Source organism: Pagrus pagrus (genome assembly GCF_965226575.1).
Source record: "Pagrus pagrus genome assembly, chromosome: 7".
NCBI classification, from domain to species: Eukaryota; Metazoa; Chordata; class Actinopteri; order Spariformes; family Sparidae; genus Pagrus; species Pagrus pagrus.
Window position 1 is genome coordinate 6,485,279 of NC_140191.1, and position 72,089 is coordinate 6,557,367.

At 39.5% G+C, this 72,089-nt stretch overlaps 5 protein-coding genes and 1 long non-coding RNA gene across 7 annotated transcripts in view; 1 reads left to right on the forward strand and 5 right to left on the reverse strand.

Moving 5' to 3' along the window:
- Positions 1-1,063, forward strand: part of rpz4 (rapunzel 4) — an 11,998-nt gene extending 10,935 nt beyond the window's left edge. For both annotated transcript variants that reach the window (XM_084358036.1, XM_084358035.1), the window contains exon 3: positions 1-1,063. This exon is cut by the window's left edge and continues 1,630 nt beyond it. The gene's annotated coding sequence lies outside the window, so the exon portion shown is untranslated.
- A 10,038-nt stretch (positions 1,064-11,101) lies between these two features.
- LOC311260080 (uncharacterized protein) lies at positions 11,102-19,882 on the reverse strand. Its single transcript, XM_084357592.1, has 12 exons — positions 19,792-19,882; positions 18,638-18,830; positions 18,444-18,554; positions 18,298-18,354; positions 18,010-18,180; positions 17,325-17,444; positions 14,220-14,393; positions 14,004-14,114; positions 13,612-13,668; positions 12,824-12,985; positions 11,594-11,710; positions 11,102-11,421 (listed from the first exon to the last, which is right to left on the reverse strand). Exons 2-12 carry the CDS (start codon positions 18,806-18,808, stop codon positions 11,350-11,352), a joined length of 1,323 nt encoding a protein of 440 aa, XP_084213718.1. The 5' UTR covers positions 18,809-18,830; positions 19,792-19,882; the 3' UTR covers positions 11,102-11,349.
- A 2,700-nt stretch (positions 19,883-22,582) lies between these two features.
- Positions 22,583-37,096, reverse strand: LOC311260081 (uncharacterized protein). Its single transcript, XM_084357593.1, has 14 exons — positions 36,959-37,096; positions 34,377-34,564; positions 33,974-34,093; positions 33,215-33,271; positions 32,680-32,880; positions 31,513-31,635; positions 30,838-30,879; positions 29,768-29,894; positions 26,970-27,157; positions 26,454-26,546; positions 25,673-25,729; positions 25,108-25,308; positions 24,393-24,515; positions 22,583-22,718 (listed from the first exon to the last, which is right to left on the reverse strand). Exons 1-14 carry the CDS (start codon positions 37,089-37,091, stop codon positions 22,656-22,658), a joined length of 1,716 nt encoding a protein of 571 aa, XP_084213719.1. The 5' UTR covers positions 37,092-37,096; the 3' UTR covers positions 22,583-22,655.
- A 1,657-nt stretch (positions 37,097-38,753) lies between these two features.
- LOC311259385 (uncharacterized protein) lies at positions 38,754-43,864 on the reverse strand. Its single transcript, XM_084356526.1, has 7 exons — positions 43,813-43,864; positions 42,293-42,487; positions 41,976-42,074; positions 40,859-40,915; positions 40,341-40,532; positions 39,778-39,900; positions 38,754-39,355 (listed from the first exon to the last, which is right to left on the reverse strand). Exons 2-7 carry the CDS (start codon positions 42,467-42,469, stop codon positions 39,290-39,292), a joined length of 714 nt encoding a protein of 237 aa, XP_084212652.1. The 5' UTR covers positions 42,470-42,487; positions 43,813-43,864; the 3' UTR covers positions 38,754-39,289.
- An 839-nt stretch (positions 43,865-44,703) lies between these two features.
- LOC311259386 lies at positions 44,704-45,870 on the reverse strand. Its single transcript, XR_014622857.1, has 3 exons — positions 45,754-45,870; positions 45,399-45,521; positions 44,704-45,054 (listed from the first exon to the last, which is right to left on the reverse strand). It is a non-coding gene; the product is annotated as an uncharacterized lncRNA (long non-coding RNA).
- Positions 45,871-50,669: 4,799 nt separating this feature from the next.
- On the reverse strand, positions 50,670-51,872 carry LOC311259844 (1-phosphatidylinositol phosphodiesterase-like; the record flags this gene model as incomplete). Its single annotated transcript, XM_084357189.1, has 3 exons — positions 51,843-51,872; positions 51,622-51,695; positions 50,670-51,516 (listed from the first exon to the last, which is right to left on the reverse strand). The coding sequence occupies exons 2-3, from the start codon at positions 51,672-51,674 to the stop codon at positions 50,670-50,672; spliced, it is 900 nt and encodes a 299-aa protein (XP_084213315.1). The 5' UTR covers positions 51,675-51,695; positions 51,843-51,872.
- Positions 51,873-72,089: the final 20,217 nt, after the last annotated feature.

Here is a 72,089-nt window from a genome sequence, read left to right on the forward strand (position 1 = left end):
GCAGCTGTGCTTATGTTTCAGAACAGATGGAGGAGCTTACCCCTTTGTTCTGGCTATATTTTATATCCCAGTGAAGAAATTGGTGACTATTTAAAGTTGACATTTGCAGAAGAATTTTAGTATAAAAAATTCAACCGTATTTTCTACTGACGTGGTTGTTTCATGCTGGGAAAGTTGCCGATGTAGAATCCAGGTGCCATACAGAGATTAGGTTTCTCTGGTACTGATAAGCGATGACCTCGCCTGGTCGAGGACATAAACACCAAAACCATGAGAGAAAATGTGCGTGGACATTTTGATGATGGCATCACTTGCATGATTTCACTTTTTTGAGCTCATCTGACAAAAATAGTGAAAACCATGTTTCTGGCTGCTGTACAAACAACAAAGCACAAGAGAAAAACGCTCAAACAAAACATTTGCTCCATGAAACTTTATTCACACGCCCTGCACGAACATGCCGAGGCGTAGTGACGGCAACACTTTGTTTAAATACAGATGCCTCACATAGCTTTTCTTGTATCACAAGAATGCAACACAAACTGGAAAGTCGCTCAAAACCCTCGACTGCATTTGCTTTGTACTTTTATGTAGATAATTTACTTTTAAATAGCAATCAACAGTTGGTTTTGGAGGAAGTTATTAGAAACAATCTTGGGTTTGATTTGGGATTCGGGATCTTTTGATCAAAATAGGCATGACTAACCAGACCATGACATTTACACTACGTTGTAGTCGCTGCAGAGAGATTCTGTTTTTTAACTTGTAGACCACTGACCTGTTGCGACGCTTAACATATTTAGTGTTTTTTGTACATCACAGTAATCTTTGTGTTTCTCCTTTGTTTGTATGTTGTTTACATGTCATTACTAATTCTGAATATTCTATTATCTCACCAACACATGACCCATATTAACTGTAAAGTTATGTTGCACTCCTGTTTTATATCATTTTCATTTCCATGCAGTATATTTGGGTGGTCAGTGTCTCAGATTCAAAATCCTGTTGGTACACCAAAGCAATGAATGTAATAGTTCTCCCAAATAAACTCAGTCACGCACCATTTTATTGTGTATATATTTGTGAATTAATTGCAGTTTTTCTTGTTTTAAAAGATAGTTTCTGGTTACAGGACTGACTCAGAAGAAATTAAGAAAATCTTTTCTCGTTTTTTGGGCAACTGGTTTTGATGGATTTGATATTCACTTAAACTCAATAAAACTAAACCTGTTTAACTGCAACCACCTGAAATAATCCTAATATTGTTGCAAAATCATCCTAAAACAGCTTCAGTGTTGTTTTATTTTATTGGTCAAAAGATGAACATGTATGACATAGGTTGCAAATATTTGCAATTACTGTTTGAAGACATTCATTGATCAAAATATTATCACTTCTAGACCCCGTGCGGACATTTCCAGCCATTTTTGCAGTGACGAGATGATGTTTTTCTAACCCTAACCCTGAGTGTTTTTTGTTTTTTTTGCCTAAACCTAAGCAGAGCATAAGAAGAGCATTGTGACAAGGAAGTCGCAGCATAAAGGAAGTTATTGATACATACCGGGCAAACATTTATTCTGGTTTTGAGTTGGTTTTACTATATTGTCATTCATAATTGTCCACTTATTTTTGCCCACAGGAGAAGTTAGAGTTGTCAACGACAACATTAATGAACACAATGCTTACAGGCACTATATGTTCAAGTTTTTGTAATGTAATTATAGCCAAGCAACTAGAGGGAAAACTGAGTACATGGGAAAAGTTATCCTTAAAAAAAAAAGGGTTTCACATTATGAAAGGGTCTTTTTTACCCAAACCATGTTTTCCTAAATCTAACCAAGTATTTTTGTTGCCAAAACTGCGACAGAAAACTGTATAAACATGGAAAATAATAAGTGAGTAAGCGAGAGCCACATATGTAAGCCACTCAAGCACAACAGCCTGCCCCTCACAGTTTCTGTTGTAATGACGCTCCAGGAACAACAGCAACACCAGTCACAAAGCTGTGACATCACAACGGCGTGACTGGTCAGTTTCCATGCTGGCCCTGGAACAACAATAATTATGATGTATGAACAACACCAACAGTGATATCAGAGAAACCTTCCACAATGTCACAGTCAGAGTTATTTTAGCAAAGCTCAATTCTCACCCTCACAGACGCTTGAATCCGGGCCCACTGGTTCCCCTGGGACTGCCGCTTTAGCTGTTGCCCCTTGCTACCCAGTAAAACCAGTGTTGTGCCATGGCTACTGTTTTCTGTATGAGTTAGTTTCACAACATGAGTTACAGTCAAAACAAGTGAGACTTGTTAAATTACCAGAGAAAGTGGGAAGAAATGAGCCAAATTCCACCCATCTGAGGTGAGTGACATACCATGAAGGTAAAACTCAGCTCTCCTATAGAGAAAACTCACAGCTTTGTAAGAAAAAAAAGAGAAAAAAAGAAAAAGTTTATTATGGTTAGCCTGTTTGGAAACACCCATAGTGCTCTATAATTATGTGGCTGTGGCTTTTCTATCTTCAGCATAGAAAGACTCATGTCCCTGCAGTACATCACACTGACGGGTCAAGTGCCTCAACAGAAATGAGCAAGTGCAAAGCAAAACAAGTGGGTCACAGCTTGTTGTCTAAGTGTATTTTTACTAAGATTTCTTCGATTTTGACACAAACAGAGAGAAATTCTGAGTAAAGGACTAAAGAATAGTCACTTATGTCACAGTGTGGCAAAAAGGTGAAGACCCAAATACAGAGACAACGGCAGGAACAAAAGGCGAGCTTTAAAAAGGTAAGCTGTAACTGATAAAGTCCAGTACTAGTGAGAAACAAAAAGGCAGGCAGCAGAAACACAAGAAGCAGGCAGGAACGAATAGAAGAACTAAATAAAGTACAAAAATGGAAAAACTAAATAAAGTACAAAAATGGAAAAACTAAATAAAGTACAAAAATAAAAAAACGAAAAAAGTTTTTTAAAAATTGAAAAACTAACTAAAGAACAAAAATAAAAAATAAAGTACAAAAAAAACTAAATAAAGTAAAATAATAATAATTTTAAAAAGTACACAAAAAACTAAATATGGTACAAAATAAAAAATAAAAAACAGTACAAACCAAAGACGCAGTGGGAACACAGGACTGAACATTGCAGATGAACTGACAGAGAGAGCGGGGAAGACAAGGACTTAAAACACAGGGAGTGATGACTAATTGAACACAGGTGAGCAGGAAAACAGACAAAGAGAGGAGGAAAACACATGGACTGAATTCACAGGAGGATTATCAGGGACAGGCGGGCAGGAAGTAACACATGACACATGAGGATGAACCTTACAAAATAAAACAGGAAATCAACGAACCAAAAGACCCCAATCATGACACTTTAGGCTGTCTTTCAACATGCATGTCATTTTATAATAAAGGATATATAAATCTAGATTTGAAATTGTAATATTTAGATTTTATTATATCGACTTTTTGATCAACCTCACAAGCTGCTGTTACCTCTGTGGAGATTTGATCCTTTATATAAAGACCAACGCAGTGAACTCAAGCTAAACGTGACCTCGGACCTGTCAGGATAGCATGAAAACAAGTGCCAAATAAATCAAGTTTACAATGAAACAGGTATTTATACTGCTTCATCATAAAATTCCAATAACATAGGGGAAACTGGTTTATCTATATCTCAAGATTAAGATGTCTCCTGTTCAAGAAAAACTCTGAAAGACAGGGAGATGTCAGCCCACTGCATTGGTTCCCAACTTAACCCCACATCCAGAGATCAATATAATATAAAGGAGTCACATGACTGATAACACTTTTGGAAAAAGAAACAAATAACAGGTTCATCTTATCTTTGCTCTTTTCTTGTGGAATACTGGGCAGTTTTACTTCTTCAGGCCTTGGAAAATATTCAAATTAACCATTTTGAGGGATTCTGTGGTCTAGTGCCACAGTCGTCTTTGTTTCTGCATCTACTCCTCATGTTTAAAAAAAGAGCTGAGAACAGAGAGAAAAGAAAAAATCCAGATTGTAACACAGACTGAAACAAAAGTACAGTAACGTGGACAATGACATGAGTTAAACCTGATATGACATGAGAAAAGGAACCCAGAACAGAGATGAGACTTCAGCCAGTGCCAGCAAATGTTATATAAGAAATTCAGTAAGAAACAGCAGGAACTCAGACTGTCTTTGATTTCGAGATAAATACTCAAATTACCAAACCCTGCATGCAGAGGAGACCGACCTTATTGACTGGATACCTGTTTGCCAAAGGAACCAGACGGAGACAGAAGGAATTTAAACTTTCCCTTCGCTTCTTAACGAAGCAAATCTCTCTCAAGTGCTTTCCAAATTTCCACTGGCAAGTGACCCACTTACATCAATGCTCAGCGAGCTGAGGCCCACACACTGCTTCATCAGCAACTTCGAGAAAAATGCTTCCAGAAAACTAGCCTGAAACTGATCAACACTGACAAACATCTGCAGTAATTATGCAAAGGCAGAAAATTCTGGATATTTCAAACCTGCAATAACTGATATTTTGGCCATTTTGGGGAAGTGGACAAAAGCGTGAACACAAAATAGAGATCAACAGACGCTGATGTGGCAAACTTGTTCGCAAACAGCAGCTTATTTAAACGTCGAGCAAGATATGGAGCAACAATTTATTAGGAGCTGTGTTTGTGTCCACCTGATGAATGTAAAGGCTCATTTGTGCTCAACATTAGATGCGTATATGAATATGAATAGAGCCCCGATTGCAGGTAATCAATGCAATTGGCCATCTTGCTTCCATTAAGCTTTGAGTAATGCCCTCCATTGATGATACGCCATTGATTACAGTGGTTCCATTTACAACTGGTGCAAACACCATGAATCAAAGAGCCTGTTATTACTCACAAGGCGTCAAATACAACTGCCTGGTCAGTGGCCTCTGATGCTGTAGTTACTCCTCTAAGTCTCACTTCTTGAAGCAGTAGTCTAGTGCAGTAGTGTCAAGAGTGATAAGACACCAAATTGGGGGTGGTCAGGGTGGTTGTGTCCCAATAGTCAAGATTGTTTTGTTTTTTTAAGTTATGTTATGTAAGTAACATGACTGAACATAGTTATTTTACCCCAAATATTATCTTTTCCTAAACTTAACCAAGTAGTTTTCTGAAACCTAACTTGTAAACCCAACCAATGTTTTCCACAACATTAATAACAATCCAAAATTAATGTCAAGTGTTTCTTGGGAAGCTTTATTTTGAAAGTCCAACCGGAAGTTGCATATTTGTTATTGCTAACTTGACTGCAGAGCCCTTTAAAGGTAAAGCTTCATAGTTTGAAGCTTGAAGGCCACTGACCAAGCTGCTGTATTTGACAAGTTGGGAGTGAGAACATGTTAGAACGGAAACGGTTCCAGAGCCAGAGCTAATTCGGTGGAAAAAGTGGATAAAGTTTTGCATTTCCAGGATTTTTCTGCTTGACCTTGACCTCGACCTTGAAGGAATAGCAGAGTTGATGAGATCCATATGAAGAAAAATGCCCAAAACCAGGAGTTTGTCTCGTTCAAAAGAAGCAACAGATAAAAAAAGCTAAAAGATATAAAGACATAAAAAACTAGTAATGCTCTCGATGGGCCAATGATGATTTTAATCGATATTAATGGAAATTAATGCGACTATAGTACCGTGAATCTAAGTAAGACTACTCTACTACTAGGAGTACAGCTGGAGACAAAATATATATGTAACAGTTTCTGGCGTGATCTCTCAGCTCTGTTCTCCGTCTGTATGGAGAAGCTGCTACAGGCCACTTTCTGTCTCCGTCCAGGTGGGTTAAAGGGGCAGCTGACACAAAACAGTTGAATTTGTGAAGTGATGCTTTTAATCAGACCAGAATTACTCCTCCATGAATATGATTTGCCCACACAGCCCTGCATTGAGCCCGGCCCCATCAGATGATCTCAGGAACGCAGAAAAACATCACGTGGCCACGAAAAGATTCGGCCGCCTTGCAGGAATACATAGTACTGCTACCCATCACCTAAGTGAAACCCTCCACTCTGCCTTAATTCAGTCTCAATGGTTAAACGCAGTCATTATGGTTAAAAAAAAAAAGTGGTCACATATTTTAATCAGATGGTGCGGGTCAGATGGGCCGTGGGAGGGGCCACGTGTCTGCATCATCTGGTCAGGCCTCTGAATGCAGCTTACTTTAAGATTAGGAAACAAATATTTCTGGTTTCTATCAAGAGGAATCAAAATAGTCTGCTGATGCTAAATGAAGTGAAGGAGGCTTCAAAGAAAACCCAATGAAGTTAGCCAGTTACCGGCGTGTTCCCACGTAGAGCCGATGGTTTTTGAGGGACTTCTTTGTGGCTCATCTGCTGCAGCCAGACTCAGTCATCTTTCAGTTAAGCAATGTAGTCGTGTAATGATTGTTTATACACATTATTTTACTTTACAATATGTTTTTTTGACTTAGTGTATCCATGCATAATTGTTTAATTGGTTGTATTTTATGATCTTACAAAGTTTCCAGTGGAAGAGATCAGCTGCCCGTGCCTGGCCTTGGATTACAGCTCAGACAGGATTCCTCTCACTATGAAGAAAACTAAAGACTGTAAAAGGCTTTACAAAGATATCTGAGAAGAGTTCCCTTCTGTAGATACTTTCCTAAATTATAAAATATGTCAGAGGGAAAGCACAAGTTCTGTATTTGATACCATCACAATAATGAGCTATGATTTTGTTTTACAGTGGAAAAATTGAGTATTAGTGAAGTTAACTTTTAGCTTTTAAACGAAAACAGAGTCATGATCCACCTTGCAATGCGTTATTGGTATTAAATGGTGCGGATAATTTGTTTATTTTTCTGAATATTTTTTTAAATTGCAGAACTTGAAGCTGCTCCACTCAACTCTGTAGTTCCCCCCAGATCTACGAGCATTTTAGCATGTTTCAGCTCTTTGTTTTGGTCTTTAGGTTATAATATGTCAGTGTTTACAGTTTTCTGTGCTGCCCTCTTGTGGGCAAGAATCAATTCAGGGTTAAAGTTTTGATTTGTTTCAATGCTTATGAGGAATATTAGGACTTGGGTTTGTGCATCAAGAAAACTGAGAACCATGAAGAATTCCCCGCTAAAGCCACAAACTTCTTGTCTTGTAATCCCTGTCCTCCCACAGCATGTTTTCACTTGGCACCCCCTTCCTCACCGTTGTTGTTACTGTGATCTTCTGTCCTCCCCTTCTTACATACCGATGTCTGGGCAAGACCCAACAGGCTTATGTGGCACTGCTATGACTATGTGTCAATTCTCTACTGAGGAGCTTTGGGGTGGTATCATCGCCAGATCTGCTATTGTTTTCGAAGTGTGACCTGAGGCATCTTTCAAATCCTTTCATACCTCTGATGTATCTGTTGACACCAGCAGAAAATATGCAAAGCCTTCAGTCATCTCCACCTCTGCAAGATAACTTCTAACTGGTTTCTCTCCAATTACACAGCAAACCAAAAGGTTAGAAAAGAGTCACTGTGAGTTGTAGGTGACATGTTTGTTCCCAGAGCACCAACTGTTAAACAACATTGTTCTGGTTCACCCAAAAATTTCAATTCAGTCATACTCACCTTCATGCTGATGGAAAGTCAGGTGAAGTTTTGTAGTCCACAAATCATTTCTGGAGCTTCACAGCAAAACAGCGTTGCAGCATGGGGACTAGATGGGGACTTGGGAAATGTAAAAAAACAACCGATAAAAAACATTAACTGGCTCCATACAGCAAATCCTGCATAATCCAAGTCTACTGAAGCCCGGAGATCCCACATTGATTTGACAAGATGTTATTTACACCCTCAACATCCATAGACTTGGACTATGCCAGACAAGCTGTATGGAGACATTTTATGTTTATTTTTGTGTTATAATTTACATTTTAAAATAAGTCCCTATCAACATCAGTTTGTAGGAGAATGCTGTAATGCTGTTTTGCTGTGAAGCTCCAGAAATGTTTTGTGGGATGACAAAACTTCACCTGACTTTCCATCAGCATGAGGTTAAGTACTGTAGGTAACGACTGAATTCAAGTTTTTAGGTGAACTTATCCTTTAAAGCATAACCGCGGTGTAGAAATACTTTGTTACAAGTAAATGTCCTACATTCATATTATATATATAAAGTAGCAGCGTCAAAATATACATAAAGCAACATTATGTAACTTTTTTTAAAAATCTTAAAATATCATCTTCAAAATCATGTTGATGCTACAGTGCACACCATCATGGATTTCCAGATATTTCACGTGAAAACAACTCTTTTACATGTAATATCAAATAATAAACCGCATTTCTCATACGATTAATTCATATGTGAGGTATTTGTATAGTTCATATGTAAGATTGTGTGTGACATATCACATGTTAATATCATATTTCATGTATGAAAACATGAATTTCACATGAACTTTTAGTTGGGGGTAAAGGGCCTGCTCAAGTACACCTTAGTGGTGGTAATGAGGGTGGGGCAAGGGATGCTTTATGCCCTTTTCTGCTGTGTTTACAGACCCAACTTGTGCAAACAGAAATCATTGTTAATTTACATGTAGTCTTTGCCTCGTATTCATCTGTCTTTAAACAAACTAAACAATGTCAAACAATTTGTGAGTCATTTTAGCTTCTAATCCTGCTATACCTTAGATCCAGGTTACGTAGACATCTTACACCTCATCATTCAGGACTGATAATACATGAACAACACAGACATACCTGTGGCTCTGCCTTAAGCCGCTCTGTGTGTTTGTAACCGTATTGTGCAACAGGAATTCAACATGAATCAACAAGTACATTCGAGGCACCTGCGGTAGCTTTAATGAGAACAGATTATTGTAGGCTGCGTGAATGGAGAACAGGTGCATCTGTCACGTTCCTGCTTCCAGAAATAAAATTGCTATTTGGAAGAAAAAGTCTGAATCTGTATAAGAAATAGCTTCTGCTGCCCAGAATCGCACATGTTCCTCTCAGCTCAGTGTTGCTATTTTAAAACCACACACTGCTATAAAAGTACAAGAATTACGAGGGAGAGAATGTGGATTTAAAAGCTTGAAAGTAAGGGATTGTATCTTTATTGTATCTCTAAGAAGACGACAGGACTGACTGAACCAAAGAAACAATCAAATCAAATCAAATGACAATGCTTGGATGTTTAACTTGTTGCTGGTTGGTTGTTGTTTTAGATCACAGCTCAGTACTTTTCAGGTAGATACTGTGTCTAACTCCACCAGTTTAAATACAAGTCATCCGCAGACAGTAACCTCAGATTTATTCATAACGTTTAGAATAACTTTATGTAAAGTCTTGCACCAGAGCTGTAAATGAAATACATTTCTCACCACATTAATATCTGCGCAATCAGAAACCAATGGTTCAGCTTTGTCATGGTCCTGTCAATCTTTGCATGTCGGGTAGAAAATGTACAAATACGTGTAAAGAAAGATAACAGACAGACTCTAACAATCCTTCTTTCAGCTATAACAGACAAGTAATAATTGTTAGTTTTTAATAAAACCTGTTTTTCTTTTATATTGTAAGGATATAAAGGACACCATGACCCAGTGTCCTTTATTATTGTTCCCACACTTTTTGAGTTGTTTCAAATCCTAAAATAAACATTTGTCTTTCATTATGTTTCATGCTTTGTCCGTGTCCGTTTCAACACACCCTCCTCCAACACTCATCTCATTTTACACAAGATTGTCACAGAAGTTTAAAGGCTGAAAAAGTGAAAAGATATCTGTAAAACAGAAATACATCAAAGCTTTTGTATTTAGCTGTCACAAATGCTGCATCTACATTTATTGTATTAGTTTTCAGGGATTCAGGGATCATCAACAAGCTAGCATTTACTGTATATTGCATAAAGTCAAGCTTGGGGCTATAACAATGTTCAACTTCCAGTGTTGCCAAAAGGTCATACTTAAGTAAAACTAAAGATACTGTGTTAAAATATGACAAATGGTTATTGAGTATAAGTATTAAAGTATCAGATATTAAATGTAGTTAAGTACCAAAAGTTCAAGTAAAAGTAAATTATAGATATATTTATAAAATGTTGTTTGCTATGGGTTGAACGATGCACATATTTGGCTGTGATGCAGCATGTGATCTAAAAAGTAACTAGTAACTAAAGTTATTAAATTAATGTAATGAGTAAAAAGTACAACAATAAATGCAGTGGAGTGGAAGAATTAAGTATAGGAAAATGGAAATATTTAAGTAAAGTACCTCTTAATTGCACTTAAGTACAGTACTTGAATAAATGTACTTACACATACTGCACTTGGCAAAACATGGAAAAACCCACAGTTCAGCAGGTAATGTACAATGTGTGTGTGTGACTCTAAGAGATGTAACACCACCTAGTGACAAACAGTGTCATCACAGGTTGAGGAAATGAAGGACATGACACAACTGTACACGCAGCTACCCACACAAACGTTGCATTCAGTGTTACCCTTTACATTAAACTTATATCATGCAATTAAAATGCTTTTTTAGGCATACAATCATGACTTGACATATTAGGCATTATCATATTTTCAAATGAAGTTTCCCAGAAAGGAGATACTTCCTTGTGTTTGCCTCAACATTTCCTCAGTATCAGATACCAGGAAAGTAATAATATCTGTCACACAGCTGAGTAATCAACGTTTTGAATGTCACCCACATAACAAAGAATCTGTTCAAATATGTTAGAAAAAATCTATTTAAAAATGTTAAATCATCCTTTTATCCCTCACCTCTCAGACTTTCTCTGATTTAAAAACATGATTACTGTTAATACTCATAACCCCAGTTCTCTCTCCTTAAGATCACATTGTTTGTTTGTACTTTGTTTGTTTTCGATTACTTCCTGGTTAAACACTCTCTCTAACTGCGACACACTGGTTGTTCACCGCCTGTCTGTTCAGTTAGCAGCAACAACAATGATACTGCCCCATCTATGGGTTTGATTTAACAGTTAAATATGTGCCAATTGTTTCTTGTATATCGCACTCATACTTCCCATTACCCAGTGACATCCATGCTGACATGAATAAAAAAAAAAACCCACAAAAACAATGACAGCTACCACCACTTCTCCCCGTCTTTATTCAAGCAGGTTTACTTTAACTGATATAAAAAGGATTAATAACACTTCCAATCACATTGTGCCAAACTACATTGGGATTCTAGATTGAAATCTTTAGTATAAAATTGAAGAGATTTTGTGATAAAAAGCAGTTTTGATTATTTTCATCTGATACATGTAAGGATTATATGGACACGTTGGTTATTCGTGCTCTCACAGTTTTGTGTTTGGATTGATTTTAAGCACCAGGACCGGTCAGGACGTCTTCGGGCAGCACGGGCTGGTAAATCTCAACATCTCTGTCACCCTGCTGACACAGAACAAAGTTTCAAAGTATTAATAGTCTTAATCATCTCATACTAACACTTTAAACAGTAACCTAGCAGTTATAACTTCTACTGACCACCTACTACGACCTCTGCTATTATACTAAAACACACTTCTTGATCACTTTGATGCGGTGTGTTGAACTTGATTCATACCTCGACCTCCCTGATGTTGCACAGAGCTTTGATGCCAAGAACAGCAAAGCTAATGCAGACACACAGCTGGAGAACAGCCATCACGATCAAGGTGACGTCCATGCCTGTCAACAAACGCTGACAAAGACGAGAAATGAAACAGAAAGAACAAATTCACTTTCATTTTTCAGACTGAAAGCTATATATGGTATGATTGTGTTTTCAAGTTGGACATTAAAGGGTAAGGCTGAGAAAAAAAACAAAAAACTTTTAAAAACTTTTTTTGTAATTGTCACCAAAACCTATCCAAAGTGACCTGATATACTTAATCTTGTTCATAAATTATTAAAAACTATATAATTAGAAAAGCCACGCTGTTGATTAAATTCCTTGAAGATACACAATGTTGTGTATTTTGAGTCGACATCCACATCTGTCCTGCTGCAGTTAAGATAAACTAAGCTAAGCTAAGCTAAGCTAAGATACGATAAGATAAACCTTTACTATTACAGCAGGAAGACTGAAACACAGGAGAGGTACAGGTTAGAGTACAGAACAAACTTTCCGAGAGTACAAGCAGTTTTAGGATCACAAAGTGGGTTCATCTTCATTCCCGTTAATCAACCTGACTGCAGCAGAAATCTTTGGATTGGACCGCCACAGTCAGCTCATCATGTTCTGTAATGTTGACTGCTGACTAGAAGTTCATTGAGAGTTGACCTGAATTCAAACACAGACACACACACACCCTCGACGTGTGCCGTTGCTCGCTATCTTACGGATAATGTACAGTAAGTAATCTTACGGATTAACACTTGCACTAGTAAGGCCAATGAACACGAATGACCCTGCTGTCGGTGAACACACCATCGCTGAGGAAAATCTATCTGACATGATATTTTTTGTTTTATTAATGTTAAATTTAGCTTCCTTCCTCACTCTCTGACTCCATCCCTTTACTGTTACCTTGAATAAGTTTCAGATTTCTCAGGGTTTGAACATTCCCAGACATTTGGGATCAAGTACACAACTCAAAATATTTAACAAAGGTCCAGTTTTTTGTTTTTTTAGAAACTGCTGAGCCTGTTTGTGCATTGAAACTATCTGTGCATTGTTTTTTGAATTATGTCATCAGTATGAATCAATGGGATTGGGCGGGGGAGCAACAGAGTAGAAAAGTTGAGTATTGAGAAACTGAAAATATGAAAAATATATCATGAAACCACCTTTATCCTTTAAAAGCAAACTTACCTGGGCAAAGTACGCCACAAATTTGCATCTGTCAGGATTACCAGTAGCGTCCCAGTCACACATCCAGCCAACATTGCTTTCACTAAGGTCAATGGCATACATCACAATGCCAACAATGGCGAAGATGGATCCAATTATGTTCACAAACGCAGCGAAGCCGACCTGAGAGGAGAGACTCCATTATTCTTTGGACAGTGCTCCGACAAAGTGTATGTTTGAGTCCTAAATCCTTTAAAGTACAGAATCCATAACATTTCTAACTTCATCTATCTGTTGAAATTATACCTTTTTAGTCACTTAGACATACAGTCGGTGTCTTTCACATTAATTTTCCTTACAGCTTTATTCAGATATGGGTGGACGTTTAGGTAATGAGCCGCAAGAGGAAGTGGGAATCAGTGAGGGAGATGAAAATCTCATGACAACAAGGAAGAAGTTTTTTTTGTTCTTTCACATCCCCAGTAGATTTTTCAACAATTTCGCCATTTAACGTCATTAGAGGAGTAATCTTTTCCCTGTTTAATAATATCAGACGGTGTGGAAGTGTTGAACAGGACTCTTGATCAATTCCTATGTGCTCACATGCTTAATGTTTTTATTCCCCACCAGACTGCAAGGGGAAAAATAGGGTTTACTTGTTAATCTAATGTGCGAAGAATCTCATCAATAAATCAAAATTGGCTGCTCCTGCTGATTTAGATACTGAATTTATTAAACTAACATGTTACATTGCCATCAGCCTACCATTAAGAAGTGCATGTCTGAAAAGGCCTTTAGTCTTTACTTACCAAGCAACGAGAGGGGAACCAGCTGGCAAGAACAGACACAGCTCCTGCTGCGATGTACTGAAGAGAGGACAGCAGACAGTTTAGTGACATTAATCATTAAAATGGACAATACTATATTATAAGAATTGTAAGAATAAAAGGAAACAAATACATGTAAAACCAGTAATATTTCCATTTATCATTCCTCATAAAGCAATGTTATTCTCTAGAAACAGCAGATTTCTATTCAGGAAATCCCACGGCCTTGAAATCCTGCTCGCATTTGAAAAAGTAAAGCATTACAAAAACATCAGAGAGAGTCCTGATCCGGCCATTATACTCTACAGAAATGTTCAACAAAATAATAAATAGACATGCTTCCGATCTAATATCAATAGAACAATATTATTTACCACACCACCCAGCCAGTAAGCAGCTCCCAAACGAGTAAAATCTTCAGGATGGTAGCTCATTCGTCCTGGCCCAAGTCCAATGTTGAACAGGCCCACCATGATCATTATCGCCTGTGAAAGATTAGAAACAATTGAATGTCATTGTTTTACACTTCTAACTTCTTAAAACCACCACTTAATACTGCATGTGGATGCATAAATGTCTATTTCTCTCACCCCAAGCGCTGATACTACATTGGTCTGCAGCAGCCCCCCTATCACGGAGCAGCACCTTGAACTGTAGCAAAGACTCTTGAGGATTTGGCAGAGTGGTGGTAACATGCTGTTACTGTCAGACGCCACAGTGACCACAGTCACTCCCTTCTGTTTGAAAGCAGTTACAGTCATCTCTCACACCTGCAACATGACACGGAGATTTTGGGACAGGTGGTTAGATAGATGAATATAGAGTACACACCTCTTTATTAAAAGAGGTAAGAATAAAATTAACAAATCATAAATAATGAAAAAAAAAATTAGCTGGAAACTGAACGTAAACTAGAGACCACGTTGTGATGGCGTCAACATGTTCACTTTTCAACTATGGCTGGGCCATAAAATAGTATCACAATATTTTCAGGCTGTATCGCGGTAAATAATATATACCTTGATATTTTTTAATCTTCCCAAAAACGCTTTATAAATGTTCGGACTGGGTAACAAAATCAAATATCACAATATTTTTGACCAAATGGGCCCTACTTTGATAATGATACTGACATTGCGAAATATTGTTGGGATGACTATTGGTACTTTCACAAAATAATAACACGATGAGATAACTGATAAATACTGGTGGGTACAGGCAGGTATTAGAAAAAGTAGAACCGTCTGGTAAGTTCATCAAATTGCGTCGCTTTACTTATCACGATATAACAATATTCAAAAAATCTAAGACGATAGGTAGACTATAGTCTATAGTCTGCCCTACCTCCAAACAAAGTCACAACCGCAAAAAGAAAAAAAAAAAACAGCCACAAAACAACTGCAAAGAGACAGCGAACAACCACACAGATTTAAACAACTAGAAAGAGACACATATGACTACAAAGAGACACAAAACAACCACAGACTCAAAACAACCAAAAAGAGATGCAAAACAAACACAAACAAACACAAAACAACCAAAAACAGACACAGAACAACTAGAAAGATAACTACAAAGAGACAAAAGGCAACAACAAAAACACGTAAAACAACTAAAAGAGACACAAATCTAGACTACAAAGAGAACAAAACAACTACAGTGTCAAAACTACCATAAAGAGATGCAAAACAACCACAGACAGACACAAAACAACTCCAAAGAGACGGAGAACGACCACACATTCAAATCAACAGTCATATGACTACAAAGAGACTCAAGGTGAACACAAAAACATGTAAAGCAACCGGACTGTTAGAATAAAACACAACATCTCTCACTATTTTCTGGCATTTTATTAAATAAGGAAATACTCAGCAGATTAGTCAGTAATGAAAATAATCATTAGTTGCAACTAGATTACATTACAATCCTGCATATGTGGAAATGAAACCAAGTGGAAGTTGAGGACTCACTGAAGAGCACTCACAGTTATATCAACCTGCACTTATTTGAGGTATGTGACACCTGTGATAAGGTGTTCTTTCAGCAAAAGTAACAGTGATGCAGCTGCGAGGCTCATGTGGGATCGCTGCACTTCTTGTGTTTTTCTCCTCAACCTCTGATCTTGAAGCTGACACAAAACAGGATGTGATAAAAGCTCTCACAAAAATGAGGATTCAGGGTTCAATTCATTAATTTTAAATGCAAAGGAGCTGAGCACACATAAAGTTCTGATCCTGGTCCACACAAGCTACAACTACATCATCCAGTCAAGACTGTCTAATTGTTAAGTTCATATCTGTAGGAGTTGTGTGTTTTTAGTGTGGAGCACTCACCTGGTCTGTGGCTGAAGACTACTTGAAAGTGCGACGGTCAGTTTGTCACTGTGAGTTCAGACAGCAGCTCCAAAACTGATACTTCCTGCTTTCTGTTTGATTTCTTCAAAATAAAAGCGTCATCATCAAATTTAACTCTTAAAACTCCTTTTGCACAAAAAAATGATAACTAGCAGTGGCTGAAGAATTAGCTAGATCCTTTACTTGAGTATATAGATACATCACAATGTAAGTATATTATAAATAACTGACCTGCAATCCAAATTCAGTTAGTTTTACAATATTCTGTGTCCATTCAAAAGTAAAAGTATACTTCCCTCGTATATTACCGAGGTGAAGTTAGTTAAGGTTGGATATTGGACGGACATTCACTCCGGAAACACCCAGCGGCGCCTCTTACTCAGGTTCACCCAGTGTTGGCAGCAGGAGGGCGGTTAGCTGCTTCCCAGAAGCTCGCCCTGCCCAAGAGGCTGATTTAGGGACCATCAATAAATTACCCTATTGTTTGTTTGATTTACACGAAAACAATGTTTCTTCATCCTGACTTGATGATATTAGTGGAAATTATGATAAAAAATTATAATAATAAACTGATTTAATGTAGCACACTTATTTTGATTGGTTATGTATTTATTTTGCAAAAATACTTTTAGAAGACAATGAGGTTTTTTTTCACAATAGCTTCCATGCCATGCGACCCAGTGACTCCAAACCAATGCCAAATCTTTTTACTAAGCTACTGAATATAAATGCTGAATTTTCATAATACATATTCATATAAAGTAGAAGTGAAAATACACTCAATTTCAACAGTAAAATATCACAACCTTAAACTCATTCATTGGACAGCTTTCACCATTTTAAATGGTTTATTCAAGCGAGTTTATTTCAAAAGATCATTTCACCAGCAGGTAGAAAAAACACAAAGATTGGCAAAAAAAAAATGCTAGTGTCTTTTTTTTAATCACTTCCTGCAAGTGTACTGTATGTAAAAGCACAAGTATTACAATGATGTGCAGCATGTTGATAGTCATGCTGAAATGATTTTAGGCACCAGGATTCATCAGGAGGACTTCCTTCAACTGTGGCCGCTGGTCTTCAACATCTTTGCAGCCCTGTTTGCACAGAAAAAAGGTTAACTTCATAAAAAGCAAAAACAGGATAAACTTGAGAACTCTACAAGTATTAAATATTGCATGAAATGCAGCTGCTACTTGTTTTATCCCTACTACTACGTCTATTTCTGTTCTTCCTACTGCTACTACTGTAGTTGTTTTACTGCTTGTAATATTTAACTTGAACTTCCTGAAAACTTCACTGCCCTCTAACACATGTGTACACTGTCTTCTTGGCTCATACCTCTTCCTTTGTCATCCCACTGGTCAACGCCTTGATGCCCAGGTAAGCAACCCTAACACTGACGGCGAGCTGAATAACAGCCATGGCGATCATCGTGGTGTCCATGGAAGTCAGCAAAGTCTGATGGATGAGAAATTCAATTAAAAAAGAAACATTAAAGTATTATTTTAACTCATGCTGACTCTTACAATTCAGTGCAGAGAAGCTCGCAAACAGTAAGTACTTTCAAAGTAGTTTTCTGCAATGCGTCCATTCACTTTTAATACTTTAGGTACATTTTCCTGAATCATACAGTTACATTTCAATGCATGACTTAATATTTTCACAGTATGGTGTTGATACTTAAAAGGAAGTGGATCCTGTGGAAATAAAGATGACAAGGGTGTAAACTTTGTTTTTGTGCTGCGCAAAGATGCTTCTTTCCTCCTCAATTCATCCTCAGCACTCATCCACAAAAAGTAATTTAATTTATTACCTATCTGACCTGGATAAGTCTAACTCCAACATAGTGACAGGTATTAAGAAAAACTATAATAAACATACACAAAAAGGTAATCTTCATATAGAGGCGTATGGGACTGTTTCATAACTACTCTATGTTCCTGTAAAATGTTTAAGTAAAAGCTAGAATACTTCTTCCACCGCTGTCTAACTGCATTTTCCAGTTTAACTTTAGCAAACGTACCTGGGCATAGAGCGCCACATTTATGCAGTGGTTCTCATAATAGTCAGCATCATTCCAGCTCTGGTCACACATCCAGAGGAAAGAGGCATTTGACAGGTCTATAAAATACAGCGCGACGGCGGTGATGGCAAAGATGGCTCCAGAGACGTTCATAAACACAGTGAAGCCCACCTGAGAGGAAAGAGGTCTTCAATTAAAAGTCCCAAAAACAGAAAACACATCATCATATTTACAGTGCAGTGTTAATGCCCTTTAATTAGTCAATGGAGTTTGGTTTACTTGACTTACCAAGCAGGAAGAAGGGACCTGTCCGGCCAAAATGGACATGATTCCAGTTACAATGAACTGATGATGAAAGCAGACAGCTCATATCAGCAACAATGGAGAAGAAACTTTATTTGTTTAAATGAAGATTACCAATAATATAGTTTTACCACAGCACCCAGCCAGTAAGCGGCTCCCAAACTGGCCAAATCCCCAGAATTTGTGCTTGTTCGTCCTGGTCCAAGTCCAATGTTGAACAGGCCCACCATGATCTGTATAACCTGTAAAAGATACAAAACATTTCAATCTCAACATCTTAACATTCAAAGTTGTATTTGCATACATTCATTTTAATTCCTCTCACCCCAAGAGCTGGAGCGATGCTCGTGTCCATCAGCCCCTGGTACACCGAGCAACGCAATGGACTGAAGCAAACAGCCTTCAGGATCCGGCTCAGTGGTGGAAACATGCTCGTACTGTCAGCTGCCACAGAGATGACTGTCACTCCTTTGGTTTTGGTGACAGGTTTGGGCATTTTCACTGTCCGGCTCACACACCTGAAACATAAAATGGCAGACTTTGATTTCTTTTTTTTTTTTGGTAGAGATTGGTGTGTCTCCTCTTCTCCAAGTCTGTCCCCTTGAATTATGGTGCTTTTTGACTTTTGGTTGAAGCTCTTAAAGGATAAGTTCACCCAAAACTGCAAATTCAGCAGCAAAACATCATTGTAACATTCTCCTAAACAATTGGAGTAGATGGGGACTTGCGCAAGTCTACGGCAGCCCAAAGATCCCAAATTGACCAGATTTCCAATCGGCACAGGCTGAGTAGATGATGACATATTTTTAAAATATTTCGGGTGAACTTATCCTTTAAGTCGCTCATTTTGTTTTGCGTGCGTCTGTGTTGGAGGGTTGAACAGGTCAGTGTTTGAATGTGTTGAAGTCTCAGTAAAGTAAAGCAAACAGAGTCACTGGTATCGACCAACAACCCTATCAAATCCAAATATGCAGATGTATTACAGCCGTGGTTTTGCTTTAAGGAAGCGAGATTAAATTTATTGTCCTAAAATATGCTGCAGTGGCTTGAGCTGCCAAAGTAAAAGCACTGTTTGTTTCAGTTTCAGGAGGTGCTTTACATACAGCAAATTTTATTTATTTAAATATTTATCATATAGTCATACGGTGTACTTTTATTATGTTAAAATGTATTATAATTTGAATCTATTGAAACTTTTGCAAAGACGAAAAAAAAAAAAGTTTCTTCATCTGAATGGGTTGTTTAGTTTTCTTTTCAGATAATCCTCAGTATCTTAGAAAATGCTGCATTTTCTTTAGTTTTCCTCTAAACCACTTTTTCAGATATCTCAAAACTCACCTCACTCACACAACAGAAACAATACAACATAGTACAAACTTGCAAACTTTACTATTCAAAATTATCCACAACACCTAGTTCAGAGCTTATTCAAGATGTTTTCACCTTACAAAGTTCTCATAAGAACACATGAGAACTCACCTGTTGATGATTCAGTGCTGTAATGTATTCAGTCTGGTCCCTCTGCCAGCAGCAGTTCATCTGGCAGCAGCAAAAAATGTTACTTCCCACAAGGCCATTCAAATTGTTTTCAAAATAAAAGTCCCATTTCCCCCCAAAAGCAAATCAGTGATGCTGGAGGGAGCTGTTTAAGGTAATATTGAGAAGGGGAAAAGCACAAATTATCGTTTATAGTTTGTAGAATGTGTTGCATTTGTCAAATAATATGACATGATGGAGGTCAGCTACTTCCTGATTTAGACGTCACTGTGCACAAGGTAATCCTCACATCTTTGGCTGCACTCAACTTCAATATAAAATTTGACCTGCCCGAGGTGATAAGGTGGGTCGAGTCAGTGTCTTCTTTTAAATCACATCTAAAAAAAGTACTTTTAAGGGAAAGTATTTTCTGATTTTATCTGATTAGCATGCTTATTTTATTGGCTTTAATACGTTGTTGTTTATCGTTTATTATAATCCTAATATAATCTATCTTTGTGGTCTACTTGATTTGATTTTATCCATGTAAAGCACTTTGTACCTCGGTCTGATAAGCGCTCTATAAACAAATATTTATTAATATTATTATTGTGGCCTCGATGGCACTGTTTACATTTATGGGGGGCAGTTTTTTCTGTCAGTGTCAGCAGAACCAACAGTCTTCTTTCACCACAGTTGGACATTAAACATTGCCAAGAGACACAGAGGCTTTACGCACCAGTATGTGAACACCAATTGAATTCAGAGGAACATCAGATCAGTGTTTTCTTTTAAGATTGAGTTTTGTTTTTTTTATATTAGTCATCGTTTTAGAATTAAAACTTGTGCAACAAGTGCAGAACATTTACAGGAAACATGAAGTTGATCCAAAGTTACACCAGACGAACAGACAGACAGAATCTTGCTGAGCAAAGAACAGATTTACAGTAAATCTTTTGGTATGAGCGAGCTAAAACAGGCCTCGTGTGATTGTGCAATGAGCAAGCAGGAAAGTCCCAACCAGAAGAAACGTGACATAGAACACCAAAGGCTGAGCGGATGGTGGAAATAAAAAGTATCATAGTCTGTGAGTGTTATGCTCTTCCAGAGAACTGAAGAAAAAAATGTGAACAGTAAGAGGGATGACAAAACCAGCAATATGCAGATGCGGGAAACTGTGCAGGAGGTCACAGTGAGTTTCTCCTTCAGCAGTTGCATGAGTTTTCATGTTTCTATTCAGTAACTGACGCTCAGATTGCCACAAGTTTCCCCTTTTAACTTGAAACATTGTATAAAAATGAGACAATAAGCATCATTTGGCTTCGTGTGGCAGATTTAAAGTCATTTATTTGCCACTGGGACTGGGACAGAAAGGTAAATGTCCTCTACACACTGCTGTGTGGCTGATTTTTTGCTGGTAACAGTTTCACTTCCTCTGAAGAGACAATTGGCTGAACAATTTATGAGTTCATGACTTCTCCAAAGTCTAACCAGAGAAATTGGATGGTGGAAGGAGAATTCAGATCCTTTACTTAAAGCTGCAACAAGGAACCTATGATTAACAACAGAATGTGAAGAAATAACAGTTTTGATGTTATGACATTTATGTGTTGTGTTCACAGATATCTACCAAAGTTTGCATGCTAACCAGCTAGCTTACAGCAGCTAACATTCCTGCGATCCTCGAGTGCTCTGAGCTCCCAGTCTGGACCACTAGATGCACGCTAATCGAACTAACTAGCTGATGGCAGCTATAGTTACCAGCAGTTAGCAGTTACTCTGGTGATACGCTGCCCCCCGTTTGTTTTGAATATGAATTTGACATGTGGACAATTCTCACATATTACTCCTTTGATTGTTTGTTGATTCTGGCAGCCCCTGTGGACAAAAGCGGCATAAGCACCACCCTCTGATGATTATTTTGACTATGTAAGACTATGAAGAAACAGTCCGGGTTTGGTAAGTCAGACTTTTCAACCCGGACAAGTCAGGATCTGACCCAGGAACAGGCATTAAGAATAATGAATAATGCATTATTTTCGACAAAATATGAAACATTACTGGTAACTGTAACTGTCAAAAGAAGTGGAGTGAGAAAGTCCAGTATTTGAAGTAAATGTACAAAGTAGCCTGCAAAAACACCTAAAAGAAGTAGTTCAAAACCAGTGTTACTTAGTTATATCTACCACTAGGTAAGACTTGGGTCATTACAGTGACTCAGTACATGCATACAGTCTATTAACTCTATAACAGGGTGTTCACATCCACTAGAGTGGAAACACTGAGCAGACTGGCTTTAATCATTTTATTCAACGTTGGCCAGAAACAGTGTTTATAAAAAAGAGGAAGGTGATGATTTTCAAATTATAGTAACCGTCACCACATTACACTCAAATTCTCATTATATTCATTGTTCATACTTGTACACAAACAGCATAACTAGTTATTAAACTGATGGCAAAAATACAAATCATGAAATATGTAACAGTCAGACAGTTTAGGTCATTTTTTTAAATGGCTTAATATTGCAAATAGCAAACATACATTTTACAAACACATCCTTAAAACTCCCTTTACAACCATACTTACTATAAGGCACCTATCTGTATAGAAAATCAGGGACATTAAAAAAAGAAAATACCAATAGACAATGAAAGAGCAGCATAAACAATTTAGATTATTACTAAAAATATGAAAATACAATACAAAAAAAGTATTTTTCATATTTTTCAGCAACCCATGCAGGAAAAGTTTGATAGAGATTGTCAAGCTGAACTTGTGAACATCATTGTCGTTACAAAACACACACTCAACAGTATAAATGCACAAGATTGTAGTAACAGAAAGCATAAAGCACAGATTTTCAGTTAGACTGGGTTAATGGTAACTTTCTCCTGAAGTGGTTTGTAGTGGCCTGAGTCATCAGTGCTCTAAAAGAGAAAAATAATATCAGAAAAGCAAATAAAAAGGTGCAGACACTCATTAACTGTTAATGGGTTAATCTTAGTCTACATTATTGGAGTCACATCTCTATTTTGAATTTAGGCACATCCTAAATTTCACTTTGAAGAAAAGAAGAAAACAGAACTTGGCAACAAACTGCATGAAATATAATGTGTGTTCATGTCTATACTGACAGATTTATTGGAGTTAACAATTCTCTTGCCTATGGAAAAGATTTTCAAGGAATATTTTGACATTTTGGGAAAGAAACTTGTTCACTTTCTTGCCTAGATTTGAGCTAAACTACAGGTTTTTGAGATTGACCTCAAAAAGCCCCAGATCGAAGGCAATTCTGGACTCGCTCCCATGTGCGACAATCACCACGTGTGAATTTTTCAAAGACACGATTCAGGAGTTTGCTGATACCTGCTGGATATTTAACAGGTTAAATATCTGGTTGTGTCGCTGTTACGGCCTAAGAGCCGTCAGTGGTTGTGTGTGGGTATGGCTGCTCTCCTCTGTGTGCTCCTGTGTCCTCCAGGTGCTGCCCTCCCCCACCGGAGCAGGTGATTGTGCATGGCTGTCTCCAGTTGTTAATCAGGGGAATGGTTTAAGCTGGGGCCAGAGTTGTGGCTGATGCCAGTGGGTCATCCAGCAGCGTCCATGCTGCGTGTGTGTTTCAAGAGCGAGAGCAGACTGAATCTTCTAGCGTTTTTCTGTTAGTGGAAACTTGTTCTTCTAAAGGGAAGTTAGTTTTCTGTTCGCATTTTCATTTTGTGTGTTTAAAGAGTAAATCTTTGTTTTTTTTAGGTAACATAATAAAACCTGAAAACTGATTTGGGAGTTAAGCTTTCTTTTGTAATGTGTTACTCCCCACAGTCCCTATACCTCCCAGGGGACGTAACAGTCGCAGACAGGTCAGGGAGCCTCAAACAAGCTATAGCCAATGAGAGCTGAGACTCTTCTCCTCTGCTGTCAACCGCAGTAGTTCTCTGAGCCCTGTCTTATCATGCAGTTTGTATGGAACTAGCATAATAATAGCTTCTTTTAGGATACATACACACAAGTTTTACAGTATTAGTAATTGTGTCGTCCTTGCTAAACCACAATTTGAGTAGGCAGATATACATTATCATTGCAAAACAAACTTTCTGCACATCCCAATCCATTCTATGTCCCATACTCTTTTCTTTTTCTTCCTTTTTTCTTCTACAAATCAGTGCACAAACAACTTGGACTGCTTGGACCGCGTCATTCCCGTGTCACATCTCATGCGTGTGATTTTGAATGACTCTCTGTTCCTTAATGGTCATATACTGATGTCAACCACAGCAACTGCAAGACTGCGGATAACAAGACAGAATGTTGTGTGGTCTGACCAAGGCATGATATGAGAAGATCCCACTCTCATGTCTGTTCACTAAATATTAAGCTACAGCCAGCAGGTAATTAATTTGGCATAAAGACCTGAAACAGGGAAACGGCTAGCCAAGCAACACTTCTTTCCCAAAACGTCCAACTACTCCTTTAATTGTTGTGCAGTGTAAACATTAAAAAAAAGGAGTGGCATGAAAGATAAAAGCATTTGTGTTCAGTCAACACAATGCTCTGTTTCCTGGGCAAACCAGTTTAACAGTCAGATATGATTTTGTTGACTTTACCTTGTTTTCTCTCTTCTCTCTGCTGCTCAGAGCCTTGATCCCCAAGACAGCAGAGCTGATGACGATGCAGAGCTCCAGGACTGACAGGACAATCAGCACACCAATGAGGCCTCTTATAAGCATCTGGTGGGACACAAAAACTGTGTTAACTAAACTCAAATCTGTGAAACATAAAGTACCAGTCAAAAGTCTGGACACACATTATCATTTCATTTCTTTTCTTTATTTTTTTGCAGAAGACCTCACAACTATGACAGAACACATAAGGAATTATGTAGTATTATGTTCGAGCTTATGCACCCACTTCGGACAGGATGCCCGCTTTTAGCTTAGCAGCTACAGTGAAATTTAAAAAAGGGTGTAAATAATGTCTTTTCAATTCAGTTTGGGATCTCAGGGCTTCAGGAGACTTCAGCGCTCTTTAGCTGTAATGCTCCAGAAATGTTTTGTGGACTACAAAACTTAACCCGACTTTCTATTGGCATGAGGGCGAGTAGGTAATGACAGAATTATCATTTTTGGTTGAACTTTTCCAATAATAATTATTGATTTATTACTTTATTCTGTGTGAAGCCTGCTGTAAAGTCATTTTTGGGAGTTTCCTCATAATAAAATTGTAATCAGTCTGTAGATGGTAACTTATCTGTAAATAATTCAAGCTGTCTATTTTCCACTCTTCAGTTTTGACCACTGAAATGATATTTTCCACACTTACCAGAGCCATCGTTCTGCCTTCCAAGCATTTCTCCTTCATGACGTCCTCGTGAGGAGATGGCGTAAGGTCATATGAAGTGTAATCATCATAATCATTACACATCCACCACAAGCCTATGAGTGCTATGTCGATGCTGTAGAGTATGATGGCTGCAATGGCGAAAGCAACTCCGAACAGATTCAGAATCACATTGAGGATGACCTGAAATACAAGAAAAGTCAGTTTATGTACAACCAAATACAAACCCACAACACAATAAACAGCATACAGTACACTAGTGGAATTTAAAAAGTCTACCTCACCCTTTTACACTGATGGTTTGTATGCCAGCAGTGGAAACAGCTGGGTGGCTGGTATTAATTTAAGACTGAAACTCTGTCAAAGTGCCTTGAAGAAAGGCAATGAGCCTATACTCTGCCTTCTCCAATGAAAATGCTGTATTGATATTGAGGGATATGTGTACAAAATTGTCTTGTATTTTATTTGTGTTGTAATAAAAAATAAATTTAAGAGAAGAAATTAAAAGAAAGATATTATGAGGATGTTATAAAGCTGAACTACTCACCAGACATGGACTGGGGTACTTCTCAGACAAAATGCTCACGATGCCAAACAATATAAACTAGAGAAAAGACAAAAAACAAAATCTATAAACCTCCATTTTTTCCACACAAACACTGATATTCAAATGTGTCAGTTCTAATTTGTGTATTTTGAGCACCAAGACAAGAGACAAAGCGGCCGGTACTTATTAATGTCATTTAAGAACTAAGAGTTTAAGATGTCCAAGAACAAAACACACTTGGGTTTAGGCAGAAAAATGTAAAATTGTCAAAAACCTCTTCAGACATTTTAGGCTGTCTTGGCTGATGCACCTTTTCAGTGTTGCATTGAGGTTGGGAGTCTTTCTAATGGCAAAAGGCTACGTGCTAACATCAGTGTGGTAACATGCTCACTAAAAACAGCCAGGAAAGTGTTCTTGACTACCAGTCAAGTTCATCTTTGAATACAAGTGGACAATTTTTAAGAAATTCCCTCGAAGCATTCCTGAGATATTTTTCACAAGAATGGAAAGAGAAAAAAAAGGATATATCTTGATCTGCTTTATTTTAGTCGATATTGATATATTAAACCTAATACATGGATCAGCACAGGAACACTGATGATTTGTCACTTTAAAGTGAGTTGTGTGTGTCTACACTGTCCTGTATGAGGAAATTTGTTGGAAATAAACAGAACAGCCCCAATTAAGTTGTATTTGTATCAACTCTAGCTTTGGGAGAGACTTGGGAACATATACATATACATTTTGTAAGGAAAAAGATCATGAAAAGAGGTTTGCTTACCATTCCTCCCAACCAAAAAGGATATGGGGAGGAACAAACATCAATGATCGCTCCAAGGCCAATGTTGAGCAACCCAACTGTAATATGCAGAGCCTGTAGAGGAGGAAACACAGTATGAACAACAAACGCCTGTGGTGCAGGACAAACTGTTTCTCTCATATTTTCATGGTGTTTTCTAAATGTAACTTTACTGTATCACCATTGCCTGAAGGCAGGTACAGAGCTTTGACAATGTAATGGACAAACCCCGTTAAACAACACTTGGACACAAAAAATGTGACTGTAATTGCATTATGACAATAACAAATGGCTTTTGGCAGTGAGTTAAAAAAGTTCTGGTCAACGTTTTGGTTTTAGATGAATTATTACACCAGATCAAATTATTTATTCAAAGTCAAAATTAGAATTGAACGGGCGAAAGAAAACGTACTGACTGAAAAAATCAAGTGCAGCATACAAAAAACTTTAAAGTTAAAGTTCACAAAGAAACTTCAAACATATAAGATCGTGACTCACCCCCAGTAGTGACTGAGAAGATCTCTGGACCCTCCTCAGGTGCTGAGACACAGAGCAGCACGTGGGGCTGTAGCAAAGGCCCTTGAAGATTTGACACAGTGGAGGACAAGCGCTTTCAGGGTCAGAGGTCAAAGTGAACACAGTGACCCCATCAGCCTTGGCCATGGTCAGAGACATCCTGCCTGCCCCTGTAGAATAAAGTAGACAAGAGTAAATAAGCTTTAAACCTGTTGAATCTGGTTATGGTTACTGTTTCTTTAATTACTGATAAATCTTAACATTAAATTACTAAATCTTCATCGTTATTACTTACAATCTGAAGTCAGTTGCAACTATGACTGTGAAAGCTGGTGTTATACTGTATGTGATTATGTCCTGATACATTGCAAAGATGTTTTCCTATCGTCCAGTGAGTTTGAACTGTATAAATAAGGTAACCATTAAAGTTATATTTCTTCCAGGACATATTATCCTAAATATCGACCCATCTACAAATACTAAAACATGGGAAGCCTGGGAATGTGACTCGGGAGTGGTCATTTCTGGGGAGTGCTCGGGCAAAGTCTGCAAACCAAAATAAGACACTGCAACTGGCAGTTATACACTTATTATTTCGTATAATAACATTTCATGGTTAAAAAAGTAAAGTTGCAGTAGGCTACTATTGTAATATGCACCATGTACTATGACAGTCAGTTGTCAATATTTAAAGTTAAATAAAATTAAACAAGCCGACAGTAGACAGTGACATGTAGGACCACTGGTATGGTCCTTTAAACATGCTGACTCTTGTCTGTTACTGCACCAAGTGTATGTATTTTTTTATGTGGCATCCTTTATATCCACTACATTTCCCTAGGGACAGTAAGTAATCTTGAATTTTAGCACTTAGTCCTCATATGATGTTGATCAAACAAAATGTAGACAACTGACTTGCATAATGTATTGTGCATATTTATAATAGCAGCCTACTGCAACTTTTCTTAAACCATTTTACTTACCATAAAATGTAATATATAGAGTATTTCACTTGACTGCTTAGAGAAAAGAAAGCAGACTCACTGCCAGTTGCAGTGTCTTATTTTGATTTGCAGATTTTTTTTTTTATCTCAATGATTGTCATTATTAGAACTTAAATGAGTATAAAACACTTAATATATTAGTTAAATGTATTCGTTGACAGTTTTCACATCTGCCTGTATTTGTTTACAGGGCAGAGACCTGCCACATCCAACATGGCGGCGACGTCGACGCACGGTCGGGTATGACTGTGGTGATGACGAACTTTTCTCTCCTCTTCTGTCAACACTGAGCTCCAGCCAGCCAGTTTTAAAACATCTGTTTCACATCACTTATAAAGGTATTTCTTCACAACATGACTGTCCTCGTCGTGTTAAACTAGCTTACCGGAATCAGAAAAGTAACTTTACAGTAACCACAGTGTATCTTAACCGAAAGTATACAACGTTCGCCCTGAGCCAGTATGAAAAGCCCAACGGGTCAGACATTAATACGCAAGGGTGTTTGTCAGCTTGCTCTTTTAGACCTACCGGCAGGAAAAAACAGTCAATGTGAAGTCGCAGAAACACGTTTTATTCCGCTGGTTTGGAGTAATTTGAAGCAGATTTACCACATCTGTCTTTCTCACGGGTTTGCAGTGCTGCTCACTGCGCTCAGTGCTGCCACCGGCGGCTGGGAGCTGCATTGCAACAGCTGAGCATTTAAGGGTTTTTTCCCCCCCCAAAGTTTTTCTTAATTACTCATCAATGACAAGGTAACAATGCAAAAACAAAGGTCATAGCCATCGTGGCAACATAAATAATATTACAATGCATAGCTACAACAAGGCACCGTGATATAAGGTAAATTTATTATATGGAAAACAAAAAAGGGCTTCCTCTGGAGCCACAAAACTCTTTATACTACTTTTTTCCAACATGCAGTAGTACTCCCCAAGACCTGTAAACACACTTTGATTTGTAAAATTGGTGAACATACCCTTTAAATAAAACACACTTTCAAACTCGACATAAACAAAAAAAAACTCACCAAAACATTATGGGTTTGTCTTTCCAAAATCAAATCTGGTTTGGTGAAAATAAAAAATTTTTTTCCTGCTGCTGATGCCTGACTCGCTTCATGCCTCTCCTCTCTCTATATACCACGCTGTCTCCTCCCCAGGGTCCCCACTGTTCAGTCCCAGTCTGGTGTCCAGCCGTCTTTACTGGGAGGCTGCTGAGCCCCGTTGCCCAGGATGAGTCCCCTTATGACCCGAGGTCGTGGTGCAGGCAGAGTCCTGTCAGCTGAAGCCAATTAGCTGTGCAGCAAGTAGTGAGCAGCAGTTAGCGGTAATGCTGCCCCCTATAGTTTTGGATCTACCTGCAAATTCTGTCAGTTTCTTACAAATTACACCTTTAAACTCCGAAGAGCTACTAGGATTTTTTGTAATATATCCTACCTAAGTATAGTATATAGCTTCCAGCCACTAGTGGCAGCACTGAGAGCATTGTGTCTGTGCAGCCCGGCAGTCAGCGAGCCCTAATGTATGAGCCATCTTGGATTTTTCATGTTTTGGAATAAGTTGTGGGTTTTTTCTTTGTTTATTAGAAATCAGCCTGACACACACTTTCCATCTCCTGAGAAGTTGCCAAGAAGTTCGCCTATCCTCCAGCGAGCTCAAATTTGAAACATTCTTCCATCAGAAAACTGGACGAGCACTGAATGGCTCACATGGATGCGTTACCTTAGGTAGTAAGTACAGGACCATATAGCTTACATAATATCTGGCCAAGACTTACCTGCTTGTGTCTGTCCACTTGACAAAATCTGGCTATTTGTTTGTTGCACAGATGTTGGTTTGGAAAGGGCCAAAGGGGAAGAACTTGCACCAACCAGTTCCCAGAAGTACCTCCTCCCATCAGGAAGCTATAAAGAAACTTAACCCTTTGCTGATCATTCAGCTCAACACAAAGCCATCTTTGATTTCTCTGCTTTGACGAACAAAGAAAAGGTGGCAGTGACATGCAGGGCCGTGGCCAGAAGTTTAGAGGTCATGTTTCTAAATGCCCCAGTACAACTCCACACCAACATTTTGTTCATGTAACTGATTATATTTTATGTACTGGTAGCAAAATAGTCCAAGTGTAGAAATAATAAATCCCTATTACTTTAAGTCATTGATTTGTATTTTATGGCCAAAAATAGCTAAATGGAAGCTATGGCTCTGCTGACGGGACATAAAACCATTTGAAATCATTTCAAGCGTTATGTCGGATTAAATTAGTTAGTTCAAACAACAAGCAAATAAATAGGTACATTTGACCTATTAAGAGATGACAACTTAGAAACTAGAGTCCACATGATACAGATTTTTAAAGTAGTTATTAAAGTGAAAGAAGAAATACAAACAAAGCTGAAATATGTAACAGTCAATCGTTTTGATACCTTTTGTTTTTTACATGGCTTAACATTGAAAAATAGCAAACAAAACCCTTATAAGTCCATCAATGTAACAGACACATGCACGAACCTCCCTTTTACCTACAAACAACCTGATTGTAAGGCACATTACTTAATAGAAACTCATAATAAACAGGAACAACTTTTTAGAAAAACATCAACAGATAATGATAAGAAAGCAGGTTATACAATTTAGTGCAGTACAGATAAATATTCTATACTTTAAGTGCAAATATTTTTAAGCAACCCTTGTAGGAAAAGAACAGAAGTTCGGCAGAGACAGTACCGGCTAATTTCTGTATATCACTGACATTACAATACATACGGTCAGTGGTGTAAAAGCATTGAATTATAGTAACAGACAGCACGAAGCAGAGACATTCATTTAGGCTGTAGGGTTACTGGTGACTTCCTCCAGGAGTGGCTTGTAATGTTCTGGGTCTTCATTGCTCTGAAACAGAAAAATAAAATCAGAAAAGCACAAAAAAAAGAGGTGCAGTCAAACTTATTTTTTTAAGAATAGCATATATTCACACATTACATACAATCATGAATAGGGATGTGTGATAATACTGGCTTGTCATCAGTATCGGAAAATAACGGCTATAATATGAAATATTTGCATCAGCCTAAATTAACTTTTCTACCAATAGGAGAGGGCGATAAGATGAAGCTTTAATCATGCACACATGACGGAAAACCAAGTAGTTTGAAGCATTGTATGTCTGCATCTACAACAGGGCCATTACAATAAGAGTAGGCAGAATAAAATGTTCTGGTGAGGGGGCTTTTAAACCATGATGTTACGATAGTAGAGGGCTCAGTAGTCATTGACTGTCGGCCCTTGCAAATCAGCATTTCTTCCCAAAGTGGCCAACTATTTGGTTAGCTAAAACCAGCGAAGAAGTAAATAATGCACTCACTTCTAGTGTGTCAGCTGATCCAACAAACATTAGCTGACTGACATAGACTTAAGGAGAGGATTTCACCTCAACGATTTGAAAGGCGGTAGATAGAATATTTGTATTCAATCAACTAGATAAACAACAGGTTCGACAGTTAGATGTGATTTTGCAGACTCTACCTCATTTTCTCTCCTCTCACTGTTCACCAGAGCCTTGATCCCCAAGACGGCAGAGCTGATGACCAGGCAGAGCTCCAGGACTGACAGGACAATCAGCAAACCATTGATGCCTCTCGTTAGCATCTAGTGAGAAACACAAAACATGTGTTAACTTCACAATGTTTAAACACATTTGTTTGTTTTATTCAAATATATAGAATTGGTAGATTATGTTCTTAGTTGACCCATTTCCTTTGAATTTGTTTTTTAAAGTGTGTATTCCTTATTGACTTTTATTTCGGGCTGTAACTTAAATTATTGGAGAAACACAGTCATCATATTTACAAAATGACACCAGTTTTACTGGATTTTATGACTCATTAGATTCCATGACCTGAATTTTAGTATTTAGTATTTATTTACACATTTTGGTAGTTTGGTGCATTTCTGATGTATGACTTTGTATCCATGAAGCAGCTCCGACTCATTTAGCTCCTGCTGACCAAATGGAGAAACTCTGAGCAGATCCAGAGTGCAATGTTAATATACTCATTGCTATTCTTCTCATATTGTCGCTCTGAGGCCCCGATCACACTGAAACACGTCACTACAGGTGCAGCCGCTTAAAAAACGCCTTAGAAAAGCATGTTGGGCATAACAGCACAGTGCTCCTGTGGAGCGAGTTGCAAGCACGACCGGGGCAATGAAATGTAATTAATGGAAAACACGGTGCGACTCCATGCCCTGTGCTAAAAAGTATTAAGTAAGAGTAAGTAAGAGTATTTTATAATTTTTAAGAAACCCCTAGAAAAACATGACTTGCAGTAAAAGAGACAAGTGCATGCCAGATATGTAGAACCACATGAAAACAAAGGTTTTGCTGGTGACATGTTTCTAGAGATGTATCTCCTTATGAATCTCTACTGCCATTTTGTAGACTTGGTTTTAAACTTGGGATATCTGCTTCGCCTTCGACACTTCAGAATCGAGTTAACTGCTGTTGAGCCACAGCATTGGGCTGTGGCCACAGTATGCTGCTTTTGAATCTCATGCCATGCTTAGGGCTTGTATCCATATTCGCAGCAGAAATCACTGGCAGCGCACTGGAGAGTGCTCGGGCGAAGCACTTGTGCGATGAGTGAAAAGAAAAACAAGATAAAGGACAATGAAATTAATGTCAAAACTTACCAGCATCAGTGCTCGGCCCTCTATGCATTTCTCCCTGATCATGTCCTCGTGAGGAGATGGTGTATAGTGTCGTCTATAACTATAATCATAATCGTCGCACCACCCAAACCACACATATGTTATGTTGATGCTGTAGAGTGCGATGGCTGCAATGGCAAAAGCAACTCCTGCTAGAAGATTCAGGATCACATTGAGGATGACCTAAAATACAAGAATTGACAGTTTATGTGCAATCAAACACAAAGCCACTCCAGGCAATAAACATCATACAGTACACTGATGGAAATAAAAAAGTCACATCTTAATTTCTATCTATTCTACTGCTATCTTATTTAACACTGATAGTTTTGTATCCCTGCAGTGGAAACAGCTGTATGGCTGGTATTTCATTTAAGATTGCAACTCCAATGAAAAGGCTGTATACACATGAGGCAATGTGGCTGTATATATTTTTGAAGGATATGTGACATTATAATTTTTTTTCATCCTGAAATGAGACAAGAATAAGAGTACTTGAAATACTTGAGCTACTTACCAGACATGGATAGGGGTATTTCTCAGACAAAATACCAAGGACACCAAACATGATAAACTACAGAAAAGACAATAAACAGAATCTTTAAACTTCCATTCTTCCACACAAACAGTGTGATTAAAACCATTCAACCCCGCTGAGTATGTGTGTACTTTTTTTCTGTGTTGAAATAAGACATGAAGAAAAGATCAGAAGATTGTTGTTGAAAAAGACAAGTCAAAGTACGAGAAATATCCAGTTTGAGTGGATTTTCTTCTGTTGCAGTACTTGTTTCAGATTTGGATTGGCCTCTCGAGTGGATTTTTATTGATTTCATAATTAGACACTTCAGTATTCAGACTGTCCCATATGAGAAAAGCTGTTAGGTGGAACTTCATGGAATCAGCTGAACACCCTTAACAGAGTTAGGTCGGGCTGCGGTATAATAGCTACTGAAATACTGTGTTTGTGATATACACACATTGGAGAAGGAAACGCAAGATTGGATAAAGTGCAGAGCAGCTTTGACGTGACCACCGCCAAAAACATCTTCTGGCCACTCAGCTCCACATGGCAAGCAGTGTGGTCTCCCCAGGCAGAGGGCTGGGGGAGAGCCAGTTACCCAGCCAGAGAGATGCGTAGAACACATTAAGTTTTCTTTTGTGATTACTTTGAATTTCTTTTGCCATGGTGGCAAGGATTTTGGCTTGGCAGCCCACCACGCCAAAAGGAAGGGAAAAGAACATTAAAAAAAAAGAAATACAACATTAGCTTGCTTACTATTCCTCCGAGCCAAAAAGGAAACCCGTACGCATCCATTTGCCACCAAGAGCCACCAGCACTGCTACAGAGGATTGCTCCAAGGCCGATGTTGAGCAATCCAACCATGATGTGCAGAGCCTGTAGAGGAGGAAACGCAGTATGAACAACAAACACCACGTGACACTGGTAAAGTCAGTTGGAGGGCAACAACGTGGTTCAGAACAAACTCTTTTCAAACCACTTTCTCTCATAGTTTCATTGTGCTTTCTAAATGTTACTTATGTAGCTTATAACTTATGTAACTTCTATAAACATAACATTACCTGAGCACAGGTACAGAACTTTGACAAGGTATTTGAAAAACTTTTTCAGAGTGACATGGACAAAAGACTTACTTCAAACATATAAAGTCGCAACTCACCCCAAGCAATGACTGAGAAGATCTCTGGACCCTCCTCAGGCGCTGAGACACAGAGCAGCACGCTGGGCTGTAGCAAAGGCCCTTTAAGATTTGACACAGTGGAGGACAAGAGCTTTCAGGGTCAGAGGTCAAAGTTAACACAGTGACCCCATCAGCCTTGGTCATGGTCAGAGACATCCTGTCTGCACCTGTGGAATGAAACAGACAATGTATAAGCTTTACATCTGCTGAATCTGGTCATGGTTGTTATTTCTTTAATAAATGATGAATCTTAACGTTCAAGTACTAAATCCTCATCATTCTTACTTCCAACCTGTGAACCACTTGAAACTTGTGCTGTGAAAACTGATGTGTACAACACAGTCTCAGCTATAGTACATCAAATAGTTACCGATACCGATACTGATTATTAGAAATCAAGGAGACTGAAAACCGATATTTGGGACCGATATTTATTTGCAATGAAAAAAGTCTCTGTGTTAAAATTTCAAACAACCACTGATGGAATTAACCTAAGTACAATTTACCCATGTAATGTTTTAAAGTACAATTTCCATGTACTTTACTTGAGTATTTCCATTTGCTGTTACTTTATACTTTCTCTCGACTACATTGTTTTGATGATTTTAGTTACTAGATACTTTGCAAATTCAGATTTTCAATGCTGATAGGCTATTAATTGTGACATGTTACCAATCAGATGTTGTTGTGGGTGAGACAGTGTGAGAGGTTGATGCATCAGAGCCAAAATAGCACATTTTTAAATCAGTTTATTTTATCGGCAATCTGACAGAAAAATCGCTGATAAAGATAAATGGAAAATGCTGAATATTTGCCCTGATAATCAGTCTACCCCTACTAATAATGCATGTAAGGACATTTTTAACAGTATCATATGCTTTGCAGACTTACATTAAGGGGAGTGACTGTGACTGAGGTTAAAGGGGCACTCCACGAGATTTGCACATGGAGATCAATTTAGTCAGTAAGGAAATGCGCTCATTATAAACATGGTGTTCCAAAACTTGTTATTTACAAATGAAATATGCTGTAAAGTTTTATAATAGTAGAGGGACTGTATGATCCAACATTTTTAGAGGAACTGAAAGTCAGGATATGACGTGCTCTGCTGCTTTAATTGTAACGATTCCTCTTTAAATCTGTCTTTTGTGAGTCTCCTGATAGAAGCTTGACCAAGTGCAGCCGACACTATGTAGGTAGGCTTTTGGTGTTTGCAGGTGTTTCTTGTCCAACCCATTTACAATACACAAAATTGGTTGGGCATATTTAGGTATGGGTGCATATATGCATGTGAATGAGTACACAATAAAAGTCTAATGAAATGTGTTGCATTATCTTTTTTTTTTTTTTTTAGGGCGGGGACCAAAAATATTCACAAAACACAAAATAAAAAATCAGATATGTCACAGAATAAACAATCAAGTGCAACACTAAACCATCCCTAACTCATTTTGAGTAGTGTATATCAGTGAGGGTGCGTAAACACGTCTCTGTAGTGCTCTGTAAAAAACTGACCATTACAACCTTCACGGAGGCAACTGTTGTATTAGACTGCATTTGTTTTAGCCAGTTACAGGACGACTTAAATATGAAATAAGACCTTACAGTCAACCACAGCCTTTGACACAAAAGCTGGGTGTCACCTTACTTTTACTCCGCCTGACAACAAATAATAAAGGGTCCACTGACTCGTTTTTAAAATGCGGAAATCTGTGTCACTAAAGCAAACACCTGTGTTCTCGTCTTATTAGCTGGAATCACAAAAATAACCGACTGTAACAACCACAAACTTAAATATACAACGATATAGGCCTGGGCCAGTGTGGAAACGTGAGCGTTTTAGACACTCAGATGGAAGAAAACTGTATGAGGTAGCTCTTACCAGGAGGGGAAGACTGTAAAGTAAAAGAAACATGATTTATTTAGACGGATTGTTGTTAAAACCGAAACGCCAGCTGATCCTTCCTCTCTGACGGACTGGAGTCACTCACTCAGCAGCGTTGCGCTCAGTGCTGCCGCCGGTGGTCGGAAGCTGTATTGCAGCAGCTGAGCGTTGAAGTCAATACTTGGAAGTCAATAAAAAATCAGCTCAACTCTGAAAAGGGATAACGGTATTTTTTTTTATCAGCTATTACCATGTTTTTAATATGACCACACATAAACACTGCGGTGATTTAGCTTCCAGCCACATGGGGGCAGCGGTGAGCGCTTTGCCTCTCAGCGGTTTGTGAGCGAGGAAGAAGTTGCGCGCCATCTTGGATTTTACGTGGGTTGGTTTGATTTTTAACACGAAACGCCCCGCACTTCCCCGGAGTAAAGTCCTGTTTTCTTGGTTTAAACCCGCCCTGACAAACACATTTACTCCCCTGATACGTTGCCAAGACGTTAACCTATCTTCCCGTGAGGTCGGACGTGAAACTTACATCAATTACCGAACTTGACGAGCACCGGATGGCTTACATGTATCAGTTTACTTGCATGGCAGTACAGGACCACGTACATAATAAGAATATCTGATTAGATAGAGTTACAAATCAAACATGGGATAAAGACTTACTCACCGGTTGGTGTCTGTTTGTGTCTGAGCTGAAGGGAAACTTGAGGATTGTTCTCCGCTTGGCAGAACCTGTCTGACTGTACGATTGTGACGCAGTTGTTGTTTATAGAGGAAGAAGGATGCCAAACTGTTCCCATAAGTACCTCCCCCCATCTGAAAGCTATGAAGAAACTTAACCCTTGACTTACTATTGATATGTTTATATATATAAAAACCTGTTTAATCATATATTGTATGATCTATCTATCTATCTATCTATCGTAAACTATATTACTGGTCAACATGTTTAAGATAACTATGAGTGATAGAAATATGTAAATACTGAATTAATATTTTTGATGAGGATAGTATATCAATAATGAACTTATATTTTTGTATGACAAAGATAAAAGGTAAGGAATATTATATTTAGACAAGTTTAAGAGAATTAAATACAGTACAGGTTGAGACCATTAAGGAAGCTGGAAGGAAGTTCAACTTCAAAATACTTCTTATCACACCTTTCCGAATGTGTAATCTTAATGTGTAGTGTGTATACTTGTCTGTCATTTCGTGTTCTTTACATATTTGAAATTAACACAAATACACAAATACAGTTCAAATCCCCCTAGCACAACCCCATCCTTCTTATGAACATTTTATTTATTTAATTTTTTCCCTGTTCATGTAACTGCTCACTTAATTTCTATCAAATTGCAGTTGCCATGACTTTCCCACACTGGGAGGAAAATAGTCCGAGCAGAGAAATAGTACATTTCTTATATTTTGATTTATTGATTTATATGTTGTGGCTATACAGTAAAATATAAAGATATTGCATATTAGAATCGATCTTAAAAGCTGATAGCTATGGCTCTGCTGACGTAATGCTGACGTGCTGATGGTAATTGTTAAAAACACACAAAGAAATTAAGTAAGTAATCAAGATGACCTGTTATAGACGACAGCTTGGAAACTATAGCGCCCAATCGATACAGACGTTTTTACAACTGGTTATTAAACTGATTAACTTGTGCTGTCGCTTCTTAAATAAACTAAAGTAAACAACAACTAGACTAATGTCTACAGTCTGTGCAGCGTAGAAAGGCAGACTAACCCTCACTCTGACCCTGGGTGTTCATTCTTACTTAAGACTTCTTATTTTTTTTATGTGTACTCTAATTTAATGCCAGAACTTGAGCTTGGAAATAACATAAAATGACTATCCCTAATTTATATTCAGCCAACCTTTTGTGGATAAATAACATGTTCTACATTTAGATGAGATTTAGTGTCTACCTTGTTTTCCCATTTTTCTTTGCTCCCATTAAGCCAATGGGGCCATAGATAGCAAGAAAGTCACCTTGTTACTATATTCGTTAGGTCCTGCTCGCGTTGTGTTCGCTGAGCCCTCTCATCTCTTAATTGGCTGTGTTCCTGCTCCAGCCCCCGGTGACCTGGTCAGACAGTCAGCTACTTTGGCTTGTGGCTGCGTGGCGGGGGGCCTAATTCGCATTCTGTGTCATTGGCTACAATAAACACCAATCAATATCCTCAAAAAGTCCCTTCCTACCTGACCATTTTTACAAGAAACAAATAAATATGTGGAAGCAAATAACACTCGCCTGTGGTTCCTTGGAGACTTAAAATAAAGTGAGACAAAATCTCCTGGATCTGTACTTTTATCTGGATCCACACCGAAAGTTAATGGGGTCTGTTCTGAGCCAAGATCCATCGTCCTTCCAAGTTCATTGGAAATCTGTTGGGTAGTTTTTGTGAAAACTTGCTGACAAACAAACGGACACGGGTGAAAACACAAACTCCTTCACAAAAGTAAAAAGATATATTACATACTGAAAGCAGTTTCAAAAACTGATGGCTACGGCTATTGTGACGTGACTTGACACCACATGAAACATTTCAAGTGTTATGCAGGATTCAATTAATTGTAAATTAAAAACACATTTTTTTTTTTACAAATAGTTGTTAAACTGCAGAAATGCAAACAATGATCTAAATGCCTTTCTTTTGTAAGTGCCCCCCAAAAAATCAATGTCAAACACAACCTCCCTTCATATACATTATACTCAACAGAGAATCACAGTTACTTGAAGGATTAAAAACAAAAACAGATAATGAAATGACAGCATGAAATGACAGCATGAAATGACAGCATGAAATGCAATTTAGTTCAGATTTTTACCAACAAATCTCTAAAAAGTATAAGTGCAAATATTCTTAAGCAGCTCTTTTAGGAAAACATGACAGATCATTTCTGTAAATCATTGAGGTTACAATAAGTCACAATGTTAACGCACATGATTGTGGTATGATGGCATAAAGCAGAGGTTTTCATTTAGGCTGTAGGGTTACTGGTGACCTCCTCCAGTAGTTCTTTGTAGTGTTCTGCGTCATCAGTGCTCTAAAAGAGAAAAATACAATCAAAAAAGCACAAAAAAGGCGCAGACATACTCAAATCTTTAGGAAAAAAAAAGAAAAAAAGGACACAATCACACACGACTAAACTCTACAGTTTCCAGCAGGGATGATTTAACATTCAGCTTACTTTTTTCTGAGGCTCAAAAAGCTTTAGACTGAATTTCACAATAATAATAATAATAAAAAAGGAAAACACAACTGGTCAGGAAACTGCATAAAAGAAAGCCTCCATGTTTTGTAAATATAAGGCAATGAGGCTATGAATGAAAGCAGCCACACGTCACTTTCCTGTTGCCAGATCAGAGCCGTTGGACTTTGCATTTACTGCCAGTCAAATTAAAGAGGCTAAACATGGGCAAAGTTCAGGCAGCCTCTCCTGGATAAATATGATTTTGCTGACTCTACCTTGTTTTCTATCTTCTCACTGTTCCTCAGAGCCTTGATCCCCAACATGACAGAGCTGATGGCGACGCAGAGCTCCAGGACTGCCAGAACAATCAGCACAGCACTCATGCACTTGAAAAGCATCTGGTGGGATGCAAAAAAATATTTTTTATGCACATTTGTTATATTATCATTTGTTCTTACTTAAGGGTGGGCCATATATAGAATATACTCGATGTATCGTTGCTTTCTCAAGGTAGGATGTAGTTAACAACTCATTATATCATATATGGTGGGACCTCTCGAACGCTTACATTTCAGAAGCTTAAACCAGCTCATATTTGCCATTTTTGCCCAATACTTGTTTTTATAAATGACTTAAAAAAATATTTAACATCTTTTATTCGTTTGTTTGTTCTCTGTGAAGCCTGCTGTAAACTCATTTTGAGTGATTCCCCACAATAAACTAAACTTATAAGTCTGTTGATGGCAATCATGGGCGGTAACCTTAAAGACCACATGTGTAAAATAATTAAAGCTCTCTGTTTTCTACTAATCTGTAATACACTTTACCAGATGCTTACCAGAGCCAGTGCTCTGCTCTCTTCACATTTCTTCCTTATGATGTCCTCATGAGGAGATGCCGTATAGTATCGTGAACTGTAACCACACTGTCCTCCATAAAAATACATGGATCCTGTACTGATGCTGTGGAGTACGATGGCTGCAATGGCAAAAGCAACTCCGACCAGATTCACAATCACGTTGAGGATGACCTAAAATATGACAGTTTATGTACATCCAAACACAAAACGAATAAACATAAACAGCATACAGCACACTTATTGACTTTAAAAAGTCACAGACTACCTCACACTTACACACATAGCTTTGTGTCATTGCACTGGAAACAGCTGGGTGGCTGGTATTAATCTGAAGCAAGACACTGAGCCTATATTCTGCCCTCTCTAATGAAAATACTGTATACACATGACAGGAAAAAATTCTCCACCATTTTATTTGTCTTGAAATAAAACAAGAATGAAGAGATGACAATGAAATGAAAGACGACATGAGGATGTTATGAAGCTGAACTACTCACCAGACATCGACTGGGGTACTTCTCAGACAAAATGTTCACGAAGCCAAACAATATAAACTAGAGAAAAGACAAAAAACAAGTATCATATATAACAGTTTACACATTCAAGGTAGATATTGTTATATACACATTCTTCTGACGACCTAGAATTGCATTTGTGTGCGTTGAGTAATGTCATAATTATCAAATCCTTATACAAAATTGATATTTTTTTAAACCCTCCACTTGTAAGGGTGCCAAATCGTTGCAAAACACAATTGGGATTTGGGGAACATTATATGAAACATGGCAAAATTCAGAAACAGAATCTTGGTTCTCCTGGAGTTTTTTTGAATCGATATTTAAGCTGACTGGAAAGCTCGGCACTGGGACCTCTAGCGAGGCCAATGCAAAAAGTATTTCTTATCCAACAACTCGATTAGTCGTTGGAATAGCTGGTAGAATACTAGATCACTAAAATTATGGACACTGGGGCTGATCAGTCAGAGTTGTGGGAACTACAGAAACATTCAGTCCTGTCAGATTGTATAGTGGTGTTACAGCGTGAAGGTTCAATCGTCACGAATACTCTGGCTGAGTAAATATAAAGAAAAAAACAACAGCAAAGATAAACTTTGGCCTGTCATCAAGTTACTCAAGGAATTAACAATAACGAGCGACACTTAGCCCAATAAGCTGCTGGTTGAATGTTTTGTACTCTGCCCTTTGCTGATGAGAAAGAGAGTTGGAGAATTCAATTCACTCTTATTTTCACTTGCATATATAAGTGAAATACTGTAGGCTAAAAGAGAGCAACTTTGCAGCACTAGCCTGCTGAGGTGGACAAAAAGTCAGCCAATACTGATCCACTAAAATATGCTTGGATCGGACTGGATACTGATCTTTTAAATCGATTTCATAGAATAGATTTCATATTTTGACACTTCAAAGTGAGCTATGTGCGTCCAAACTGTCCTGTATGTGAAAATCAGTTTGGTGGATCTCCGTGGAATCAATGAACAGCCCAATTAAGTTGTGTTTGTCTTCACTCTAGCCGTGGGAGAGACTGAGGAGTATGACTTTTGTCAGGAAAAAGAACGTTTAAAAACAAAAAACATGACAACATAAGCTTACTTACAATAGGTCCGAGCCAAAAATGAGCTGTTTTCCACCAATTCTCTGACCAGATAATCGTTCCAAGGCCGAGGGTGAGCAACCCATCCATAATATGCAGAGCCTGTAGAGGAGGACACGCAGTATAAACAACAACAAATGCACAGTAAAACTGCATCTATGAGGTGACACTGTTAAAGTCAGTTGTTTTCACACTACTTCATCTCATAGATTCATGGTGTTTTCTAAATGAAGCGTCTGAACAGAACATCATATGAACAGGCACAGAGCTCTGAACTTAACTTCATTTAGACACTTAAAACATATAAGGTTGTAACTCACCCCCAGGACTGACTGAGAAGATCTCTGGACCCTCCTCAGGTGCTGAGATACAGAGCAGCACGCTTGGCTGTAGCAAAGGCTCTTGAAGATTTGACACAGTGGAGGACAAGAGCTTCCAGGGTCAGTGGTCAAAGTGACCACAGTGACCCCATCAGACTTGCCCATGGTAAGAGACATCCTGCCTGCTCCTGTACACTGAAAGAGACAAGAGTGTATAAGTTTTACATCTGTTGTTTCTTTAATGGCACTTATCCGTAGTCAGTGTATTACTTTGGGTTCATTTTCAAACCCTTTTGATATGAAGCCATATACCAGACTGGTATAACCAAAATTTTCTCCAGAGTGGAACATAAGAGAGCCCATGAATGAAAGTGTAGCAGGACCACAATCCATCAGGACAACTGTGACACAATTTCACAGTAACTGTTTAAAGTAAAAATTGAAATAAAGAATCAAATAAGACTTCAGTTGGTTGCTACAATTCCAGTGCAGATAGGAACCAAGCAAGTCAGTGAGTTTCCTAACACATGTTCCTGCAAATTTTCCACAACAAAAGCCTTGTTGAGAAATCAAGGGTGTCTTCCCACTGAAACGCTAGAGGGTTTTTAATTTGAAATGAATACAGGAAGTGTTTTGTTTGATGAACGTTCTTTCTTTTTCTCTGTGCATTACAACAAAACATAAGGAGACACCACTCTGTGGCACTGACTAGCTGCATACTGCTACTTCTCTCCACCTACAGTACACCTGACAAGGGCTGGTTCAGTCGGTTCACATAAAATCAGACTGGTGTAAGCTCGTACACCAGACCAAACCAGAAACATACCCAATTTTTGCATAAAGTAAATAAGTAATCCCAGTTTGGAGAAGCAGCAGAAGTACCCGTATAGGAAGTTAAACAATGTGCCGCAGTGGATAGGGGAAGCCCCCTAAAATAACGCTCATCAAGACAAAAAAAATAAAAAATCTGTATCTGCACAAAGCAACAAAATGTAACTTCCTGGAGAAAGATAGTTGATTCATCATCTCATCCCCAACCCATTAAATACTTTGGGTTGGCGTGTGACCAGAGTTGCCAACTATAGGCTGACGATTTATGCATGTGATCTCACATCTATGTCTGGAAAGTGATAGTCTGCCATTTAAGACCATTTTGGTGATTGTATTAAAAATTCTCTGCTGGGAAACCTTTTGGAAAGGTTTGTCTTTAGGTGTTGTAATAAAAAAAATGCTCAAATACATCGCTCATTGTAAGTTGTGCTGGAAGAATGGATATTGCACATGGCTGTCACACAGGTGACCAGGGATTGCATCCCCTGTGTAATCTTTTTGTTTGTTTTTTTAAGACTTTTTGCTTTTGGACTATCAAGGTCACATTGATGTCATTTATATGTAGACAAATCATTTACAAACCCCAGTTTTGTTAAAAGCATAACTTGATTAGCACTGTGTGGCTCATTATACGATTTGGCTAGAATTTAATTAGGCTAATTTACAAATCAAAAAGGAAATAAACCTACCTTTTTGTGTCGGTTAGAATAGGAGCAAAACCTAAACGGCTCCACTTGTCTGTGTTTGTGACGCAGTTATGGATTAGACACTGGAGAGGAACTAGGAACCAACCTGTTCCCATAAGTCCCTCCCTCAATCAGGAAGCAAAGAAGAAATTTAACCCTCTGCTTATCACCGATGACATATACTATTGTTACAACCTAAAACAAAGAAAAGGTGGTAGTGTTATGCAAGGCTGTAGCCAAGAGTTGAGAGGTCATGAGTCCAAAATCCCCCAACACAACCACACAAGTACCCCTTGAAGATACATTATTATATAACAAACACAGAGGCACCTGAACATATCATAATCGAAGACGCAGCAACACAAACTTTGACTATATTTTGTTTCTTTATAGTTTTAGACTAAGCAGTGGTGTCTTCCTTCCACGGGGGCGCTTTGTTGGCATCTGGGTCATCAGTGCTCTGATAAGAAAAGCGCACCAGCGTGTAGTCACACCCAATACAGTTTACACAAGTGTGGACACTCAGATCTCACAGGCTAGGTGGGTGGAACGACTCAGATGTGTATGTTGACATTTGGTAAACACTCAGAGATAGGGCACAACTTGCCACACAAGAAAAGATAGGAATAAGGACTTGCAGCGATATTGTAAATATGTGTTGTAGAATATAAATAATATGGGAAGCGCTGAAGCACAAATACTCAATTGCTGTATTTTGTTGTGCAAAGTGTAAAGAAATGGCATTATGAATTGCTTTGCTGTGTACACAAAATTTCAGGAAAAACAGACAATCTAGTGTAATTTAATGCAATAGCCCTGAAATAAATTCTACTGTTAAAGCTGGTAAAGGGATTTTTTAATTGAGATTGTGTTGGATAGGGATTCATACAGAAAATTGACAAAAAAAGCAATTGGAAACTTAGACACATAAATACATGCACTTACCTACAAACATACTTGACTGTTAGGCACATTATACTCGACAGAAAACCAGAACGATTAATTAAAAACAACAAAAGATAATGAAAGAGGCAGCAGGATATGCAACAGGAGTTCGACAGAGAATGTACTAGATCATTTCTGTAAATCACTGACGTTATTATAGGCTACATACAGTCATAATGGTGTGAATATAAGGGATTATGGTAACAGATAATAGCACAAAGCAGAGGGTTTTATTTAGGTTGTAGGGTTACTGGTGACTTCCTCCAGGAGTTCTTTGTAGTGCTCTGGTTCATCAGTGCTCTAAAGATAATATCAGAAAAGCACAAAAAAGTATGAAAAGGTAAGGATTTTGATTTTAAGCAACAGTATACAACAAATATTTTTTGTAGAAAGGTCTATACAGACAAATACTTTAGCTATCCGCAAATCTTTAAAGGAACAGCTTCTTACTGAGATTTAGATGAGATGTCTGTGCAATAAATATATAGCTACAGACAGCATGCGATTAGCTTAGCACAAAAACTTGAAAACAGGGAAACACATAAGGACTCAAACAAGGAGGCATTAAAAATGACAAAATGGAGCATATATATTCAGTCAAGTTTTCCTGGATAAACAATAAGATGTGATTTTTCAGACTCTACCTCATCTTCTCTCTTCTCTCTGCTCTTCAGAGCCGTGATCCCCAAGCTGAAAGAGGTGGAGGCGACGAAGATCTCCAGGATTGACAAAACAATCAGCAGAGCATTGATGCTTCTTAAGAACATCTGGTGGGACACAAGAAATCGTCTTTACTTTACAGTCTTTAAGCACATTTGTTTGTATTTTGTAGAATTATAAACGTAGTTGAATGCAAATCTATATTGCCATCATCCAGTACAAATTGTCACGCAATATTTATAAGACGCCAGCACAAGAATTGCTTTGCTGTTTCATGTCCCTCGTTGTCTTTCCTCTCACAGACACTCCTTACCTGATTGTTGTAAAAGTCATATTTACCTGCCACCGCTGGTAGGTTGAGAAAATGTGCCTGCGACAACACAAAATCACCTGCATTTGGCAGGTAGGGGTTGCTAATTTCCAACCCTGAGACCAATTCATCCTTAATGAGGTTACTAACTCATCAGTAATGATTGGTTGTTTTTATATCAACGTTGGCCTATTGGACATATCAACAAAATCGATGAAAGAGTGGAAACCAGTATATACAGACAAGTACACTCTGCAACGTTGTCATCATGCCCACACACTCACTAGGAAGTCACAGGACAATGTCTGGAAAGGAGGGTTTGGAGATATCGCTCATAGGGAACTGGTCCATCCAAGTATGAGAACGCAAATGACAACACCTGCTCCAGCTGGCACAACATACACTCTTACGCAGAGGTAACAAAGGTCCGTCCTCATAAGGACGATATAGAGCTAATCAGAGCTTTTCCATTGATAAGTAACAAACATGGTGTCTGTGGAGGAATGTGGACTGCTGTTCCTACTGCGCAGATAGGGGAAAAAAGACGAGGAGAGAGGAAAGGAGAAGAGAAGACAAGCAGGTTGAAACTGTTGAGCCGTGGTTGTATTGAATGAAAGTGAACCAAATCAAAGCAGTCAGCTTTCTCTTTTTGTTCATGCAGGTTGCAAGACTGCAGCGTTTTTGCCAGCAGCCACATCTTGTGATTAGTGAGTTTTTGTCTCCTCCTAGTGGGAAAATAATAATCTTTTTTATTATGAGCTATGTTATAGCAGCCGGCTAATAAACATTACACTGAGGCAGCACTTCATACTTGTTTTTATGCAAATAAAAACTGTGTGTGCGTGCTAGAGCTACAAATAGTCCAAATTGTCCTTTGTTGGATTAATTGATTGAAAGAAAAGTATTCGCAAATTATTTTGATGATTGATTAATCGTTTCAGTCATTTTATTGCTTTCTTTGTCACTTATGATAGTAAATGTAGTCTTTTGGTTTTATCTCATCAGTTTAATATCTTGTATTTGACTGCTGAGATGACATTTTCCACACTTACCAGAATGAGTGCTTTGCCCTCGTTCAAGATGACCTCTTCAGGAGTAAATGCGTAGTATTGTGGCCAGTAACTATAATCACACATCGGCCACAACCAAAACATTCTCAGATTGATGATGTAGAGTACGACGGCTGCAACGCCAAAACCATTTCCGGCTAGATTCAGAATCACATTGAGGATGACCTGAAATACAAGAATTGTCAGTTCATGTACAAACAAACACAAAACCACGACACAATCAACATCATATAGATAACATGAGGATATTATAAAGCTGAACTACTCACCAGGCATGGGCTGGGGTACTTCTCAGACAAAATGCTCACGATGCCAAACAATATAAGCTAGGGAAAAGACAAAAATCAAAATCTATAAACTTCCATTCTTCCACACAAACACTTAAATTCATACACGGCTGTGATAAAAATGATTCAATCATGCTGAGTATACAATGGTTTAAACATAAAAGGTTTACTCAAGATCAATACGATTGGTTGAAATATGCTTGGATCTGACGTGCTATCGATCCTTTGAATCAGCTCGAGAAATCTCTAGTGATTTTTATTGATTTCATAATTTGACACTTGAAATGTACAATAAGTAACTTCTGCTGTGAAGGTGCTTTCTGTCAAAACAGAAAAAAAATTCTGATTGTTCTGAGAGGAGAGCTCAGAGATGACTTGTTGTGTCAAGTTGTGTTTAGCTTTGGACGAGACTCGGAATTATACATACGGGAATTTCGTAAGGAAAAAGACACATTAAAATAAAAAGAAAATACAACAGTAGCTTGCCTACCATTGCTCCGAGCCAAAAGCGAAATCCTGATTTATCCATTTGCCACCAAAAGGCACCACTGCTATTGAGGATCTCTCCAAGGCCGATGATTAGCAACCCAATCATAATATGCAGAGCCTGTAGAGGAGGAAACACAGTATGACCAACAAACAACCCGTAAAGTATAACAGCAGCTACCATGGAAAAACTCTTATAGAGTGACATGGACAAAAGTGCACAGAGAAACTTCAAACATATACATTTGTAACTCACTCCCAGTAGTGACTGATAGTATCTCTGCACCCTCCTCAGGTGCTGAGACACAGAGAAGAATGCGGGGCTACAGCAGAGGCCCTTGAGGATTTGGCACAGTGGAGAACAAGAGCTTTCAGGGTCAGAGGTCAAAGTGAACACAGTGACCTCATCAGCCTTGGTCATGGTCAGAGACATCCTGCCTGCTCCTAAGAAACAAGACAAGAGGGTATATAAGTTTTAAAATCAGGTTAAGTTGGGTTTTTTTTAACCTCCATCTAATGCCTGCCGAATCTTAATATTAAAGGGATAGTTTTTTGAGATGGGGTTGTATGAAGGACTATTCATAGTCAGTGTATTACATAGATAACAGTTAGCGTGCTCCCAGTTCGTACAAGTAGACAGGAGATGCAGTATAGGAAGCTAAGCTAAACTGCTGAGGATGAGGGAAGCAGCAAAATGCACATTAGCCATGTGTGCTTTTGCATCATCACTTTTTGATCATATAACTTTGCTTTTTTAAAATATTTGAGCTGGTTTGGATCAAAAATAGTTATGTCTGACCATTTATGCACCGGTGGCAGCATTGTGCTCAGTGCTAAAAATAAAACAGATATAACAACATTGCTGTCAAATATTGCAATACTTTAAAGGTGCAACATGTAAGACATTTGGTTGAAAACAAAAAAATAAAATAAAATGATCAACAGAATGTGAAGAAATATCTATCTCTAAAGTTAGCATGCTAACCAGCTAGCCCCTTCCCATCCCAGTCCAAAGCTCCTTTGCAAGCAATATAATCACCAACCCTTCCATGGTTGCCCAACCTCCTGGTCTGGACCGCTAGCTGCACAGTTAACTGAGCTAACTAGGCCACAGCAGCTAAAATTAGAAGCAGTTAGTGGTTACGATGGTGACTGGCTGCCACCTAGTTGTTTTGAGTATGAATTTGACAGGTGGCCAATTCGTACATACTGCACTTTTAATATGATCCTACGGCCATGAACCATTTTACATAGGTTGGACAGAATTAAACAAACATCACTTGCATACCCGTCATTTTTTTAGTTTTGTTTTGTTTTAAACCCACCCAACGAAACACCTTTTCTTTGCTGACATTGCCAATAAGTTGACGGACTTGAAACATTCATCCATTAACAAACTTGAAGAGCACTGAATGGCTTAAATGAATGGTTTGATAAAGGTAGCAGTTCAGACCATAAACATAATGAGATCTTTAAAATTTAATTAGGTTATTTTAGAAATAAAATAAATACCTTTTGTGGCTTTAGCTTTTTTTGTGTACTCCACCTGACAAAAAAATATGTCTGACTGTGTTTGTCAGGCAGCTATTGTTATACCTGCAGAGGAACGAGGAAATAACCTGTTCCCAGGAGTGCCACTATGCATATCATGTAAAAACCTGTCAGTGACACTTGCGACATTTGGGAACAATCACACTTTGTTTGTTTCATATCAACATGATAGCATGGCAGCTGGTATTTAAAGGCACAAATACCACTTGAAGGTACATTAATATATGACAAACACAAAGGCACCTAAACATATCATGATTGAAGAAGCAAGTACAAAACTTGTATTATATCGTCTTGTGAGACTTTTAAACAAATGCATTGGACTTCAACACATGATAGCATTGAATAGAGCAGCTTTAAGGCAGTGGTGTCTTTGTTGCGATCTGGGTCATCAGCGCTCTGGAAAGAAAAACGCAGCAGCATGTAGTCACACAGAATACAGCTCACACAAGTATAGACACTCAGATATCACAGTCCAGGTAGAACGCCTTGGGGAAAAGGTGTGTATGTTCACGTTTAATAAACGGTCAGAGACAGGGCACACCTTGCCACACAATAAGAAGAGGAATAACACCTTGGAGCAATTCAGTGAATATGTACTGTAAAATATAACTTATATAAGAAATATATTCTTTGTCAAATATATCAAGCACCTAATCACAAATTCTCAATGTCTGCATTAGTTATGTTATGCTGATAAGGGTGTAAAGAAAAATGGTAGCATGGCCTGCATTGCTCAGGAAAAACAGACAATCCATTGTAATCATTGATACATGGTCATATTTTATTTTGTAGTTTATGGTGATGTTCAATGTTTCCTGTTATTTTGTCCACTCTGAGCTTGGGGAGGCCAAGGAGAGCTGTTGACAAGAAAACTAATGTGATGTAATGGATGATTTTCACATAGTCGTATTGCTACTTCTACCTAAGAAAAAGATCTGATCTGCTAAAAGATTTCTATTCTTATTCAACCGAACCGGTTGGGGGAGATGGCCGTCAACCACTGAGTCTGGTTCTGCTCCGAGATCTCTGCCTGTCACAAGGCAGTTTTTTCTTACCACTGTCGCCAAGTGCTTGCTCATCATGGGGGAAATGTTGGGTCTCTGTAAATAAATGGATGATTTATATTGGTATTTGTATTTATATACTTGTTTTTTTTCATTGATGGTTTTATTTTTGTATCTCTTAATATTTTAGCTTGTATGTCATTTTAACACACATTAAGGCATCATCAAACTTCATACAAAGTAATCATTGAGCGACACAAGCTTCAGATCAATAAGGAGGGTTTAACTTTTAATTTATTTTTCTCATAATTACAGTACAGAACACATTATGGCCATTGCTTCCAAAATTACACAGGTTTGGACACAACTGACAAAGACAAGGAGAGTTTTCAGATTACATTTTGGATATCCAGATATTTCATTTATATCACAGTGTGAACAGAGACAGGTGATCAGAAAGATGCAGGAAAGATTTATCCATCAGATTCAAACCCTCAACCTCCCAACCATATAATGGAGCACATTGTACATTATTATTGAAGCTTCACCACCAGTTTAAATTGATAATAGTATGAATGAGCTCAATACCGGGGAAGTCCATGGCAATGATACCAAAGCATGGTCTGGGCTGGTTAGGGTAAAACTGTCTGATGTACTGATTGAGCCATGGGTTTACCTTTTCAGCAATTCTCTTTGGAGTCAGAAACATTCCCCAGAAAGTCCCCAAGCCAGTGCCACTGGTGGTGGTCAAAACAGCATTACTGCCTCCACAAGCTTCAGTGGCTTGGTTCAGCTGTTTGATAATTTTGTTGTCTTTGTCTTTAATGTGGCTGACCTTGCTGCTGCCTTTCCCTTCTGTATCTATGAAGGGAATTCCAAGCGTAAATGTGCTCTTCTGCACAAACACAATTTTCCCCCTGATCTGACCCATGTTTGGCATTCCCGAGGACACCCAGACATGTTGGTCGTTGCCAATCAGACTCTGCACCATTTTATTGACAGTGCTCTTCTCAAAAGATTCTGGTTGCACTCTGATGAGCACCGCCTCAGACCTAAACTCTGACAGGAAGGCTCGCACAGTGTCGAGGACCTCCTTCAGAGTGCTGTGCTGGTACAGCACCCCGTGCATGACATAGAGGGTGTCACCCAGTCCGAACACTTTGAGATCCAGGAAACGAATGCCAGCCCTGAGCTGATCCCTCAGGGACCAAGCCTGGCGTTCAACCTCTGGACCTCCATACAGAGCCATGCTGTCATGTGTACCAGGCATGGTGATGAGAGAGAGGGTGCGGAAATCCTCGATGGCAGCCATCCATGGAACATTGTAGGACCCCGGGAGAATGAGGTTGTTATTGTCATTGAAGAAAAGGTCTTTTCCATGGCACAAATAACTGATGATTTAGAACAACATTTTGTGATGTTATAAAAACTTTAATGCCATAAAAAAAACATCATTTCCTTGTATTGTACTTGCAAATCTTTCATATTGTACTTACGCGACAGACAGCAAAACATAGCTGTAAAGTAGACACTTGTGACCAGCTGCCATTCTTGCAGAAATTTGGCCAATCTAGAAAATAATTTGTGTGGGGAAAAAGCATTAATCACAGCACAATCACTAATTTTGAACAAAAGATGCATGGATAAATTACGCTTTAATTATCCAAGATTCATACACAATATAAGCTGATTAAATAAATAAATTTTGGTACTATACCTTACAACCAGGAGGATTTTGCAGCAAAGACTCAAATGGTTAGAATGTGAAGTCCTCAGCAACAGATCCATAATTTATATCGGTTGTTATCTGCAAAATTCTAGGTGTGGACTACAGATACCAGTTCTGATTCAGACTGATTGTTCTTGAAGTACAATCAGACGTGTTTGTATAGATTGTGGTGTTTGTTTTTTTGAGTGTTTGAGAAGGAGGTTTCAACAGAAATCTGGGTCAGATTAGATTTGATCCAGGCATTATCTTGAATGCGAGTAGCTACATCAGTGCAACAAAAGTATGATGACTAAACTGTGAAATAAGAGCGGAGGTTATCATCTGTAATGCATGCCTGGTGACATATTGAACATTTGCCAACTATAACTAAAGTAAAGCTTATCGCGAAATGAAAAGAGGGCAGACCTGAGTAATATCAATATTTGAAAAGGCAAGACAATAAGAAATATATTGAATTATATAATTAATTCCAGGAAATTGTAAGTAGGCTTATTACACACATTTTTGTAAAGACGAAAAAGCAGTGTTCTCCACGATACAGCACAGATGATAAACTCACATTCAAATATCATTCTATATGAAAACCATATGGAGTCGATCTATGACCGGCTTTCGCTACAGGTTCCTTGAGTTTGTACTGAGCTTTGTAGACAGTCGTTTCTATATCCCAACTACGTGGAGCTGTTTACAAAGCACCTTAAAAATTAATACTTTGGTACCTCTTAGTGTATTCAAATCCTTGATCAGAAGTCATACTATCTCTGTTTGTACTCATTTTAACTGATTGATTTTGTATCTTGTTTTTATGTACAGTATTTGCAGACCTGTTTTAACATCACTGTAAATGACAATATTTTAAAAATTTAAATAAAGGCAAATATATGGATGAATAGATAACACACTGAATTAAAAAAATAAGGTGACACCATTACTTTTTCCTGCACTGATCAATTTTGAGATTTCGGTCTATTTTGAGTAAAGACACATTTAAGTGATTATATTAGTTCACATTTCTGTTCAAATGAGTGCAGACTCAATTAGACAGTCTCATTTTCAGATTTAAACGTACAATATCACAAAACTTGTAATATAACAAACAATTGTCTTAATGGAAGTAATCAACTAAAATTATATGGAATTCTAAAATAGCTACATATTTTATTAGACTGAACAAGACATTTTGGCATTGATTTAGAGTCGACGGTTCAAATGACCTGGAAACTATTGAAAAAAAACATCCGATATTCTCAAAGGAAATGGTGACAAGTGTCTAAAATAGTCTCATAGAAAATGCTGATTTGGGTAAAAAATATTCATGAAGAGTAGAAGCCCATTAGCTCAATTGGTAGGGCAGATGTCCCATGTACAGAGCCTTTGTCCTTGCTGCAGCGGCCCCTGGTTCAAGTCCTACCTAGATTGGGCTCTAGTGTTATTCCTGAACATCCAAGAGACCCTGAAAAAAGTTAGCAACATTCATAGCTTAGCTAGTCGTTGCTGAATGCTGACAACTATTGAAAGAATTGGCCAATATTTTCATTTTTTTTTTAAATATTCATGAAAAATACAAATTCCATTAAAGGCCAATAAACTGCTGTGTCTCACTCTACTAGTATAGGACAACATTTGTGATCGATTTCGAGTCAATCGGTCAAAATACCTGGAAGCTATTGAAAAAATCGGCCGATATTCTAATAGGAAATGGTGATATGTGACTAAAATGTTCTCATCGAACATGGTGATTTGTATCTGAAATGTTGGTGAAGACAAGAAGCCCATCACCTAAGTTGGTAGGGTGGATGTCCCATGTCCAGAGCTGTTGTCCTTGCTACAGCGGCCCCTGGTTCGAGTCCTACCTGAGGCCCTTTGCTGTATGGGTATTCTGAACTTAACAATTGCTGATTTTGCACTGGATCGGGTTCAAATTTGATTCCTGAACATTCAAGAGTCAATCGGTCCAAAGACCTGACCTGAAAAATACAAATTCCACCCGAATCCAATAGGGACTGCTGTGTCTCGTTCAGCCAGAACAGGACCACCTTTGGGGGAAATTTTGAGTCAATCGGTCCAAAAACCTGGAAGCTATTGACAAAATTGGCAGAGGTTTTCATGAAAAATGGCCCCGTCATTAAAATATTCACCAAAAATACAAATTCCACCCGAATTTAAAGGGGCCTGCTGTGTCTCGTTCAGCCAGTATAGGACCACGTTTGGGAGAAATTTTGAGTCAATCGGTCCAAAGACCTGGAAGCTATTGAAAAAATCAGCCGAGGTTTTCATGAAAAATGGCCCACTCTCACTAAAATATTCACCAAAAATACAAATTCCACCTGAATCCAATGGGGACTGCTGTGTCTCGTTCAGCCAGTATAGGACCACGTTTGGGGGAAATTTTGAGTCAATCGGTCCAAAGACCTGGAAGCTATTGACAAAATTGGCAGAGGTTTTCATGAAAAATGGCCCACCCTCACTAAAATATTCACCAAAAATACAAATTCCACCCGAATCCAATGGGGACTGCTGTGTCTCGTTCAGCCAGTAGAGGACCACGTTTGGGGGAAATTTTGAGTCAATCGGTCGAAAGACCTGGAAGCTATTGAAAAAATCGGCCGAGGTTTTCATGAAAAATGGCCCACTGTCACTAAAATATTCACCAAAAATACAAATTCCACCCGAATCCAATGGGGACTGCTGTGTCTCGTTCAGCCAGTATAGGACCACGTTTGGGGGAAATTTTGAGTCAATCGGTCCAAAGACCTGGAAGCTATTGACAAAATTGGCAGAGGTTTTCATGAAAAATGGCCCCGTCATTAAAATATTCACCAAAAATACAAATTCCACCCAAATTTAATGGGGCCTGCTGTGTCTCGTTCAGCCAGTATAGGACCACGTTTGGGAGAAATTTTGAGTCAATCGGTCCAAAGACCTGGAAGCTATTGAAAAAATCGGCCGAGGTTTTCATGAAAAATGGCCCCCTGTCATTAAAATATTCACCAAAAATACAAATTCCACCCAAATTTAATGGGGACTGCTGTGTCTCGTTCAGCCAGTATAGGACCACGTTTGGGAGAAATTTTGAGTAAATCGGTCCAAAGACCTGGAAGCTATTGAAAAAATTGGCAGAGGTTTTCATGACAAATGGCCACCTGTCACTAAAATATTCACCAAAAATACAAATTCCACCCAAATCCAATGGGGACTGCTGTGTCTCGTTCAGCCAGTATAGGACCACGTTTGGGGGACATTTTGGGTCAATCGGTCCAAAGACCTGGAAGCTATTGAAAAAATCGACCAAGGTTTTCATGACAAATGGCCCCCTGCCACTAAAATATTCACCAAAAATACAAATTCCACCCGAATCCAATGGGGACTGCTGTGTCTCGTTCAGCCAATAGAGGACCACGTTTGGGGGAAATTTTGAGTCAATCGGTCCCAAAACCTGGAAGCTATTGAAAAAATCGGCTGAAGTTTTCATGAAAAATGGCTGCTTTTCATTAAAATATTCACCAAAAATACAAATTCCACCCGAATCCAATGGGGACTGCTGTGTCTCGTTCAGCCAGTAGAGGACCATGTTTGGGAGAAATTTCGAGTCAATCGGTCCAAAGACCTGGAAGCTATTGAAAAAATTGGCAGAGGTTTTCATGACAAATGGCCACCTGTCACTAAAATATTCACCAAAAATACAAATTCCACCCGAATCCAATGGGGACTGCTGTGTCTCGTTCAGCCAGTATAGGACCACGTTTGGGGGAAATTTTGAGTCAATCGGTCCAAAGACCTGGAAGCTATTGAAAAAATCGGCCAAGGTTTTCATGAAAAATGGCCCCCTGCCACTAAAATATTCACCAAAAATACAAATTCCACCCGAATCCAATGGGGACTGCTGTGTCTCGTTCAGCCAGTATAGGACCACGTTTGGGGGAAATTTTGAGTCAATCGGTCCAAAGACCTGGAAGCTATTGAAAAAATCGGCCAAGGTTTTCATGAAAAATGGCCCCCTGTCACTAAAATATTCACCAAAAATACAAATTCCACCCGAATCCAATGGGGACTGCTGTGTCTCGTTCAGCCAGTATAGGACCACGTTTGGGGGAAATTTCGAGGCAATCGGTCCAAAGACCTGGAAGCTATTGAAAAAATCGGCCGAGGTTTTCATGACAAATGGCCCCCTTTCACTAAAATATTCACCAAAAATACAAATTCCACCCGAATCCAATGGGGACTGCTGTGTCTCGTTCAGCCAGTATAGGACCACGTTTGGGGGAAATTTTGAGTCAATCGGTCCAAAGACCTGGAAGCTATTGACAAAATTGGCAGAGGTTTTCATGAAAAATGGCACCCTGTCATAAAAATATTCACCAAAAATACAAATTCGACCCGAATTTAATGGGGACTGCTGTGTCTCGTTCAGCCAGTATAGGACCACGTTTAGGAGAAATTTTGAGTAAATCGGTCCAAAGACCTGGAAGCTATTGAAAAAATTGGCAGAGGTTTTCATGACAAATGGCCCCCTGCCACTAAAATATTCACCAAAAATACAAATTCCACCCGAATCCAATGGGGACTGCTGTGTCTCGTTCAGCCAAAAGAGGACCACGTTTGGGGGAAATTTTGAGTCAATCGGTCCCAAAACCTGGAAGCTATTGAAAAAATCGGCTGAAGTTTTCATGAAAAATGGCTGCTTTTCATTAAAATATTCACCAAAAATACAAATTCCACCCGAATCCAATGGGGACTGCTGTGTCTCGTTCAGCCAGTATAGGACCACGTTTGGGGGAAATTTTGAGTCAATCGGTCCAAAGACCTGGAAGCTATTGAAAAAATTGGCAGAGGTTTTCATGACAAATGGCCACCTGTCACTAAAATATTCACCAAAAATACAAATTCCACCCGAATCCAATGGGGACTGCTGTGTCTCGTTCAGCCAGTATAGGACCACGTTTGGGGGAAATTTCGAGGCAATCGGTCCAAAGACCTGGAAGCTATTGAAAAAATCGGCCGAGGTTTTCATGACAAATGGCCCCCTTTCACTAAAATATTCACCAAAAATACAAATTCCACCCGAATCCAATGGGGACTGCTGTGTCTCGTTCAGCCAGTATAGGACCACGTTTGGGGGAAATTTTGAGTCAATCGGTCCAAAGACCTGGAAGCTATTGAAAAAATCGGCCAAGGTTTTCATGACAAATGGCCCCTTGCCACTAAAATATTCACCAAAAATACAAATTCCACCCGAATCCAATGGGGACTGCTGTGTCTCGTTCAGCCAATAGAGGACCACGTTTGGGGGAAATTTTGAGTCAATCGGTCCCAAAACCTGGAAGCTATTGAAAAAATCGGCTGAAGTTTTCATGAAAAATGGCTGCTTTTCATTAAAATATTCACCAAAAATACAAATTCCACCCGAATCCAATGGGGACTGCTGTGTCTCGTTCAGCCAGTATAGGACCACGTTTGGGGGAAATTTTGAGTCAATCGGTCCAAAGACCTGGAAGCTATTGAAAAAATCGGCCGAGGTTTTCATGAAAAATGGCCCCCTGTCACTAAAATATTCACCAAAAATACAAATTCCACCCGAATCCAATGGGGACTGCTGTGTCTCGTTCAGCCAGTAGAGGACCATGTTTGGGAGAAATTTCGAGTCAATCGGTCCAAAGACCTGGAAGCTATTGAAAAAATTGGCAGAGGTTTTCATGACAAATGGCCACCTGTCACTAAAATATTCACCAAAAATACAAATTCCACCCGAATCCAATGGGGACTGCTGTGTCTCGTTCAGCCAGTACAGGACCACGTCTGGGGGAAATATGAGTCAATCGGTCCAAAGACCTGGAAGCTATTGAAAAAATCGGCCAAGGTTTTCATGAAAAATGGCCCCCTGCCACTAAAATATTCACCAAAAATACAAATTCCACCCGAATCCAATGGGGACTGCTGTGTCTCGTTCAGCCAGTATAGGACCACGTTTGGGGGAAATTTTGAGTCAATCGGTCCAAAGACCTGGAAGCTATTGAAAAAATCGGCCAAGGTTTTCATGAAAAATGGCCACCTGTCACTAAAATATTCACCAAAAATACAAATTCCACCCGAATCCAATGGGGACTGCTGTGTCTCGTTCAGCCAGTATAGGACCACGTTTGGGGGAAATTTCGAGGCAATCGGTCCAAAGACCTGGAAGCTATTGAAAAAATCGGCCGAGGTTTTCATGACAAATGGCCCCCTTTCACTAAAATATTCACCAAAAATACAAATTCCACCCGAATCCAATGGGGACTGCTGTGTCTCGTTCAGCCAGTATAGGACCACGTTTGGGGGAAATTTTGAGTCAATCGGTCCAAAGACCTGGAAGCTATTGACAAAATTGGCAGAGGTTTTCATGAAAAATGGCACCCTGTCATAAAAATATTCACCAAAAATACAAATTCGACCCGAATTTAATGGGGACTGCTGTGTCTCGTTCAGCCAGTATAGGACCACGTTTGGGAGAAATTTTTAGTAAATCGGTCCAAAGACCTGGAAGCTATTGAAAAAATTGGCAGAGGTTTTCATGACAAATGGCCCCCTGCCACTAAAATATTCACCAAAAATACAAATTCCACCCGAATCCAATGGGGACTGCTGTGTCTCGTTCAGCCAATAGAGGACCACGTTTGGGGGAAATTTTGAGTCAATCGGTCCCAAAACCTGGAAGCTATTGAAAAAATCGGCTGAAGTTTTCATGAAAAATGGCTGCTTTTCATTAAAATATTCACCAAAAATACAAATTCCACCCGAATCCAATGGGGACTGCTGTGTCTCGTTCAGCCAGTATAGGACCACGTTTGGGGGAAATTTTGAGTCAATCGGTCCAAAGACCTGGAAGCTATTGAAAAAATTGGCAGAGGTTTTCATGACAAATGGCCACCTGTCACTAAAATATTCACCAAAAATACAAATTCCACCCGAATCCAATGGGGACTGCTGTGTCTCGTTCAGCCAGTATAGGACCACGTTTGGGGGAAATTTTGAGTCAATCGGTCCAAAGACCTGGAAGCTATTGAAAAAATCGGCCAAGGTTTTCATGAAAAATGGCCCCCTGCCACTAAAATATTCACCAAAAATACAAATTCCACCCGAATCCAATGGGGACTGCTGTGTCTCGTTCAGCCAGTATAGGACCACGTTTGGGGGAAATTTCGAGGCAATCGGTCCAAAGACCTGGAAGCTATTGAAAAAATCGGCCGAGGTTTTCATGACAAATGGCCCCCTTTCACTAAAATATTCACCAAAAATACAAATTCCACCCGAATCCAATGGGGACTGCTGTGTCTCGTTCAGCCAGTATAGGACCACGTTTGGGGGAAATTTTGAGTCAATCGGTCCAAAGACCTGGAAGCTATTGAAAAAATCGGCCAAGGTTTTCATGACAAATGGCCACCTGTCACTAAAATATTCACCAAAAATACAAAGTCCACCTGAATCCAATGGGGACTGCTGTGTCTCGTTCAGCCAGTAGAGGACCACGTTTGGGGGAAATTTTGAGTCAATCGGTCGAAAGACCTGGAAGCTATTGAAAAAATCGGCCAAGGTTTTCACGAAAAATGGCTGCTCTTCATTAAAATATTCACCAAAAATACAAATTCCACCCGAATCCAATGGGGACTGCTGTGTCTCGTTCAGCCAGTATACGACCACGTTTGGGGGAAATTTTGAGTCAATCGGTCCAAAGACCTGGAAGCTATTGAAAAAATCGGCCGAGGTTTTCATGACAAATGGCCCCCTTTCACTAAAATATTCACCAAAAATACAAAGTCCACCTGAATCCAATGGGGACTGCTGTGTCTCGTTCAGCCAGTAGAGGACCACGTTTGGGCGAAATTTCGAGTCAATCGGTCCCAAAACCTGGAAGCTATTGAAAAAATCGGCTGAAGTTTTCATGAAAAATGGCTGCTTTTCTTTAAAATATTCACCAAAAATACAAATTCCACCCGAATCCAATGGGGACTGCTGTGTCTCGTTCAGCCAGTATAGGACCACGTTTGGGGGAAATTTTGAGTCAATCGGTCCAAAGACCTGGAAGCTATTGAAAAAATCGGCCAAGGTTTTCATGAAAAATGGCCCCCTGTCACTAAAATATTCACCAAAAATACAAATTCCACCCGAATCCAATGGGGACTGCTGTGTCTCGTTCAGCCAGTATAGGACCACGTTTGGGGGAAATTTTGAGTCAATCGGTCCAAAGACCTGGAAGCTATTGACAAAATTGGCAGAGGTTTTCATGAAAAATGGCACCCTGTCATAAAAATATTCACCAAAAATACAAATTCGACCCGAATTTAATGGGGACTGCTGTGTCTCGTTCAGCCAGTATAGGACCACGTTTGGGAGAAATTTTGAGTAAATCGGTCCAAAGACCTGGAAGCTATTGAAAAAATTGGCAGAGGTTTTCATGACAAATGGCCCCCTGCCACTAAAATATTCACCAAAAATACAAATTCCACCCGAATCCAATGGGGACTGCTGTGTCTCGTTCAGCCAATAGAGGACCACGTTTGGGGGAAATTTTGAGTCAATCGGTCCCAAAACCTGGAAGCTATTGAAAAAATCGGCTGAAGTTTTCATGAAAAATGGCTGCTTTTCATTAAAATATTCACCAAAAATACAAATTCCACCCGAATCCAATGGGGACTGCTGTGTCTCGTTCAGCCAGTATAGGACCACGTTTGGGGGAAATTTTGAGTCAATCGGTCCAAAGACCTGGAAGCTATTGAAAAAATTGGCAGAGGTTTTCATGACAAATGGCCACCTGTCACTAAAATATTCACCAAAAATACAAATTCCACCCGAATCCAATGGGGACTGCTGTGTCTCGTTCAGCCAGTATAGGACCACGTTTGGGGGAAATTTTGAGTCAATCGGTCCAAAGACCTGGAAGCTATTGAAAAAATCGGCCAAGGTTTTCATGAAAAATGGCCCCCTGCCACTAAAATATTCACCAAAAATACAAATTCCACCCGAATCCAATGGGGACTGCTGTGTCTCGTTCAGCCAGTATAGGACCACGTTTGGGGGAAATTTCGAGGCAATCGGTCCAAAGACCTGGAAGCTATTGAAAAAATCGGCCGAGGTTTTCATGACAAATGGCCCCCTTTCACTAAAATATTCACCAAAAATACAAATTCCACCCGAATCCAATGGGGACTGCTGTGTCTCGTTCAGCCAGTATAGGACCACGTTTGGGGGAAATTTTGAGTCAATCGGTCCAAAGACCTGGAAGCTATTGAAAAAATCGGCCAAGGTTTTCATGACAAATGGCCACCTGTCACTAAAATATTCACCAAAAATACAAATTCCACCCGAATCCAATGGGGACTGCTGTGTCTCGTTCAGCCAGTATAGGACCACGTTTGGGGGAAATTTTGAGTCAATCGGTCCAAAGACCTGGAAGCTATTGAAAAAATCGGCCAAGGTTTTCATGACAAATGGCCACCTGTCACTAAAATATTCACCAAAAATACAAATTCCACCCGAATCCAATGGGGACTGCTGTGTCTCGTTCAGCCAGTAGAGGACCACGTTTGGGGGAAATTTTGAGTCAATCGGTCCAAAGACCTGGAAGCTATTGAAAAAATCGGCCAAGGTTTTCATGAAAAATGGCCCCCTGTCACTAAAATATTCACCAAAAATACAAATTCCACCCGAATCCAATGGGGACTGCTGTGTCTCGTTAAGCCAATAGAGGACCATGTTTGGGAGAAATTTCGAGTCAATCGGTCCAAAGACCTGGAAGCTATTGAAAAAATCGGCCAAGGTTTTCATGACAAATGGCCCCCTGTCACTAAAATATTCACCAAAAATACAAATTCCACCCGAATCCAATGGGGACTGCTGTGTCTCGTTCAGCCAGTAGAGGACCACGTTTGGGCGAAATTTCGAGGCAATCGGTCACAAAACCTGGAAGCTATTAAAAAAATCTGCTGAAGTTTTCATGAAAAATGGCTGCTCTTCATTAAAATATTCACCAAAAATACAAATTCCACCCGAATCCAATGGGGACTGCTGTGTCTCGTTCAGCCAGTATACGACCACGTTTGGGGGAAATTTTGAGTCAATCGGTCCAAAGACCTGGAAGCTATTGAAAAAATCGGCCGAGGTTTTCATGACAAATGGCCCCCTGTCACTAAAATATTCACCAAAAATACAAATTCCACCTGAATCCAATGGGGACTGCTGTGTCTCGTTCAGCCAGTAGAGGACCACGTTTGGGCGAAATTTCGAGTCAATCGGTCCCAAAACCTGGAAGCTATTGAAAAAATCGGCTGAAGTTTTCATGAAAAATGGCTGCTTTTCTTTAAAATATTCACCAAAAATACAAATTCCACCCGAATCCAATGGGGACTGCTGTGTCTCGTTCAGCCAGTATAGGACCACGTTTGGGGGAAATTTTGAGTCAATCGGTCCAAAGACCTGGAAGCTATTGAAAAAATCGGCCAAGGTTTTCATGAAAAATGGCCCCCTGTCACTAAAATATTCACCAAAAATACAAATTCCACCCAAATCCAATGGGGACTGCTGTGTCTCGTTCAGCCAGTATAGGACCACGTTTGGGGGAAATTTTGAGTCAATCGGTCCAAAGACCTGGAAGCTATTGAAAAAATCGGCCAAGGTTTTCATGAAAAATGGCCCCCTGTCACTAAAATATTCACCAAAAATACAAATTCCACCCGAATCCAATGGGGACTGCTGTGTCTCGTTCAGCCAGTATAGGACCACGTTTGGGGGAAATTTTGAGTCAATCGGTCCAAAGACCTGGAAGCTATTGAAAAAATCGGCCAAGGTTTTCATGACAAATGGCCCCCTGTCATTAAAATATTCACCAAAAATACAAATTCCACCCGAATCCAATGGGGACTGCTGTGTCTCGTTCAGCCAGTATAGGACCACGTTTGGGGGAAATTTTAAGTCAATCGGTCCAAAGACCTGGAAGCTATTGAAAAAATCGGCCGAGGTTTTCATGACAAATGGCCCCCTTTCACTAAAATATTCACCAAAAATACAAATTCCACCCGAATCCAATGGGGACTGCTGTGTCTCGTTCAGCCAGTAGAGGACCACGTTTGGGCGAAATTTCGAGTCAATCGGTCCCAAAACCTGGAAGCTATTGAAAAATCGGCTGAAGTTTTCATGAAAAATGGCTGCTTTTCATTAAAATATTCACCAAAAATACAAATTCCACCCGAATCCAATGGGGACTGCTGTGTCTCGTTCAGCCAGTATAGGACCACGTTTGGGGGAAATTTTGAGTCAATCGGTCCAAAGACCTGGAAGCTATTGAAAAAATCGGCCAAGGTTTTCATGAAAAATGGCCCCCTGTCACTAAAATATTCACCAAAAATACAAATTCCACCTGAATCCAATGGGGACTGCTGTGTCTCGTTCAGCCAATAGAGGACCACGTTTGGGGGAAATTTTGAGTCAATCGGTCCAAAGACCTGGAAGCTATTGAAAAAATCGGCCAAGGTTTTCATGAAAAATGGCCCCCTGTCACTAAAATATTCACCAAAAATACAAATTCCACCCGAATCCAATGGGGACTGCTGTGTCTCGTTAAGCCAATAGAGGACCATGTTTGTGAGAAATTTCGAGTCAATCGGTCCAAAGACCTGGAAGCTATTGAAAAAATCGGCCAAGGTTTTCATGACAAATGGCCCCCTGTCACTAAAATATTCACCAAAAATACAAATTCCACCCGAATCCAATGGGGACTGCTGTGTCTCGTTCAGCCAGTAGAGGACCACGTTTGGGCGAAATTTCGAGGCAATCGGTCACAAAACCTGGAAGCTATTAAAAAAATCGGCTGAAGTTTTCATGAAAAATGGCTGCTCTTCATTAAAATATTCACCAAAAATACAAATTCCACCCGAATCCAATGGGGACTGCTGTGTCTCGTTCAGCCAGTATAGGACCACGTTTGGGGGAAATTTTGAGTCAATCGGTCCAAAGACCTGGAAGCTATTGAAAAAATCGGCCGAGGTTTTCATGACAAATGGCCCCCTTTCACTAAAATATTCACCAAAAATACAAATTCCACCCGAATCCAATGGGGACTGCTGTGTCTCGTTCAGCCAGTATAGGACCACGTTTGGGGGAAATTTTGAGTCAATCGGTCGAAAGACCTGGAAGCTATTGAAAAAATCGGCCAAGGTTTTCACGAAAAATGGCTGCTCTTCATTAAAATATTCACCAAAAATACAAATTCCACCCGAATCCAATGGGGACTGCTGTGTCTCGTTCAGCCAGTATACGACCACGTTTGGGGGAAATTTTGAGTCAATCGGTCCAAAGACCTGGAAGCTATTGAAAAAATCGGCCGAGGTTTTCATGACAAATGGCCCCCTGTCACTAAAATATTCACCAAAAATACAAATTCCACCTGAATCCAATGGGGACTGCTGTGTCTCGTTCAGCCAGTAGAGGACCACGTTTGGGCGAAATTTCGAGTCAATCGGTCCCAAAACCTGGAAGCTATTGAAAAAATCGGCTGAAGTTTTCATGAAAAATGGCTGCTTTTCTTTAAAATATTCACCAAAAATACAAATTCCACCCGAATCCAATGGGGACTGCTGTGTCTCGTTCAGCCAGTATAGGACCACGTTTGGGGGAAATTTTGAGTCAATCGGTCCAAAGACCTGGAAGCTATTGAAAAAATCGGCCAAGGTTTTCATGAAAAATGGCCACCTGTCACTAAAATATTCACCAAAAATACAAATTCCACCCGAATCCAATGGGGACTGCTGTGTCTCGTTCAGCCAGTAGAGGACCACGTTTGGGCGAAATTTCGAGTCAATCGGTCCCAAAACCTGGAAGCTATTGAAAAATCGGCTGAAGTTTTCATGAAAAATGGCTGCTTTTCATTAAAATATTCACCAAAAATACAAATTCCACCCGAATCCAATGGGGACTGCTGTGTCTCGTTCAGCCAGTAGAGGACCACGTTTGGGCGAAATTTCGAGGCAATCGGTCACAAAACCTGGAAGCTATTGAAAAAATTGGCCAAGGTTTTCATGAAAAATGGCTGCTCTTCATTAAAATATTCACCAAAAATACAAATTCCACCCGAATCCAATGGGGACTGCTGTGTCTCGTTCAGCCAGTATAGGACCACGTTTGGGCGAAATTTCGAGGCAATCGGTCCCAAAACCTGGAAGCTATTGAAAAAATCAGCTGAAGTTTTCATGAAAAATGGCTGCTTTTCATTAAAATATTCACCAAAAATACAAATTCCACCCGAATCCAATGGGGACTGCTGTGTCTCGTTCAGCCAGTATAGGACCACGTTTGGGGGAAATTTTGAGTCAATCGGTCCAAAGACCTGGAAGCTATTGAAAAAATCGGCCAAGGTTTTCATGACAAATGGCCACCTGTCACTAAAATATTCACCAAAAATACAAATTCCACCCGAATCCAATGGGGACTGCTGTGTCTCGTTCAGCCAGTAGAGGACCACGTTTGGGCGAAATTTCGAGGCAATCGGTCACAAAACCTGGAAGCTATTGAAAAAATTGGCCAAGGTTTTCATGAAAAATGGCTGCTCTTCATTAAAATATTCACCAAAAATACAAATTCCACCCGAATCCAATGGGGACTGCTGTGTCTCGTTCAGCCAGTATAGGACCACGTTTGGGGGAAATTTTGAGTCAATCGGTCCAAAGACCTGGAAGCTATTGAAAAAATCGGCCGAGGTTTTCATGACAAATGGCCCCCTTTCACTAAAATATTCACCAAAAATACAAATTCCACCCGAATCCAATGGGGACTGCTGTGTCTCGTTCAGCCAGTATAGGACCACGTTTGGGGGAAATTTTGAGTCAATCGGTCCAAAGACCTGGAAGCTATTGAAAAAATCGGCTGAGGTTTTCATGACAAATGGCCACCTGTCACTAAAATATTCACCAAAAATACAAATTCCACCCGAATCCAATGGGGACTGCTGTGTCTCGTTCAGCCAATAGAGGACCACGTTTGGGGGAAATTTTGAGTCAATCGGTCCCAAAACCTGGAAGCTATTGAAAAAATCGGCTGAAGTTTTCATGAAAAATGGCTGCTTTTCATTAAAATATTCACCAAAAATACAAATTCCACCCGAATCCAATGGGGACTGCTGTGTCTCGTTCAGCCAGTATAGGACCACGTTTGGGGGAAATTTTGAGTCAATCGGTCCAAAGACCTGGAAGCTATTGAAAAAATCGGCCAAGGTTTTCATGACAAATGGCCACCTGTCACTAAAATATTCACCAAAAATACAAATTCCACCCGAATCCAATGGGGACTGCTGTGTCTCGTTCAGCCAGTAGAGGACCACGTTTGGGCGAAATTTCGAGGCAATCGGTCACAAAACCTGGAAGCTATTGAAAAAATTGGCCAAGGTTTTCATGAAAAATGGCTGCTCTTCATTAAAATATTCACCAAAAATACAAATTCCACCCGAATCCAATGGGGACTGCTGTGTCTCGTTCAGCCAGTATAGGACCACGTTTGGGGGAAATTTTGAGTCAATCGGTCCAAAGACCTGGAAGCTATTGAAAAAATCGGCCGAGGTTTTCATGACAAATGGCCCCCTTTCACTAAAATATTCACCAAAAATACAAATTCCACCCGAATCCAATGGGGACTGCTGTGTCTCGTTCAGCCAGTATAGGACCACGTTTGGGGGAAATTTTGAGTCAATCGGTCCAAAGACCTGGAAGCTATTGAAAAAATCGGCTGAGGTTTTCATGACAAATGGCCACCTGTCACTAAAATATTCACCAAAAATACAAATTCCACCCGAATCCAATGGGGACTGCTGTGTCTCGTTCAGCCAGTATAGGACCACGTTTGGGGGAAATTTTGAGTCAATCGGTCCAAAGACCTGGAAGCTATTGAAAAAATCGGCTGAAGTTTTCATGAAAAATGGCTGCTTTTCATTAAAATATTCACCAAAAATACAAATTCCACCCGAATCCAATGGGGACTGCTGTGTCTCGTTCAGCCAGTATAGGACCACGTTTGGGGGAAATTTTGAGTCAATCGGTCCAAAGACCTGGAAGCTATTGAAAAAATCGGCCAAGGTTTTCATGAAAAATGGCCCCCTGTCACTAAAATATTCACCAAAAATACAAATTCCACCTGAATCCAATGGGGACTGCTGTGTCTCGTTCAGCCAGTATAGGACCACGTTTGGGGGAAATTTTGAGTAAATCGGTCCAAAGACCTGGAAGCTATTGAAAAAATCGGCCGAGGTTTTCATGAAAAATGGCCCCCTGTCACTAAAATATTCACCAAAAATACAAATTCCACCCGAATCCAATGGGGACTGCTGTGTCTCGTTCAGCCAATAGAGGACCATGTTTGGGAGAAATTTCGAGTCAATCGGTCCAAAGACCTGGAAGCTATTGAAAAAATTGGCAGAGGTTTTCATGACAAATGGCCACCTGTCACTAAAATATTCACCAAAAATACAAATTCCACCCGAATCCAATGGGGACTGCTGTGTCTCGTTCAGCCAGTATAGGACCACGTTTGGGGGAAATTTTGAGTCAATCGGTCCAAAGACCTGGAAGCTATTGAAAAAATCGGCCGAGGTTTTCATGAAAAATGGCCCCCTGTCACTAAAATATTCACCAAAAATACAAATTCCACCCAAATCCAATGGGGACTGCTGTGTCTCGTTCAGCCAGTATAGGACCACGTTTGGGGGAAATTTTGAGTCAATCGGTCCAAAGACCTGGAAGCTATTGAAAAAATCGGCCAAGGTTTTCATGACAAATGGCCCCCTGTCACTAAAATATTCACCAAAAATACAAATTCCACCCGAATCCAATGGGGACTGCTGTGTCTCGTTCAGCCAGTAGAGGACCACGTTTGGGCGAAATTTCGAGTCAATCGGTCCCAAAACCTGGAAGCTATTGAAAAAATCGGCTGAAGTTTTCATGAAAAATGGCTGCTTTTCATTAAAATATTCACCAAAAATACAAATTCCACCCGAATCCAATGGGGACTGCTGTGTCTCGTTCAGCCAGTATAGGACCACGTTTGGGGGAAATTTTGAGTCAATCGGTCCAAAGACCTGGAAGCTATTGAAAAAATCGGCCAAGGTTTTCATGAAAAATGGCCCCCTGTCACTAAAATATTCACCAAAAATACAAATTCCACCCGAATCCAATGGGGACTGCTGTGTCTCGTTCAGCCAGTAGAGGACCACGTTTGGGGGAAATTTTGAGTCAATCGGTCCAAAGACCTGGAAGCTATTGAAAAAATCGGCCAAGGTTTTCATGAAAATGGCCACCTGTCACTAAAATATTCATCAAAAATACAAATTCCACCCGAATCCAATGGGGACTGCTGTGTCTCGTTCAGCCAGTATAGGACCACGTTTGGGGGAAATTTTGAGTCAATCGGTCCAAAGACCTGGAAGCTATTGAAAAAATCGGCTGAAGTTTTCATGAAAAATGCCTGCTTTTCATTAAAATATTCACCAAAAATACAAATTCCACCCGAATCCAATGGGGACTGCTGTGTCTCGTTCAGCCAGTAGAGGACCACGTTTGGGGGAAATTTTTAGTCAATCGGTCCAAAGACCTGGAAGCTATTGAAAAAATCGGCTGAAGTTTTCATGAAAAATGGCTGCTTTTCATTAAAATATTCACCAAAAATACAAATTCCACCCGAATCCAATGGGGACTGCTGTGTCTCGTTCAGCCAGTATAGGACCACGTTTGGGGGAAATTTTGAGTCAATCGGTCCAAAGACCTGGAAGCTATTGAAAAAATCGGCCAAGGTTTTCATGAAAAATGGCCACCTGTCACTAAAATATTCACCAAAAATACAAATTCCACCCGAATCCAATGGGGACTGCTGTGTCTCGTTCAGCCAGTATAGGACCACGTTTGGGGGAAATTTTGAGTCAATCGGTCCAAAGACCTGGAAGCTATTGAAAAAATCGGCTGAAGTTTTCATGAAAAATGTCTGCTTTTCATTAAAATATTCACCAAAAATACAAATTCCACCCGAATCCAATGGGGACTGCTGTGTCTCGTTCAGCCAGTATAGGACCACGTTTGGGGGAAATTTTGAGTCAATCGGTCCAAAGACCTGGAAGCTATTGAAAAAATCGGCTGAAGTTTCCATGAAAAATGGCTGCTTTTCATTAAAATATTCACCAAAAATACAAATTCCACCCGAATCCAATGGGGACTGCTGTGTCTCGTTCAGCCAGTATAGGACCACGTTTGGGGGAAATTTTGAGTCAATCGGTCCAAAGACCTGGAAGCTATTGAAAAAATTGGCAGAGGTTTTCATGAAAAATGGCCCACTGTCACTAAAATATTCACCAAAAATACAAATTCCACCCGAATCCAATGGGGACTGCTGTGTCTCGTTCAGCCAGTATAGGACCACGTTTGGGGGAAATTTTGAGTCAATCGGTCCAAAGACCTGGAAGCTATTGAAAAAATCGGCCAAGGTTTTCATGAAAATGGCCACCTGTCACTAAAATATTCATCAAAAATACAAATTCCACCCGAATCCAATGGGGACTGCTGTGTCTCGTTCAGCCAGTATAGGACCACGTTTGGGGGAAATTTTGAGTCAATCGGTCCAAAGACCTGGAAGCTATTGAAAAAATTGGCTGAAGTTTTCATGAAAAATGCCTGCTTTTCATTAAAATATTCACCAAAAATACAAATTCCACCCGAATCCAATGGGGACTGCTGTGTCTCGTTCAGCCAGTAGAGGACCACGTTTGGGGGAAATTTTGAGTCAATCGGTCCAAAGACCTGGAAGCTATTGAAAAAATCGGCCAAGGTTTTCATGAAAAATGGCCACCTGTCACTAAAATATTCACCAAAAATACAAATTCCACCCGAATCCAATGGGGACTGCTGTGTCTCGTTCAGCCAGTATAGGACCACGTTTGGGGGAAATTTTGAGTCAATCGGTCCAAAGACCTGGAAGCTATTGAAAAAATCGGCTGAAGTTTTCATGAAAAATGGCTGCTTTTCATTAAAATATTCACCAAAAATACAAATTCCACCCGAATCCAATGGGGACTGCTGTGTCTCGTTCAGCCAGTATAGGACCACGTTTGGGGGAAATTTTGAGTCAATCGGTCCAAAGACCTGGAAGCTATTGAAAAAATCGGCCAAGGTTTTCATGAAAAATGGCCACCTGTCACTAAAATATTCACCAAAAATACCAATTCCACCCGAATCCAATGGGGACTGCTGTGTCTCGTTCAGCCAGTATAGGACCACGTTTGGGGGAAATTTTGAGTCAATCGGTCCAAAGACCTGGAAGCTATTGAAAAAATCGGCCAAGGTTTTCATGAAAAATGGCCACCTGTCACTAAAATATTCACCAAAAATACAAATTCCACCCGAATCCAATGGGGACTGCTGTGTCTCGTTCAGCCAGTATAGGACCACGTTTGGGGGAAATTTTGAGTCAATCGGTCCAAAGACCTGGAAGCTATTGAAAAAATCGGCCAAGGTTTTCATGAAAAATGGCCCCCTGTCACTAAAATATTCACCAAAAATACAAATTCCACCCGAATCCAATGGGGACTGCTGTGTCTCGTTCAGCCAGTATAGGACCACGTTTGGGGGAAATTTTGAGTCAATCGGTCCAAAGACCTGGAAGCTATTGAAAAAATCGGCCAAGGTTTTCATGACAAATGGCCCCCTGTCACTAAAATATTCACCAAAAATACAAATTCCACCCGAATCCAATGGGGACTGCTGTGTCTCGTTCAGCCAGTAGAGGACCACGTTTGGGCGAAATTTCGAGTCAATCGGTCCCAAAACCTGGAAGCTATTGAAAAAATCGGCTGAAGTTTTCATGAAAAATGGCTGCTTTTCATTAAAATATTCACCAAAAATACAAATTCCACCCGAATCCAATGGGGACTGCTGTGTCTCGTTCAGCCAGTATAGGACCACGTTTGGGGGAAATTTTGAGTCAATCGGTCCAAAGACCTGGAAGCTATTGAAAAAATCGGCCAAGGTTTTCATGAAAAATGGCCCCCTGTCACTAAAATATTCACCAAAAATACAAATTCCACCCGAATCCAATGGGGACTGCTGTGTCTCGTTCAGCCAGTAGAGGACCACGTTTGGGGGAAATTTTGAGTCAATCGGTCCAAAGACCTGGAAGCTATTGAAAAAATCGGCCAAGGTTTTCATGAAAATGGCCACCTGTCACTAAAATATTCATCAAAAATACAAATTCCACCCGAATCCAATGGGGACTGCTGTGTCTCGTTCAGCCAGTATAGGACCACGTTTGGGGGAAATTTTGAGTCAATCGGTCCAAAGACCTGGAAGCTATTGAAAAAATCGGCTGAAGTTTTCATGAAAAATGCCTGCTTTTCATTAAAATATTCACCAAAAATACAAATTCCACCCGAATCCAATGGGGACTGCTGTGTCTCGTTCAGCCAGTAGAGGACCACGTTTGGGGGAAATTTTTAGTCAATCGGTCCAAAGACCTGGAAGCTATTGAAAAAATCGGCTGAAGTTTTCATGAAAAATGGCTGCTTTTCATTAAAATATTCACCAAAAATACAAATTCCACCCGAATCCAATGGGGACTGCTGTGTCTCGTTCAGCCAGTATAGGACCACGTTTGGGGGAAATTTTGAGTCAATCGGTCCAAAGACCTGGAAGCTATTGAAAAAATCGGCCGAGGTTTTCATGAAAGATGGCCACCTGTCACTAAAATATTCACCAAAAATACAAATTCCACCCGAATCCAATGGGGACTGCTGTGTCTCGTTCAGCCAGTATAGGACCACGTTTGGGGGAAATTTTGAGTCAATCGGTCCAAAGACCTGGAAGCTATTGAAAAAATCGGCTGAAGTTTCCATGAAAAATGGCTGCTTTTCATTAAAATATTCACCAAAAATACAAATTCCACCCGAATCCAATGGGGACTGCTGTGTCTCGTTCAGCCAGTATAGGACCACGTTTGGGGGAAATTTTGAGTCAATCGGTCCAAAGACCTGGAAGCTATTGAAAAAATTGGCAGAGGTTTTCATGAAAAATGGCCCACTGTCACTAAAATATTCACCAAAAATACAAATTCCACCCGAATCCAATGGGGACTGCTGTGTCTCGTTCAGCCAGTATAGGACCACGTTTGGGGGAAATTTTGAGTCAATCGGTCCAAAGACCTGGAAGCTATTGAAAAAATCGGCCAAGGTTTTCATGAAAATGGCCA

Coding starts and splice junctions, on each gene's coding strand:
- LOC311260080 (XM_084357592.1), bottom strand. CDS start 18,808: ATGCCCAAACCTGTCACCAAAACCAAAGGAGTGACAGTCATCTCTGTG. Junction 14,394..17,324: donor GTGGGATGACAAAGGAAGAG/GTATGAGCCAAG, acceptor TTGCAGGTGTGA/GAGATGACTGTAACTGCTTT. Junction 11,422..11,593: donor GCAACATCAGGGAGGTCGAG/GTATGAATCAAG, acceptor GTTCTGTGTCAG/CAGGGTGACAGAGATGTTGA.
- LOC311260081 (XM_084357593.1), bottom strand. CDS start 37,091: ATGGGAACAGTTTGGCATCCTTCTTCCTCTATAAACAACAACTGCGTC. Junction 34,565..36,958: donor ACACAAACAGACACCAACCG/GTGAGTAAGTCT, acceptor TTCATTCCACAG/GTGCAGACAGGATGTCTCTG. Junction 27,158..29,767: donor AAGTGGACAGACACAAGCAG/GTAAGTCTTGGC, acceptor TTTATTCTACAG/GGGCAGGCAGGATGTCTCTG.
- LOC311259385 (XM_084356526.1), bottom strand. CDS start 42,469: ATGTCTCTTACCATGGGCAAGTCTGATGGGGTCACTGTGGTCACTTTG. Junction 39,901..40,340: donor AGAGCAGAGCACTGGCTCTG/GTAAGCATCTGG, acceptor GCATCCCACCAG/ATGCTTTTCAAGTGCATGAG. Junction 39,356..39,777: donor GTGAGAAGATAGAAAACAAG/GTAGAGTCAGCA, acceptor TTTCTCTTTTAG/AGCACTGATGACGCAGAACA.